The following is a 68,273-nucleotide window of genomic DNA, read 5'->3' on the forward strand; positions in this document are numbered from 1 at the left end:
TTTTTGTGTTTGTATTTCCGCACGCAAATCAAAATAGATAAAATCGAAATATGAGTAATAAAAAGAAATAAGAGAAGTATAAACTTGCATGTTTGTACTTTCATATTTATAGAAAATAATAGGGATCGTTAGGGTATAATAAGAATAATATCAAATTGATGTGATATCATGTGTATCATATTGATATGAATGTTAAGTCGATATAGATGTCAAAATTACCTTTAGTTATTTGCTTAAAGTTTTTAATAGAAAAAAAGATCATTATATCTTTTTTATCATTAAATGTCTTTAACATTTTATCTTTATCTAGCAGTCTAAGTATCAAATTATTGGATGTATGATCAGTACACTCTATGTAGACCAAGTAGGTAAAGGAAGATGATGTGAAACTTAGTTTTTCGAAGTTGACATCATAAAGGAGATTGGTATTAAGAGATAAATAACCTTGAGTTGTGGTCTGACCTGATAAAAATATGATATCGCGTATATGTTTTAGGTTGAGTGCATAACCGGCTTGAAGGTTGTTGATGTGTTAATTGTTCGGAGTGGTATGACATTAATGGTGGAATTCGTTTGGTCAACGTGAGATTTGTGTTTTATTTCAAGAGTTTGGATTTGAGTCTCTATTTTAAACTTTGGTGACGAATTAGGCCTTCAGTCTGTCCTAAAGGGTTGTCCGATCTGGTTGATCTAACTTAAAATTTGTCCAGTTTGACCAATCTGACAGCATTAAATGAAGGAGAAGTAGTCTGAGCAAAAGAATTTAAAAAGGGAAGATGAAAAGATGTTTTTCCATCTTCGCTTTTACACGTGACATGGTTTGTGCCATTCATCTGATCTATGGCATGACTATATAAAGGGCTATTAGGGTTTTCATTTTTCACTTTTTTGCTTTCTTTGCTCTCAACCTAATCTAAATTTTTCAATCTCAAAAGCCTTTTAGCTTTAAAGGTTTTTTTCTCTTTCTTCAATACATATTTTTAACAATGTCTTCTAGTATAAGTTCTAAGGAGTTTTCAGGGTAGAACCTAGGGGTGTCAGCTTAGGCAAGACGAATATGACTTGATTTCGCAAGTCATTAAAGGTCGTGATTATCAAATGATGGCCTTCTGGTTCAACCCGATGTCCAAGTAAAGCTAGCCACAAAATGAAGAAAATACTAAGGCAAAAGGAGCACGAGTTCTAAACACAGAGGAACTATGTACTTAGATAGACTTTGACCTACAAAATCCATCATCTTTTTTTATCTCTCAAGTTGATCTATTTTCTATGGCTAACCTTCCTTCATTTTTTATTGTTCCTCCTTTTAAGGTTCAATTACATCAATTTTCTTTTACTTATGATCTTCCACCTATCGATGCTCCATTTGTCACTTCTATTCCCCTTTGATCAGTTCTTATTGAAATCACTTCTTCTCTTGAAGGGTCTCCACGTTGTCTTTTTTCTCTCAAAGTTGAGTTGCTATCAACCACGGTTTAGCCTCAAAATCTTGCTCCTGCTCAATAGTCATAATCTTCTTGTAGTGAAGATTCTGGTGATTATAAAGGTTCTAAAAAGGAACAAAAAGAAGCGAGTTCTTCGACTAAAAAAAGTGACGATGAGAAAGGGAATCACGTAAAGCAAGAAAAAGTGGTCGGGGTCCTGTATGTACACCCTATGACCTCGGTATGATATCCAAAGACGTGATAAGCAAACTAAAGGGTAGGGTAAATCCTAAAGATTGTCTTAACATATGTTTAGCTTATCACGTCCATGCTCTAACAATGACCTTTCTTTTTCTCAGAGAGAGGTATAGTATAATAATGTAAACTCCTTATACTGGATTACTGATTAATTAGAGCCACATCGGCTCTATGGATATTGGGATTCCTTCGTAACTGGTTTGAGGTTTCTTGTTCATTATTTGTTTGTTTCAATTTTTAATTCTTATAATTTCATTATCACACAGCTCACTCCAAACTTTGTACATATATAGTTACTTTCATTATTCTTTGTCAACATCTAAACATTTTTTTCACTCTCTATTCAGGAAATTCTTTTCTATTAAAATGCACCCTAGTGATAAGAAATGGTATTATGTAACAGCTCAACCTAACAAAATTTGTTCGTCAATTTTTCAAGCTCAACAAAGAATTAAAAACTATTCTTCCTTTGCCTTCAAAAAGAAAAAATAAATAAAGATAGTGCGACCGAGGTCGAAGGTAATATCGAGGTTGAGGCATGAAAAATAATAAATGTGCCTAACATTTTTGTGGATACATCAGTGGCTTTTCTCATCCTAAATCTATCAAATTGAGACAAAATAATGGAGTACACCCATAGATGGGGAACTCATTATTGATGGCCATAGGCTAACTTCCTTCAAAGTAATAAATAAGATAAAATATTAGGGTAGGTTTAAGATAATCTCATAGAATTTTATTTTAACTTGATTTTTATCTAACTTAATGATTTTTATTTTAACCTCAGTCGAGTCTATAAGGGAGCAGACTAAGCACAAACTCAATGATGCTTAGGCCGAGATAATGAGGCTAAGGTCTAAGCTAGAGGCCAAGGAGAGAAAAGGAAAAGATCTTAAAAAAAAAAAATTATTGAGAAGTTTAAGGCTTCTAATGAATTACTCAAGCTAAAAGTAGAGTTCTCCAAGAAAAATGTACTTGGTGCCTTTAGCCTGGCCAAAAATGATGTGCAATTTAAGTTTTCCCACTTTAACCCCAATCTCTTTGATATTGATATCAATAATGTCAAATCGAGGCCTACTCTAAATCAACTCAATGAGGTAGCTCTGGAGCCCAAGTACGAGGTGGAATAGCTCATCGTTGCTACTCCTACTAATAAGGATGCTGCTACTGATGATGATGTTATTGACACATGATTTTTTTTTTATTTTTAACTTTTGTAAATTTTTATTAATGTATGAGGTCTGTTTTTATAATGACCTCGGATTGGAATAACCTACTTGACAAACTATTTGTTAACAACTTTTGTACTTGATAAAAAATCAAATAAAACTTTTATTCAGTTCAGTCCAAGCTTTAGCTTAATTCTGTTATTATAATTTTTTTCTTTATTTGCACAAGTTTAAGCACAGTTAATCAAAAAAGTTTAAGCCCAATTAAATGAATTGAAGATTTACTTAATCACTCGAATTAAATTAACTTGAGAATTCATCTAAGTGCCGGGTCAGATTATGCTAGGTTAGTTATTTGTGAGCTCATTAAACATAATTTGATTTTTGTATTCAAGTACAAAGTACAAGTGTGAACTTGATTTAGACCGAGCTATTGATAATAGACCTTTAAGTTATTTGTATTCCACTTCATTGGGATGACGTTACCATTCATATTCTGTAGTTTATAAGTAATGTCATGGATGATCTCTTTAACTACATATGTCCTTCCCAGGTTGGGGCTAATTTGTTACTCAATCATCTACTCCTAAGGCTTAAACTTTTCTAAGTACCAAGCCGTCTTTCTCTTTATGCTTATGTCAAACCTTTTTATTATAATAACTGGACATCTTTTGCTAATAAACTGCTATCCATGTGAGAATTATGTCTCTTTGTTCTTTAAATAGGTTTAGGTCAGCCTTAAGCACTGTTTCATTTTCTTCTTCTAACCCTAATTCGACTCTTAAACTTGAAAAGTCGATCTCAACAAGTACCACGACCTCTATTTCAAATGCCAGATGGAATGGGGTTTCCCCTGTTGATACTTTGATGGCCATCCTTAAGACTGATAACACCTTTGGTAGTTTGTCAGCCTATTTTCCCTTTGCTGCTTCTAGCCTCTTCTTCAGGGCTTTTAATATTGTCTTATTCACCACTTTGGCCTATCTATTGGATTGGGAGTGGGTAACTAATGTGAATTTCAAGTCGATATAGAGGTTTAAACATCACTCCTTGAATCTCAGATTTTTAAATTATTTATCATTATTTGTTGTTATAGATTGAGGTAAGTTGAATTTATAGACTATATTCTTCTACATAAATTTTTCCACTTAGACCTTTATAGTAGTGGCCAAGGCTTCAGCTTCAAGCTATTTCATGAAGTAATCTACTATTACTAAGATAAATATCCTCTGACTCATGGCCGAGGTGAATGGTTCGAGGATATCTATTTCCCACTACATGAAGGGCCATGGGCTGATGATAGGGTTATGCTTGGTCGATGAGAGATGTTACACGTGAGTAAACCTCTTACACATATCACATCTCTTTATTAGTTTGGTTGCATCCTTTCTTATAGTGGGCCAATAATAATCTTGCTTAAGCACTTTGTAGGTTAATAGTCAATATCTAAGGTGGCTTCCATATTTTCTTTCATGAATTTCTTGCAGGACGTAATTTACTTTTTATTCGTCTTAAACAAGGCAGACTAAAAAATCTTTTACATAATTTTCTCTTAATCATCGTATATCGAAGAGCTTTTCTCATCAATACTTTAGCTCAGATTTTATCGTCGAATAGTATTCTTGTAGTTAGATACAATTTGATCAATGTCATCTAGATTTTTTTTCTATGATCCATCTTATGAGCTTATCCTTGGTACTTTATGTGTCAACTCTTCTACCAAGACTTGGTTTGAACTTTTTATTGTTATTTATAAGGCCAACTCAGATAAGAAGTTTGCAAGCAAATTTTTCGACGTCAATATTTTTTTTACCTCAACCACTAAGGCTAACACTTTATCTAGGTATTATCGAATTTCATCTTTTCGAGCTTTGAACTCTTTATTTATTTGACTGACCATTAGTTAAGAGTCATTATACGTGATTATATATTAGACATTCAGCTTAGTTGCCAATCTTAAACCAGTTATCAATTCTTTATACTCTACCTCATTGTTAGATACTTTGAACTTAATTCTTAAGATGTATGGATACTATAGTCTTTTCGAGCTGTTTGGAATAAGGCTAGCTCCTCTGTTGTGGTTCATGGCTAATCAATCAACATAAAGCTTTCAATTTTTCTTATCCAAAGTTTTCATTTTTTTCTCGAGTTATCTTTTTAGATAGGCTGAAGTGAGCTCTACAATGAAGTCTGCTAGCACTTGAGATTTTAAAGCCAACTTGGGTAGTATATGTAGGTTGAACTCATTAAGCTTTATTGCTTTTTTAATTAGCTTTCCTAACATTTTTAACTTCTGTAAGACCTATCTCAGTGGTTGGTCGATTAGCATATGGATAGCGTGGGCTTAAAAATATGGCCTGAGTTTTCTGGCCAAAGTAACAACTACATAAACTAGTTTTTTTATGCTACTGTAGTTAATTGCTAGCCTTGTCAATACCTTACTCACAAAATAGATCAGTCTTTATTTTTTTTTCTTTTCAGATCAAGATCGAACTAATAACCTAGTTAGTAATGGCCATGTACAAGTACAAGATATTGTCAAATTTTAGCTTAGACAGAATAGGTGGAGAGAATAAGAACTCTTTAAGTTTTTCAAAGGCTTTTTGACACTAAAAAGTCTATCTAAAATTAAAAATATTTTTAAAAATTTTAAAGAATGGCAGACATCGTTTTGTCGACCTGAACATGAATCAGTTTAGGATAACTATTTTGCCAGTTAACTTCTATATTTTTTTTATCAAGATCAATGCTTTTATGTTAAAAATTGCCTTAACCTCTTTTGAGTTTACCTCTATCCCCTTTTGATTAATCATGTAATCAAAAAACTTACCCGACGTGACCCTAAAAACATATTTGCTCGGATTAAGCTTTATTTTATACTTTTTTAAAGTGTTAAAGGTCTTTTTGAGGTCTTCTAGGTGCTTGGTCAAGCTCTTATTTTTGAGTATCACGTTATCTACATATACTTTTATCTTGCAACTAGTCTAATTTTTAAACACCTTATTTACTAGCCTACCTTAAGCCTCATTTTATACTTTCTTAAGGTGTTAAAGTTTTTTCTAAGGTTTTCTAAGTGTTCGATCAAGCTCTTACTTTTTATTATTATATCATCCACATATTTTTTCATGTTATGGTCAATCTAATTTTTAAACACTTTGTTTACCAACCTTTGGTAAGTCGCTTCTGTATTTTTCAATCCAAAGAACATTACTTTGTATCAGTAAAAGCATTTCTCGATTATAAAAGCTATCTTTTTCTCATCATCATTAGCATTTGGATTTGATTTAAGCATCCCTAAAGCTAAAAAAGTTATGCTCGATACTATCATCAATCAGTTGATCTATGCTAGAGAAAAAAATGCTATCTTTTAGGCATACTTTGTTTAGGTCGATAAAGTCAACACATATCTTTCATTTTTTACTGTGTCTTTTGACCATGACTACGTTGGCTATCCATTCAAAATAATATACCTCTATTATAAAGTCTGCTTGCAGGAATCTGTCGACCTCATCCACGATGGCTTTTTATCTTTCTAAGGCAAAGGTTTTTTTCTTTTTTTTGAACTGGTTTTACCTTGGCATTAGTATGAAGCGTGTGGACCATTAATTCAACATCAATTTCAAGCATATCGAATGGTGTTCAGAAGAATAGGTCAGTATTATCTCTCAAATGTTGAATTAACTAATCCTTATGTTAAAGTTTGGTTTCGATTTGCATATATTTTTCAAGGACACTATCCTAGAATGAAATTGTTACGAAATCCTCAATTGACTTAGGACAATTTTCATCTAAGTTTAATCTTTGACCAATTATTTCTTTTTGTTTGGTTAGCTCAAGACCATTTCCTATGAAAACATATCTTGACGTGATGATCAGTATGTTGTTGATGACTTATTGAATATATATGTAGTGAAATTGGTACATATTCTTCATTTCATACTATATTTTAGCTGGCATATTAGTTCAATCTAAATAACATATTGTTGTTCACATCGGTTTAAGAGCTCAATTGTCTTTAAAGTTACCTAAAAAAATTCAAAAAATAAAATAAAAATTTTTTTGTTAAAGTTTAAGAGCTCAAAAAGGCTTAAAAGTGCACTTTTGTCAAGTCAATTTTATGTTCTATGTTCTTATTCATGGCTTCTTGTTTCTTATCAATTTTTACTAATTACCTTTCTTTCGTGTTTTTTGTCTCGATTTCGATCGAATTAAGATTCTAGTTTTTAGTCTTCTTTTTATTATTGTGATATAACACTGTTGTGCCATAGACTAGTCTCTTCTAATCTCTCTAACCCTATTCAGTATTGAAAATTTTACTTTTAGATAAAGAGCTGAACCTATAAGCTATATAACAAACTGGCTGGTCGACCCAATATTTGGTTATAGGCTGATAAGACATTGATGACCATAAATTTTATAATTGAGGTGATAGTCTTTAATTCTATCCCCAAAAGATCGATAGCATGATTGTTTCTTTCATTGATACTTGTTCATTCCTAAATCTTATTAGTGTCATGGTGATCGATTGTAGCTTGTCTTCACTTATTCTCATTTTTTTATGGTACCGTAGTACATAACATTGGTCGAGCTCCCATTATCAAATAAAATTCTCTTGACTCTATAGCTGTACACTACGACCATGATTACTATGACATCAACATATGGGTACAGGATTCTTTCAAGATTTTTTAAACTGAATGAGATAGGCTTATCTTTTTAATCTTTTTTCTATTTATCTAGGTGTTTACTGTTATGACCATGCTTGAATTGAATTTTGTTTTAGCCAAGGTGGAGCTACCTTTAATGATTATATTAATCACCTCGATGATTGACCTATTGTTATCAATTTGAATCTTTTCCTAAATTGGCTTTTCTCTTTAATTTTTTTTTTCATTTTTTGACCTTTTCTCTCTGTCTCAAGTAGGCTCTCTTCAATCTTGTTTATAGTTTATTCTAGGTTGGCCCTATCTTTATTGCTCTACAAACCTTCACAACTAACCTTTTCTGATTAGAGATCCAATCTCATTTTTCAAGTTAACGTAATCTTCAGTATTATGGCCTATATCCTTATGAAAGGCATATCTTTTGGTTAGATCTCTCCTTATGTTCTGTCTTAGTGGCTTCAACCATTTAAAGTTGGGATTTTTTTTAAATTCACATTAGCATTCTCTATTGGGAAATATTCAATGCAATGTAGTTTATTTCTTCATTTGAACTTTTAGCCTCATGTCATCTTTTTTTTTTAGAAGGATTATAAAAATTCTTACATTTTCTACGACCAAAAAGGGGGAATGAGCTTTTCTCACCTTAACTGTTAAGAAAAAGGGATGAGCCTCTTTCACCTTGATTATTTCTCATTGTAGCTTCAAATTTATATATTTTTCAGTTACCAGTAAGACATCAGCCAAAGTTTTAGGTGGTTCTAATAATAATGTTAACTTTAGATGATACTCTTTGTTGTTGAGTCCATTTGTCAGGGTTGCTACAATAGCTATTTGCTCTAAGTTTTTAACCTACAAAGCTTCCATGTTACAATGCCTGATATGGCTCTTTAAAAATTTATTATGACCTTAATGAATCGATATCAGACTTAAAGTTATCTTCTTCAATCTTTAGCTACTTACAAATTGAGACAAAAAAGAATAGCTGATATCTTTGAATGTCGTAATTGACCTTGACTCTAAACTGTTGTACCAAAATTAAAGCTACGCCCTTTAGAATGGTAGCAAGGCCTTTGCACATCAGGGCTTTCTTTGCACCCTGCATCATTATGTTGTCCTATAAAGTTTCAAATAATCAAAAAGGTCAAAAGTACCATTATAAATTTTCAAGGTTGGCATTTTAAACCTCTTAAAAAGCATGGCTCTATCAATTTCTTCATGAAGGGTGATGTCTCTAAAAACTTAAGCTCATCCTCAAATGCCACTACTTTTGTATTTAGCTCTTTCTCTATGGCCTACATCTGAGCTTCTAAGTCTTATTTGGTTAGGGTTCAAAGTTTGTCTATTTGAATTTTTGGGTTGTAATATTGTCAAATTGTGACAAAGGTAATGACGAACTAGAATATTATGCTTCTTTTCTTTAGAGGCTGAGGAGGCTTCTAACTTCTCATGACTTGATTGTCTTACTATGGTTCTTCGGTCATGGGTGATTAGGTCAGGCACTTTTAAAGCTCATGGTGGGGTTATGGTCTGCAACATTTGTTTAAGAGCCTAGATCTGCTAGGTCAAGGCCTAAAATTATTTCATGGTTGAGCCTGTTTGTGGTAAGAGAGGTAATTCTGAGTGTTGACTATTATGTGTTTTTATTCCGGTTAGGATGGCCAACTTTCCTTCCTATAAGATTTTTCTTTTGGTGGCATCGTTTCATGCTTAGCTAGTAAATGAAAAATGACCCCTACCTGGTATGCCAAATGCTTGTGCCAAGTTCTGATATCAGGTTATTCTTGAAAAAACAAAAAAAAAAATGGTGAGAGGTAAAGGCAAGGGTTGTTCCCTGTGTTTACACTCCGACACACAAGTAAGAATATATGACATCGAAAAAAGAATAATGAGGAGAAATATGAGTAGTATGAACTTACATTCATAGTATCTGGTCTTTCATATTTATAGATAAGTAATAGGGAACTATTATGGGACAACAAGGATAGTGCCAGCTGATTTGACACTAGATGTATCAAATCGACCTGACATGTCAGATTGGCACAAATGTCAAAATTATCCCTAATTGTCTGCTGAAGGCATCTAATAGGAAAAAAAGATTACTATGCCTTTTTAACCACTAAATGCCCTTAACAAAAAGAGAATTCATGAACAAGTTTGTAGTCGTATACATAAAAGAAAAACAAGAAATGCGTTATTCCTATTGACCTATTAGATAAAAAATGAATGTCATTATAGCATATGTGAACCAAATTGAAGCGCTTTCTTTTTTTTCTAATGAAAAGATTTTTTTTTTTTCGTTAAACAAAAGGAAGACCTTGGCTTGAACTTTATTGGTCAAATTATACCATAGTTTTTTTGTATGAGGAATTCTACTTACACTTCATTTATTACTTTATATATCCCACTTTTAAATACAGCTCAAATTCAAATATTAGTTTTCTATTTTTACTAATACATCCCCATTCTTCATTTTATATTTTTCATTCTTACATTTTCTCTCTTCACTTTTCAAAAATTGAGATTCTCAAAAATGAATATTAGAAAAGTTTTAAGGTTTTTCGAGAATGGATTTTGAGAATCTTTAAGGATACCAAAGAAGTCTTAAAACTTTTCAAATATCCATTTTTGAGAAACCTTAAGTCTTTTCAAAAATCCATTTCCTAGAAGTCTTAAAGCTTTTCGAATACTCATTTTCAAAAAGCTTGATTTCACTTTTGAAAGTGGATTTCTTATCTTTAACCATTGGAAACCTTGACCATGCAGACATGAACTATTAAAAAATGACTTAATTGAAAATATACGCATTTATGAACCCATTTACTTGATTATGTATATGAATGGAACTAAAATCAATGTTCTCAAGTATGCATGACACTAACTTGTTTTTTTTTTCTTGAGACTCTAAAAAACCAAAAACATAATTTTTTGGTTTTTTGATTTTCTAGTTTGCATGGGCAAAAAGGTGTCTTACTTTTTTGGTCTCAAGACAAGAACACATTTATGCCCATGCATGCTTGAGAACTAACATATCTCTTTCATTCGTACATATGATCAAGTAAGAATAGACACATCGATGACTCGATCCTCCCACCCATACTTGCTCGAGAACTTGTTTCCAATATTCCCACATTTGTATTATTTATTTTAAGATTAAATATATTTATTTTATTTATTTTATTTTATTATCTTTAATAAAATTATTTTGTTTATTTTATTTATGTTAAAATTAAATGTATTATTTATTTTAATATTAAATGTATTTATATATTTTGAAAATTGAATTTTTGAAAATATAATGTAAATTTCGAAAATGGATTTTTAAGAATGCAACATAATTTTTGAAAATCCATTTCCAAAAATGCATTTACATTCTAAAAAATCCAGTTTCAAGAATGCAATATAATTCTCTCCATCATTGTATTCAAAAGAAGAAAAAGTGTTAGTGTATAAGTTATTGAGAATGTTTTTTTCATTTACTAAAGGCTAAAATTGATATTTGCTATGTGGATATTTTTTAAAAAAATTTTAGGAGGTTTATAGAGAATATTTTGTGGTATATTTAGAACACCCATTTTGTATTATATAAAATTTTGAAAGGTGGTTCTAAATACATTTTTATTTTTTTATATTTTTTAAATAAAATTATTTAATTTTTTTATCTCAATTTTAAAGTTTTTAGATATGCATTTACAATATAATTTATTGAAAATACATATCCAGTAACTTATCAAAAATATATATTCAAAAACTTTTTAAAAAGCTACATTTAAGTTTGAAAATAAAAAATCAATTGAAAAAAAATATATTATAAAAATTTTAAAGCTTCCCAATATATAAATCCCAAAACTTTTAAAAGTTTTATATGTAAAATCAAAAGCTTAAAAATGAAAAAGGTATTAAAGGAAAAAATAATTAAATAATTTCATTTAAAATGATTTTTAAAAAAATTGAAAAGTAAAAATAAAATGTGAATAGAATCTCTCAAATTTAAAATTTAATCCCTATTATAATTCATAAAAATTTAATTTTTGTTAATTTGATAATTTCAATCCAATAATCAAGAATGTTTTTATCATTAAAAATGTTGGGATAAATTTCAACATAAATTACTTGACTTATAACCAAATCCATTCATGTCACTAAAATTTGTTAAATATATCAAAATTAATTATCATAATAAACTCTATCCAAATTTTAACCAAAAAAAAAATTGATTGTCATGTCATTAGTCACATTATTTATCACATCTACTAACTAAACTAATATAATTTCATAAAAGATCATTGAACTTTCATTTAATTATCAAGTAGATCATTGAACTTTAATGTGTCACTAAAAAATCATTAAAATTTGTTAAATATATCAAATGTGATCATTTTAATAGATTTTATCTAAAATAAAAATTAGATAAATATTAAATAAAAGAAATTTTCTTTAACTTTAATTAAATCATTATTTATTAGATATTTATACCCTTTAACATAAATAAAAGTATTTAAATATTATAGTAATTTTTTAGAGACAAATTAAAACTCAAATGACTTAATAAAAATTGAAAGAAAGTTTAATAATTTTTCATGAAATTATAAATGTTTAATTAACTGATGTGAGATGATATGATAAATGACACAATAGCCATGTCTTTTTCTATTAAATTCTGAATAAAATCTAATGTAATCAATTTTAATATACTTAACAAATTTTAATAACTTGAACGAAAACAAATCAAAATTCAACCTAAATGAGATTTAACGTAAGCTTTAATGATAACGTGGTGGTTAATTTTGTTGACAAAATATTTTGATTGATTTGTATTGTTGCTTATGATGATGTGTATTCAGTGAAATTACAAGTGGCATAACTTTCTCATCACAATATTTTTAAAAAAAATTTCCAAAAAAATAATAATTAAACTTTTAAACTTCTTAAAATACCAATTAACTAAAAAACTCTGAAATCTAAAAAAACTAAAGAATAAACGATCCTAATTTCTTAAATTTCTTTCTGCTAAACTTGCCAGAACAAAAGAACCCTGATTCCCAAAACCTTGAATCCTAATCGAAAATCGGAAATTGTCAATTGGAAACTGGAAACCTTGAACCCTTGGATCCTCCCTTCCGCCCATTACTCAACGAGGATGCCAATGCAAATGCACTAACACGACCACCTCTTCCTCATCTGCAAGAACCCTTGCTCCTACGGAATCCCATCTGTTTCTTTGTTATGTATGAGAGATTAGTTATGCTGAGTCAGATGTTGGAGCAATATAAGGAGGAGAATAGTAGATGTCAACGATCATTCATTTTTTATTGATGAAATACAAGAAATACTAAAACTTCCTTCCTCATTCTCTCTATGCTTCTCTTACTCTTATTTGATTTTTACAGTTTTTCTTCAGTAAACAGACAGCTTGCATCATTTGGTATCTAAGCTACTAGTTCTGCCCATGGCGGACGGAATCACGACGAGGTTACAAAGGGAGCTGGGCCAACTATAGGCGGAGGTTGGCAAGATTGACAACAAGATGGAAGTGGCCACGGCGCGCATACAAGAGCAGCTGAGTAACGAACTGCGCAAAAAGATGGGAAAAATGGCGGCTGAGATGGTGGAGTTGAAAAAAATGTTCAATCAATTTGCTTCAAGGTTTGAAGAGTCTTCTAAAGAAGCTGAAATGGTTAAGTTAGAAGAAGTATTTTCTTCATTAGGTAAACAGAAGGAGACCATGGACGTGAGTGGGATTAAACAGATGGTGACGAGAGTGGAACCGAAGGTGAGTACAGGGCCACATACTAAGTACTCTAAGATAGAGTATCCAGGATTTAATGGAGGAGACTTCAGAGGTTGGTTGCTCAAAATAGAGCAATTCTTTGAGGCAGATTAGACCAATGAGCTGGATAAAATAAGGATTGTAATGATGCATCTTGGTGGAAAGTCCCTCCAATGGCACCAGCACTACATGAAAAACAGAGATAAGGTTACTGAAGTTGTTTAGTATGAATACATAGCTGAAATAAGATCTAGGTTCGATAAGAATGAATTTTCTGATTCGATGTTTGAGCTCGCTAGCCTTAAGCAGACTAACATAGTTGAGGAATATTATGATGAATTTGAAGGGTTGTTGAACATGATCCAAATTTCTGATGAACATGCTCTTAGCATTTTCATCAGTAACTTAAACCCAGACATTTCCAAACCAGTTAGAATGTTTTACCCAAAAAACCTAACCCATGCCTATAACCTTGCCAAACAAATGGAGTCTCTTATCTTTAATTTACCCGGAAAACCTTCAGTACCTTATAAAAACCTTTCCACAGCTTTTCTCTCACAGCCCTATGCAGCACATCTCACTGATCCAGCAACTTACGCTTACTACTTACCCCTAAAACTTCCTTCTTGACTCATAACTCCCCACTCAAATATTCTACTCCTATAAATACTTACAAGGCCCCAAATATCAAACCTGACAGCAGCCAACTCAAAGGCAACAAGTTACCTACTAAGAAGGAACGGGATGACAGGAGAAATAAGGGGTTGTGTATATGGTGCAGAGTTAAATTTGTTCTAGGCCATAGGTGTATGAGGTCATAGTTATACCAGCTACTGGTTGATGAAAGTGCTGATTCAACTAATGAGGTAGATGAGTTTTCAAATTGTCTAGAATTTTTGGAAGAACTAATGCTGAAAAGGCTGAAGGATTACACCGACCCACCGTTTCTTTACATGCCTTAATTGGTATTGCTGGTCCTCAAACTATGAGGATTCAGGGAAAGATAAAAAAATTAGCTAGTGGTGATTTTGGTAGACTGGGGCAGCACTCACAATTTCCTAGATCAGAATGTGGCAAAGAAGTTAGGTTGTAAGGCTACAGTAGTGGAAGGAATCCAAGTTACTGTAGCTAATAGGGATTAATTGATAGCGAAGCAATTTTGCAAGGGACTTCAATGGCAAGCTCAGGGACTACTACAATGCACCGATTTCCTCATTTTACCACTTATGGGGTGTGACATGGTGCTCGGGATACAATGGCTGAGAACTTTAAGCCCTATCATATGGAACTTCAAACACCTAACTATGCAGTTTGAATTAGAAGCTGGTTGGTATACTCTACAAAGGTTAGAAGCTGGTAAAATTCGAATGGTGTCCAACAAGCAAATAGCTAAGATGAACTTAGCCGGTAATAGTACTTGTTTGTTAATGTTAACAGGTGTTCACTCGACTCCAGCAGTAGCATATAGAAACAAAGAACGGGATACAGCTTCACTACCAGAAGAGTTGCAAGAACTACTTTCCAGGTTTGCTGCAGTTTTTAAGATACCAAAAGGGTTGCCTCTAAAAAGATTTCACAATTATAAGATTCCACTTAAGGATAAGACACAAGCTATTCGGTTGAGACCTTACAGATATCCAGTTATTCAGAATACTAAAATTGAAAGGTTGGTATATGAGATGAAAGAAGCAGGGATCATCAGGGATAGTATCAGTTCCTTTGCATTACCTATAGTTCTAGTCAAGAAGAAAGATGGCTCCTAGCGATTATGTGTTGACTACAGACAGCTCAACAAGTTTACAATAAAGGATAAATTTCCAATTCCTTTGGTGGATAAACTTTTGGATGAATTGACTGGTGCTAGTTGGTTTGCTACAAAACTGCTTTTAAGGCCTATCATGGACACTATGAATTTCTGGTAATGCCCTTTGGTTTCACTGATGGCCTTTCCACTTTTTAGAGTCTTATGAACAGCATGTTTCAGTCCTATTTAAGGAAGTTTGTGCTTTGTTTTATGATATTCTAGTTTATTCTGTCAATTGGGAGAACCATTTGCTGCATTTATAATTGGTGTTCGAAATATTAGAGGAGAGTCAGCTTTATGTAAAGCTGTCTAAAGGTGAATTTTGTGCTTTAGAAATTGAATACTTAAGGCATGTTATAAGCAGGCAAGAGGTGGAAAGAAGGTTGTTAGCGTGAAAAACTGGCCAGTCCCACAAAATGTTAAGGAGTTAAGGGGTTTTTGGGATTGACAGGCTACTATAGAAGGTTTGTGAAAGACTATGGTGCTATTGCTAAACCATTGACTGAATTACTGAAAAAGAATGCCTTTGCGTGGAATGAGGCGGCCACTACTACATTTGAAAAGCTTAAACAAGCTATGGTAACTGCTCTTGTTTTAGCTCTCCCAAATTTCAACTCTACCTTTGTTGTAGAGTCAGATGCTTCTAAAATAGGCATTGAAGTTGTGCTTAGTCAGAAAGGTAGACCGGTAGCTGACTTCAGCAAGGCACTCTCCCCTAAGCATCAGTTGCTTTCAGTCTATGAGAAGGAAATGTTGGCTGTCTTGAAAGCTGTCAAGAAATGGAACTCCTATCTAATGGCAGGCATTTTCAAATTAAAATTGATCATCACAGTCTTAAATTCTTGCTTGATCAGGAAATTAACACTCCGGCTCAACATGTATGGGTGACTTGAATGATGGGTTACGATTTTGAGGTGATTTTTAGAAAAGAAGCTAGCAATAAAGTGGCGGATGCATTGTTAAGAAAGCCTACAGCCCAGCTTTGTGCTATCACTGTGATTAACAGTGATCTTATGACTAGAATCAAACATTCTTGGGTAGAAAACTCTACTATGGTTAGATTGATCCACAAGGCGCAGCATGATCAGAACAGCAAGTATACCTGGCAACATGGTCAGTTGAGCAAGAAAGGCAAATTGGTGATTGGTGCAAATGCTAAACTAAGGATGGATTTACTTAAGTATTTCCACAACTCAACAACCGGGGGGCATTCGGTTATTGAGGTGACTATGAAGAGAATGTCCGGTGTGGTTTATTGGAAGGGCATGAAGAAAGAAATTAGACGGTTTGCTTGACAGTGTTCTATTTGTCAACAATATGAACCAGACAATGCTGTAACTCCGGGACTGTTACAACCATTACCAGTACCGGAGAAAATTTGGACTGATATATCCATGGATTTCATAGAAGGGTTGCCAAAATCTTGTGGTAAGAAGGTAATTATGGTGGTGGTAAATAGATTGTGCAAATATGCTCATTTTATTGCTCTCTCTCATCCCTACTCAGCGACTACTGTTTCGCAGTCTTATCTGGACAATGTTTACAAGTTACATGGAGTTCCAAATAGCGTTGTATCTGATAGGGATCGAGTTTTCACTAGTCTATTTTGGCAAGAGCTGTTTAAATTATTGGGTACTGAGCTAAAACTATCTTCCTCTTATCATCCTTAAATCGATGGCCAGTCAAAGGTGGTTAACAAATGTCTTGAAGCTTATCTTAGATGTATGACAAGGGAAAGGCCAAAGGACTGGTCTAAATGGATTCCACTGGCTGAGTGGTGGTATAACACCGGCCATCATTCTTCAATTCAGACTACTCCCTATGAAGTAGTATATGAACAGCCTGTACCAATACATATGCCTTATTTGCCAGGAGACTCTAAGGTGGGTGAGGTAAACAGGAGTTTAGAGGCCCAAAAGGTAACTATCCAACTTTTGAAATTTCATTTGAATCAAGCCAAGAACAGAATGAAGCAATAGGCGGACCAGCACAGAACTGACAGACAACACCAAGTTGGAGATTATGTGTACGTAAAATTGCAACCCTACAAGCAACTATATGTTGTTAACAAGTCATGCCTTAAACTTTCTGCCAAGTATTTTGGTCCCTACAAGATAATAGCTAGGGTGGGTCTTGTAGCTTATAAGCTGGAATGACCCCCACAACTCGTACCCATCTTATGTTTCACATTTTTCAGCTGAAAAAGAATGTTGGTAAGGTACCTACACAGTTTTCACTTCCCTTACTTGATGCTGATGGTATATTAGCCAAAGAATCGATCGCTATTGTGGATAGACGTATGAATAAAAAAAAAAAAAGTAAGCTGGTGAAAGAGGTATTAGTGCAATGGAGTAATTGCTTTCCAGAAAATGCAAACTGGAAGCCTTTGTTTGGGTTGCAGAAAAAATTTCCCACTTTTAATCCTTTAAGTACAAGGATTTCTTAAGGGGGTGCTATGTTACAAGCCAGAATGAAAAGGTGGTGATGGACTAGTGTTTTTCGTAGGCGAAAAGTATATATCCAATCCAGTAAAGTCTTAGTATTTTGAATATTAGTTATATTTATTATTAACGTGAGTATATATCCAATCCAGTAAAGTCTTAGTATTTTGAATATTAGTTATATTACAGACCAGGTTTAGTAAGAGAAATTAGTTATGCTGAGTCAATTATTGTTGGAGAAATATAAGAATGAGAATATTGGAAGTTAGTCAATTGTTGTTGGAGAAATATAAGGATGAGATTATTGGATGTTAACGATTATTCATTTTTTATTGATGAAATACCAAAACTTCCTTCCTCATTCTCTCTACTCTTCTCTTACTCTTATTTGATTTTGACAATTTTTCTTCACTAAACAATCAGTTTGCATCAATCCCTTCAGGTTTAATTTTTCAAAAAGGATAATTATCCCTTTAACTTTTTTTTTTTTGGTTAATTTTGAAACCAAAATGGTTTAATCTTTCCCTCATCCTTTTCCTCTTATCAATTTGTGTTCTTATTTGAATTTAAAAATATCAATCTTACCCATACGTATGAAAAACCCAATTGTTTACCCCAATGTGAATGAAAATGAATATTAAATTTTGAAAATGAAAATAAAAATAATTATAATTTTAAATTTTTTTATCAATTAAGAAAACATAGACAAAGTAATATAACATCTTACTCATATCCGTACATATGCCTTATATATTTAATAAATAAATTTTTATTAAATAATATAAATTTTTATTTTAGATTAATTAAAATTAATATATTTTTATTTAAAAATATATATTTATAAAAAATTACATAAATGTATAAAATTAAAATTAAAAAAATTAATTTTTACTTTTTAAAAGAAACTATGAATATGATCTATATATATATATATATATATATATAAATATAAAATACCCACGAAGATGAGATGAAAATAAATTTAAAATATTTTTGGATATGAATACGCGATAGATATAATATAAAAATGTGAGAATGATAATAGTGACTCCTTCAACTGCCTTGTACCCTATTCATTTTCATCCATTTTTTAATTCTAATCCCTCTTTCTCTATTAGTGTCACACATACATACATGTGTCCATATACGCGCGCGTATATAAATATATATATATATATATATATCTTTTTTTTTTAACAAGATTGACTTTAAAATAACCTTATCCCAAGATTGCATGCTGTCAACGAATATTTTCACGCTTCAACTCCAGTGAATGAAAGTTACATCGTTACTCTTCTGTATGTACTACATCACTCTGTTCAATGGGATTCTTTTGCTCTGCTGAGCAACCCTTTCTTCAGGAGAAATTACTTGTGGCATTGTCATACCTCCGGAAACAATGATCTCTGCACATATAAAACAATGAAAATACATAGTTAAAGATTGTCTGTCTGAGGAGCAAGACTGACATTCACAGATTGTCCATGATTGGTGGACTTAAAGAAAAATGAAGCTTGACTACAACTGTACAAGACTACCAAGTTGTTTAAACAATGTCATGCGCTAAATTACAGTTACAACATACTATTACTAGATGCCATGTACACTGCCAAAAATCTAAAACCTATACTCTTCTTCCTTTTTTCCCCCCAATCAAGTGGATTCTTTTTCCCATAATTCAATTAAGCCTCATCTCAACCATATGGGTCAACTATACAAATCCTTTTCTATAGTTAAGCTCTTTCTGACATGTCCAAAGACAACAATAATAAGAAGAATCTTTGTTGGAAGATATAAACAGCATTCTTATTTAACTTTCTGTTAACAGCATTTTTTTATTAAAAATAGAGAAAGAGCCAGGATAACAAGGTAAGGAATTGCTCAGAAAATTAGAAAAAAAATACCTATGCCTTCTCGGATGGAGAGATTTGGCCTTGTGATCTCTTTGGAGTTCACCAGGAAGATATCACCAATGTATAGATGGTTTGTTGGGACATAAACACTGCATAGCTCTTCATCTTCGTTTTCTCTCTACAATACACAGTCAACAAGCAGAACCACTAAAGGACTTGCTGGGAAAAAGCAAAAATTCCTGAAAGGGGCATTCAGCTATTATATGCCTCAAAAACTATAACCAAGAGATGCAGTGTTCATTCAACTGGAATCTCATAAAATAAGTGGCATATTGTAATCATCCAAGTACAGTTAGGAAAACCATCCATTAAATGGACATTAAGTGTCTTCCATGATTTCCACCAACTGCGTCACATAGCAAACTAAATTGTCAGCCGTCAAGATACAAAGGGATGAAACATCTTCACTGGGGCTAGCAAATTATTAAATTGCAGGTTGTGCTGGAATTAATTAGTAATCACAATAAGGCAAGATTTTTATATTTTTAAGTGATTGAACACACACCCCAACCCACCCATCCATAAAAACACACAAACCCTCCCATACACCTGCACACACACAGACTGAATAAATTCTACCCATAAGAAATTGAGGTTCACAGTCTCTCTCACCATGATGGTGGCTCTGCTCTTCCACCTTACACAAAGGTTGCCTTTCGAAAATATGAGGATGTCCATGAGTCTATCCACACATTTCATTAAAGACAATCACAGTGTTAAGTTTATAAATCACAATACCTATTGGTCATAAAATGAAGTACATTTTATACATACAACTGTAAAGATTTTGGATTGACAATAAAGGTTTAAGGTCTTCCAAGTATGATAAATGTCAAACAATGTGGCTGCACTTTGATAAAACAAAAGTCCTTCCGCCAAAGAGATCTGTGCTTCATTTGTTGAAGTAAGGACAAATGGTCTGATTCGAGATTTCCTAAGAATTGACTTAGTGAAATCTCATATTTTTTATATCAGAAAAAGAAATGATCCGTCAGGTTTAGGATGATTTCGGATAATAGGTCAGATTGTACCAATAAAAATCCGTTTTATTCCATTTATTACAACGCAAGGATTCAACAATCATTTAGCCAAAATCATGGAACTATTCATATGCTTTTGAACAGAAATAAGGAATCCCAATCTTTGATAATTTTGTCATCATCTAATTGTTTTTGCATGGGTCCATTCAACAATGTAAAATCTCATATGACCAAATAGGACACTTGTCAACCTATTGTATTCTAAGAATATCCAAAGAAAGTGAACAAGGTTTACACTTTCAAGTTTCAAATTTGTTATTAAAGATTAGAAGCTGTCTTCACGGAGATAGATATCTTTCAGAATCCTAGGACATAAAATACAAACCTCCTTCTTAAAGGATCATTTAGAAAAATAAGCAAGCCATCACATAGATTGCCTTTGTCTCAATTTCAAGAACCAGCTAGAGAAAATGATATCATCAACTAACGTGATGAGGCAAATCTCTTTCCAATAGAGAATTACATAACCTAAGAGAACATAAAAAGCACCTAGTGGATAGGTCCAATAGACCTTTCCATGCCAATTTGTTTCGCAAAGCATATGAAGTCTTCTTTACCCTAAGAAAACTATTAATCAAAATTTTTTTCTTGTTAAATCAATTAGACAGCCATATAAGAGGCAACTTTACATTTTAAAAGCCCCTTGAATAATCCAAGATCACATGGGAAGCTTAAATAGATACATGGAAAAGCAGCATATATTGGCAAAACAAGAGATAAAATATTAAAAATAGTACCTGAAGGATGATAGTGGATGTGATAAAGCCAAATGCATATTCACCAACACGTGGGTGACGAATGATAGCCACCTCCTTAAATGCTGTCGTATTTTGATCTACAGGAATGGGGATAATATCAATGTATGTTTCAAGCAAAGTATCTAGTTGCCCAGCTTTTAAATGATATAACCATATTGTAAATGCTTCTTTGAAGGATAAGAATGGAGTATGGACCCTTGAACTACAAAACGCAGAAGCAGTATGAATATAATCACAAAATGTAAGACAGGAATAACTATAAATCAAATTCAGTCACTCATATATACAGCAGCTACCAAAATCTCTCTAAAATCCCTTGGATAACTAATTCAACATTTAACACAACAGGAAAAAGTGTCAATCTTTAAATTATAAATCCTCAAACATCATACATGCTGTAACAACAAATTATGGGTGCATTCTAAAATCCAAAAGCTCTTCTAAGAAAATTATAAACAGTATATTAACACAGGGGACTACTTCCATGCCAATAAAGCAGTGGAAGTACTCATGCAGATGCAAATCATCTATTATTGTAATTAATTAGGTGTAACCTGGAGATATAGCAGCACTTATTTGTTTCAAGGCTGAGTATATATGCCTAACAAAGGGCATTCGCTTAATAACCCATTCTCCCACTGAGAAAACAGCAGCTCCCATCCATGATGAAACAAAAACACCAATAAAAAGGACAAAAAGCAGAGATGTGATAAATCCCAGTCCTGTAAATAGTAATTACAGCTCAGACAACCATTGCTCAAGGCACAAAAATCAGTAAAGAGATCTGCATAAAATGAAAGAATGAGGAGAAAGAGAAGTTTTTCTTTGATGAAGCAGTATGTTTTGACATGTACCAAATAATAAACATTCCACATTGATTATAAAATTACAAACTAAAAAATTAGACAAATCATAAATGTTCTGATGATACTTCGAAAAAGGAAAAAAGATGTTACTTTTAAAACCCTCAGGCTGCTACTTCTAGCAGCAATGTTAATAACTGTGGAGATAAAAACCTTGATAGTGATCTTGAGTTCTATCCTTCCTCTTTATAGAACTTTATATGATTATCTGCTGATATCTTTTTTTTTTCTTTTTTGCAACAAACATATATATTGAATTATGAAGAAATTTTGGGATTTAACGACAATGAAGCATGGTTACCTAGTGATAATAGGAGACAAGCACTTGTAAACTTATTAATACTTGAAGACTCGACAAACATTGAAGCCATGAGTAATACAGTTGAAGTTACCAAATATGTCAATGCCAAGTCGTTCATATAATGGACTGAAGAAACTGTCAACAAACTGAATAAACCACCATGTAATGAAAAATGTAACTGCTACAGGAAAAAGGACCACACTGCAATTTTTTGCATGTCAACAAATTGTTACTTAATATATCACAAGAAACAATGGAGGACTGAGAACATTTTGGGAGATATCAAAGCTCAATACCATCCAGTCATGAACTTTTTTGAGACCCAACTCTGGAGAACAAAATAACAAGCCTGAAGAATCATTGAAACATAAATTTCAGACAAAAATAAAATTGAATTTATTTCTTTCATTATCAACACAAAAGTATGATTCTAAAAATTGCTTACATCGCTTCCATTCTTTCTAAGACTTCATTGAAACTAGCACATAATTATTCTTTTTTATTAGGTTCAAACATAAATTTTAAAACTAATAAAGTAGTCAAACTCTGAATCTTTTGTACTAATGTCTTGAAAATTAGAGTGCTTGAATTTCCATATAAATTATTTCAACATTAGAAAATGCACAAATTGAATAGAGATTATGTCACCAATAAACCCTGAACTATAGAGAAATGTTTAATGTAATACTTGAACTTTAAAAATCTCTAATGTGTTATTAGGAAGGTTGTTTTATCACACACATATTATCGCTTGGAGCTAACCACATTAGGGGTGAGTTTACATTAGTTAACAGATTTATAACTCATGTACCACATTAAAAATTTTTGAAGTTCAGGTATCACATTGAACATTTCAATACAGTTCATAGGTTATTTGTGACATTAACCCAATTAGATAAGCGCAAATTATTATCTTGGAAGCACTCCATTATATAGGTCATTCAAATTCTTAGAATGCGTTTGGACAAAGAATTTTAAAATTTCGAAGAAATTTGAATAAAAGCATTTTAAAATGCATCATTTCAAAATGCTAGCATTTATAATTATTTTGTTTGGATAAATATTTCTTCAAAAGAAATTTAGTTTATTAGAATTTGATGAGATAAAAAATAATTATGGAAAAAAATAATGATATTAAACTTAAAAAATATATATGTATAAATAAAATATGCAATATGGGCACATTAGATTTGTAAAAATATATAAATATTATTAATAATATAAAAATAACAATATATATTAGAGTTAAATAAAGTGATGTTTTTATTATTATTTTTAGTTCTGTATTTCATGATGGACCACGTGCAGTAAAGAGAGGGAGAGTTTAGAGGAATTTTGAAAGAAACACCTATTTAGGTGGAATTTCAAAAGGGAATTTAAGCACCTCAAACTCCCTCTTGAAATTCCATTTAAAATTTGAAATTCTCTATTATTTTTAGTCAAACAAGTAAATTCATTTTTGGACTTTTGAAAATCTTGATTGAAATGAAATCGCTCCTCCAAATTCCCCATTTAAACACACCCTTAGTACTTTGCTCAATCATTCAAATTCCAATCTGCAAACATTTATCCTAAGCACTTTCATCCTCCTAATATACTGTTGTTAATTAGTTTCCATATTCAAAGACACTAAAAACATTACCAGAGCATCAAGATTTCCCCTTGTTTAAACAGGACTCAAACCGCGGAGACAATTAAAAACAACAATTCTTCTGGATATAACTTGGAACTCAACCAGTTCATAGCAATTAAACACACTGAATAAGAAATTATGATTTGTTTAATAAAAAAAAGAGATTATGACAAACTTTAAGTGGTATTTGACTATTTTCACTTCCTACAATTTTCGAAGCTTCAATTACGATTGCATTTGGGTTAATAATTTTAACAGGAAGTCCAAGAACAAAGATCTGAAAACTCGGTGGCGAGAGATCGATAGTTTTGGGAAGTCCAAGGCTAAATTTAAAAGCGCATAATGCAAAAAAAAAAAAAAGAGGGGGGTAAAAAGGGGAAATGGACCTTGCGAGTCGAGGAATTGGGGGAGCTGGGTGGAGACTTAACCGGATCTTCCGGATCGACACCCCCATTTTCGGCTTGGCTGAGTGGAATCGACGTTGATTCTTTCTCTTCCGCCATCGCCCTTTCCTCTTCACTTTTTCTTGTCAGTGAGAGAACAAATCTGAACTGAGACTCCGGACAGAGCTGTTGGACGTTAGGATGTGAGAGAAAATAAAGGGATTTTGATTTTTTTTTTTTTTTTTAGAATGTTAGTACTTAGTAGTTTAATTTAATTTAGAAGCTTTGGACAATAATTACTATTTTTAGCTTCCAAATTTGAGTTGGAAACCATGTGACCTTCCCTTATGCCCTTAGCTCAAACGGGGTTCATTCGGAAATTCAAACCCTCCGATAAAAAGAAGCCCGAGATTCACTCTATCTAAATCCAAATTTTCTCACCAAATAAAAATTGTTTAAAATAAAAATAAAAGTTCAAATGGTCGAAATAAAAACTCACCTAAATTCGCATGGACTCCTCAAAACAACTAAACTCGAAATGTAAAGCTGCATAGAAATTAAATCGGATTTATAAATGGCTTTAAACTTGAACAATGCCCACCACCATCAAAGTGTATATAGCTAGCAGGTGATGTGCTTTTTAGTCCTAGGCTTCTCTGGTTGCTTGTTGAATCAGCCATTTGCCAAGAAGAAATATCATTGGCTTTGGCCCAAACATTCGAACCATAAATTATCTCTTCTATAAATGTATTTTTTTTTTTTTAAAGATTGAGTTGAATTATGAGTTTTGACCTATTGCAAACTTTAGACCTTCCAACGTGCGGGTTATCTGCTCAGCCGACGGATCTTGCTTGACTTCTAAGAGGAAAAGTCCGAAAAAACTACAAAATCCATCTTCAGGGTTTGGGATAATCTTATTTTATTGCAGAACCAAGTATGTTTAATAATATTGCTGGTCAACTCTGCAAAGCGCCGCATGAAGCATATTGTTTTTCTTTTAGCCTTTAGGTGATTTCTACGCTGATAGAATTGTAAATTATTAAATTCATGTCATTTGTGATAGATGCATCCATAAAGCTCTCGAATAAAATGTTCTAAGAAATAGTTTAACGATTAGAATTTAAGATTTTATTTTGAAAATTTAGAATTTAAATGTTAACATAATATAAATTAAATTAAATTTGTAAATCTAATATCATATGAATGAAATGAAATTTGTAAGATAAAAGAATAATTTTTTAGTGTGTAATTTAGTATTACTTATGTTGAAAGAAATAACATTTTTCATATTATATTGGTGAAAAAATGCATTCAAATTGGTGACAAGTGACGTAGGCAGATATGTGAATGGGTAGAGTATAGAAAGAATAGAGTGTTTTTCATTCTTATTTTTAGATTTTTATTTTATATACAATTTTATATTCATATCTAATTAATATTTTAAATTTATTTTTATTTTCATTTTCACGAATATTTAATGAATATAAGTAATTTTTATACCCATATCTTTTAAAAAAATAAAAATTATTTTTTTATTTTTTATATATTTAGATAATTTTTATAAATATTTTTTATTTTTTTAATAAAAATATATTAATTTAATTAATCTAAAATAATAATTTATATTATTTAATAAAAAATCTATTTAATAAATATATATAAATATATAAGATATGGGTACAAGATTGGTACTATATTATTTGTCCCTATTCATGTACCCAATAAAAATATTAAATCATATACATCTCAATTCTTATATTCATAATGTAATATTCATCATTATCTCAATTCAAATAAAAAGTTAAATTCTTTATTGAGTATATGAAAAATTAACATCCTTAACGCAAAAGGGATTATAGTCCAAGCAAACATGTTATATCACTATCAGGTTCACGCGTATTGACTTAGCATGCCCATCTTAATTATTATATTCATAATATAATACTTATCATCATTTTTATTTAAATAAAAAGTCCAATTCTCTATTAAGAATGTGAAAAATTGACATCCCTATAACAAAGGGAATAATCGTCCAAGCATACATATTATATCACCAACATATTTACACACAATGACTTAGCATACAAATTATATCGTTATCACACTTATGCGCATTTATCACGGGTCGAGACTTAAGTTTCGAACTCATGCGGCTCCGAGATCCGGACATTCATCCATTCGACGTCCCAAATTAACCTTCTTGCCACGATTCACACCCTTATGAGGTATTTTTCGTTTTAGCCCCCTGACCTCACGGTTTTGTCCTACAAAAAACGCCTCATAAGGCAGAGATTGTGTGAACCCTTTTATACCCCAGTGACCTTCCTATTATGTTCAATGTGAGATTCAGGACTCCCCCTTAGGTCCGTGACATTCTCCCTCACCAAATCTCGTGACGCCTTCGTCACGAAGGCCGGCCACCCTGCCTACCTCCCTCGAGGTGCTTGACGTGGATCGAACGATTTAAGGCTGGCTCTGATACCACTTGTCTCGGGTCAAAACTTAAGCTCCGAACCCGCGCGGCCGGGACCTGGGCATTCACCCATCCGATGTCCCAAATCAGCCTTCTTACCACGGTTCACATCCTTGTGAGATATTATCCATTTTGGTCTCCTTGCCTCACGGTTTTATCCTACAAAAGGCGCCTCACAAGGCGGAGATGGTGTGAACCCTTTTATACTCCAGTGACCCTCCTATTATGTTTGATGTGGGATTCAAGACTCCCCCTTGAGTCCGTGACACATTGACTTAGCACCACAATGGTGAAAAGGCAAAGAACGTGGAAAGCATTGAGGAGCCATAACCAAAAGACTATTGTCTTGATAAAATAATTAACAATTTAAAATATAATATCATAATATGATATAAAAAAATTTAAAAATAATATGATTTAAAATTTCAGTAATAATTATATATAAATTTAACAAAATTAAAAATATATATTTTATATTTTCGTGTTCGCATAAATTGTAACACATAATTTTTATATAAAAAATAATACAAATACATAAATTTTAGTATTTTTCACAATACAAATATATAAATAATTACGTCTAATTATATTCACACATGTACAAACGTATTTATTAAGAAAAAAATATAAATTCCAAATATTTTATCCTACTTTTTTGAAAATATAAATTTTAAAGAAAATAAAAAAATACAAATTTACATCCATATTAATGGATTTAGAATTTTTTCTTGAGAGTGTGCACTTATAACATATAAAAAAATTATAAATAAAAATTTGAAATAATATATTATTATATTATTACAATTATCCATGATAAGTTTTCATATCTTAAAAAAAATGCATAATTGTATCATTATTAATATTATCAAAATTTTGGATGGTTAGAGAAAAATTTTAGGAATGTCTAAGAGAAAATGGACCTTTAAATTTCTTATTTTCTAATTTTAGGTAGTATTTGATATGGGATGATCGCTCTAAAACTCATAGTAATCTACACATAATAATCAAATTACTGTGCTTGGTAAGCACTTGGTGATCCTACATAGTAGTGATCATGAATTAATGAGAGTGATCAGATCATTATCTTGAAAGATGATATATTTCTCATACAAAATGATGAGAAACTTTTATTACCGAAGTGAAGTAATATATAAAATTAACGATAATCAATTTTACCAATTTAATATATGAATTAAAATTCTATTGTATCTTAAAATTATAATTATTTTATATTATAAATTTTTATATTTTCAAACTAATTCATTATAACAAGTTCAAAATAATTTGTATATATATTTAATATTTTATATATAATATAATCTTTTATTTTTCTTTTATTATGAACTTAATATATTGGTTTTTTTTTAATTTAAATATTTTTTTTCATAATTTATATTATAAAAATAAATTTATCAATCAATAAATATATTTATTAATTTAATAAATTTATTATAACATAAATAAATATCACTAATATTTTATAAATTATTATCTTTAAACAACTATAAAATTATTAATTTATATAACTATTATAATTTGCATGGTTATTTTTATATTTTTAAACAAAATAATGTTTGATTTTTAAAAATAACAAACACAATAATTTTTAAATTTTAAAAATTAATCGTTATTAATCAAATAATAAAATTTCAAATCACAAATGTTAAGATCATCTTAATAATAAGATTATTTCGATAATTACATTACCATAGTAATTTTACAAAAAATATCAAACACTACCTCAGGGTATCTATTTGATAACTTGCATCCGCATTTATTTATTTTCTTTCTATTTTATGTTGTTCTCTTACTAAATAATATGAGTGTAAATGAATCAAACATGCATGAATTTTTTATTCGTTTAATTAATGAACATTAAAATATTATTTGTAATTATTTATTAAGATTAATAAAAAATAAATAAAAGTATATTTCAAATACTCTATTTCTTTTTCTTTCTTTTGGTTAGAATAATCTATTAATTTACATTGTCAGAAATAAATAAACTAAATATAAATAAATTGTGTTATATTTGTAATTTTTTTATTAAATTATTAAAATATTATTTGTGATCATTTATTAAGTAACCTAATAAACAAATAAAAATTGAATCTATTCACAAATTATTCATTGAATATTTTTCCGCTTACACCTCTATTGAACAAAATAAATAAATAAAATAGTATTTTCTTCCACTCATATTCTGTTTCTAACTTCCGTCTTTTTGTTTAACAAAAATTGCATAAGTCTTTGTAAAATTCCATTTTTAAGTTAGAAACCATTAGAACGAGAAGAAATTCTAATCAATTCATTATAGTTGAAATTTAGTAATAATTTGTTAAAAACAAAACCCATGTTCTTCCTCAGGTGATTAACTCAATCATTCGACAAAGTGATTGTGTTCACTAAAATATTAACCAAAAAAATGTAACCTTTAGTTCTTGATTCTTCTTCTTCTTCCTTCGCGCACAAGGAAAAGTATTTTTCTTTTTTGGAGCCATTGTCCGAGTCAACTTAAGATTTAGTTGAGCAGTAGCATCGATCTCATGTCATCTTATGGGTATCCTAGGATGTGACGTGCATGCTGGGAAATTGGACATGCATGCCGAAAGATTTAATTTCGTTTTACATTTAATAATTTTAAATATGATTATCTAATATAAAAATTATACAAAAAACTACAAAAATGATGTGATTTAAACTTTTCATGTTAATAAAAATCTTTGTTGCCTCTATTTAGCTGCTTTTTCGTAATTATAATGTCATCGATGGTTATTAAATTATAATGAAATACTCAATTAATTTAGTATTTAAATTTTAAAAATTTTTAATAAATTCGTGACATTAACCATTTTTATATAAAAAAATTTCTTTGAAAAGGAATTGTTTCATTCAATTCATATGAAAATTCATCTAATTTGGAGAACATAATGGGAGATATTCAAGTTTCCATGAAAACAACTCTCCAACTTTTTATCCTTTTTTTTTTTGGTTTCACAAAAGTTTAAAAATCTAAATTTGTTTATAAAATCTAAAATTTTCTGAAAATTCTGAAATTTTAAAAAATATGAAGATTGAAAAAATAAAAATAAATATGGAAATTTAAAAAAAATCACAAAATTAAAAAATATTAAATAAATAAAAAATTAATAAAAACATGACAAAATCTTAAAATTCCAAATATTAGATTTTTTTTATATGTTCATATTTTATATTTCCAACAAATTAAACGAAATCTAGAAAATTTCCTAAACTTCCAAATATTAAAGAAAATCTAAAAAAATCTTTAAATTCCAAAACATTAAAATGTTAACATTCAAAATTTTAATATTTTAATATTTTGGGATTTTTAAATTTTTTATATTTTCTAATTTAAAAAAAAATTTTCACTCTTTAAATTTTTTGGACTTTATTTCAAAATTTTTTTATTTTAAAAAAAATATTTTTTTGATTTTTTTAGTTTTTGTGAATTTTGTTTTTCAATTTTAAGAAAATTTATTTTTTATTTAAATTTTCATTTTTTATTTTTTGGATTTTTGTTAAAATTTTAGAATTTTTATTTTTTAATTTTTCATAAAATTGTTTAATTTTTTTTTATATTTTTGGAATGTTTGAGAGTTTTTGAATGTTTTTAATTTTTATAAAATTTTAGATTTTTTTATTTTTAAAAAACTAGACTTTTTTTGAAAATTTGAAATTTTTTTTGAATTTTTTAAATTTAAGAAATTTTTTATTAAATAGTTTTTTTTTTAATATTTTTGAAATTTACAAAACTTGTTTCATTTTGCATGGATTTTTATTAAATTTTTATTATTATTTTTTAGAAATTTTGGACTTTTTATTAAAATTTTAATATTTTTTAATTTTAATTTTTGATAAATTTTAAATGTTTTAGCTTTTTTAAATTTTTTTAAATTTTTAAAAGCTTTAAATTTTAAAAAATTTCTAAAAATTTCAAAATTAAATTAGTTCTTTTTTCATTTCTAGATTTTTTAAGATTTTATGAAATTTTTAAATTTTTTATTAAAGTTTTGATTATTTTAAATTTTTCATAATTCTTTTGAATTTTCTTATTTTTTGAATATTTTAAAATTTTCCTAATTTTAAAAAATTTTTATTTTGTTTCTTAAGGATTTCAATTTTTTTTTAATTTTAAACATTTTTAATTTGATTTTAATTTTTAAAATTTTTTTTAATACTTCTTTTAATGCTAATGTATAATTGATGATGTGGCACTGATTAGATTTTTTCATATGCATATCAACATCTTATTATATGTTTATATCTTATAAGTAAGTTGATTGATTGCATTAACTTATGATATCAAAGTGGATAATAAAATTAAAGTTAAAATATTAAACCGAAAATTTTATCTTTTTAAATATTAAAATGATAGAAGGTATATAATACAAAATCAAATTAATGTTTAAGCCAAATAATAAATTAATTAAACTAAACTAGATTAAGAAAAAAAACCCTGCGGGCAAACCGGCCTGGACGGTTTCGGATATGTCCATTCACATAAAGTAGAAAAATATTTTGACTTTTGCACTACCTCTCCTTTAAATCCCAATTTTCTCACTATCACTCATTTTCCTTCATTTAACAAAAATCTAATTAAATGTTAACAACCTTAAATAAATCAATTAACAGAAGCTGCTTTCAAATTTAAGCAACATGTTGTGGCAAGTGTCCGACCACATTGCCTATTTAAATATCTTTTGTTTATGTCTTTGATGTCTTGATTTAGTGAAAAATGTCTTAAGAAGACATGAGGTTGGGATCGAACCCAGCCTTTTTTTTTTTATTGTAGGACTTTGTTCCCTTGAAATAAAAAAAAAAAAAGGAAATTATTTATTTAGTTTTTTTGATGAACTAAAAAGATAGAAACTTTGGTTTTGTAAGAGATTTTTGCACTATAATTAGTTTTAGAATTTAGATAATAATTTTTTCACGCGAAGATAATTAAAAAAGTGGCGAATAAGAAAGTGAGAGTCGTTGAGAATAGCAGGGGAGGTGTCGTCGACCAAGGCAACCAATGGTTGTTGATGTATCAACCGATGATGATGAGAGTAGAAGGGTCGTCATCGATGCTATCTGAGGTTAGTAGGAAAAGGGAGATATCAGCTATGGTTTCAGCTTTGACTCATGTCGTAGCTGGCGATGTGCCTGATCAGGAACTGCCAGGAAATGAAAACTTGGATGGTTTTGGTTCAAGTATTGGTGATAACAATATTACTTCTTCATGGGGATTTGGTGGGCAAAAGAGAGGAAGGGAAGAAGATGAAGGTGGCGATGGCGGTGGAGGAGGGATGGCGGTAGAGTCTGTTACTAAACTTTGTACGCAGTTTGGTAACTTCCCACATGGAGGAGAAGGCTCATCTTCTGCTGGTCTCTATTTGTTTTTCTTTTTACAATCTTAACTATGCTAGATTAGTAGATTAACAATAAACAACACTTGCAAAGCGTATCGTATAGTTTTCTTACCTTTTTTTTTTTTTTTTTAATGTTGTTTCTCCATTAATGAAAGATTTCTTTTTTCTTTTGGTTGAATCATTTTTTTCCTCATTTGATGTCATTATTCTTAAACTCTACTCACCCTTTTGTTCTCTTTTATTGAAGTCCTCATTTTGTTTATTGATATTAACTTTGTAGATAGTTCTGTTTAACACTCCTCACTTGATGATTATTGCTCTTACTTCCCCTGCATTTTTTGGTATTATTGATATAAAAAAGTTGAATAAATAGCTATAAATCCATAATCTAAATCCAATTTGTTACAATATTTGTACCATCTAAATGCAGTGACAGAGGCAAACACCCCAGCACAATTGGTTCCAACATATGAATACAAGCGCAATGAGAACTACAGAGAAGAGCTAGGGAGAAGATACAGGGGAGTGAGACAGAGGCCATGGGGCAAGTGGGCAGCAGAGATAAGAGACCCTTTCAAAGCTGCTAGAATTTGGTTAGGCACCTTCGACACAGCTGAGGCTGCCGCTACAGCCTACGACGAAGCAGCCCTTCGCTTCAGAGGCAACAAAGCCAAGCTTAACTTCCCTGAAAACGTCAAACTCAGATCACCTCCTTCCAATCCAACAACAACCCAGTTGCCCATTTCCTATTCTCCCAACACCCTTTTATCCATTCCAACAGCCATCGAGCCAATCGTTCGCTCTCAATCTCATTACTCGGTCCAAAACCCTCAAGTTTGCGGATACCCTGACTGTTCTCGTTTTTCTTTGGGCTTCAGCAGTGATTTTCCAAGACAACGGCAAAAGCAGCTGAAGCAATACATGAACCCATACGACCAAATAGTTTTTTCAACTTCAGTAGGTTCTCATGCACAATCTCCTTCCTTGTCTTCTTCGTCATCTTCTTCTTCACCACCGATTTCTTATCCTCTTCTTTTCCCGATTCAAGCGCCGGGTCATCACCTCAACTCGGGTAGCAGTCAAGGTAGCGCTATTGGAGATTCTCCGGTGCATGCTTGGTCAGATTCTAGTCATTATACATAAATCTCCAGATAGTGTCTTTCTTTTACAATAATTTTTTGGCTTTTTGGTCGTTGTATGCCCTTGTTACAACGATTATGATTATCGTTTTTAGTAGGGGTAGTATTATTCATTTTGAGGGGTTCCATTTTCAACAATAAATCTTATTTTGTACTAATTATTTTAGGAATTAGGACTTATTATTATTTTTTTTTCCTTTCATGAATGTATCTGTATAAATAAAAATTATAATCAAATTTTACATGGATAATATTTTAATAAAATAATAATAATAATGAAGAGATGATGAAGTTATACAAGAACAAGATGTTTGACGTTTCAACTCCATTAAAACGACTTGGATTACGTAGAGGGGCATTAAAAGGTTCAGAACTTGTTTTTCTAACGTTTCACATGCGTCTAACAAAATAGTAGATACTAGATATGTTATAACTATGTAAAAGATTATTTTTTAGTGTACGGAAGAGAAGTGAAACCCAACAACCTATTACAGTCAGAGTCCTTGCGCATTTTAGTTAGATAAGTCAGAAGGACCATTTCTTCGTTAAAACACAACAACATAAAATGGTACGATTCTTTCTCAATAGTTGCCATTGCTATTGCTGTCCTTCGCTGTGCTATTTTCATTAAGTTTTCTGATGTGACTATTGACCTGGATGATGTTGGCATTTGTGGTAATGGTTTTGAAGTGCTGACGAATTTAAAAATAATAATAAAAAAAATAAGATCGTCACTAATATTTTTAATTAGATGTAATAATTATTTATGAAAATATATTTTTAATAAAATTTAAAATTAATTAAAATTTATTAAAAATAATTTTAGAATATGTAAAATAATTTAAGTTCAGAAGTTAATTACACGTAGAGAAAGCTTAACATTTTTATAGTGTTCGTTTATAACAGTATCAATTAAATATACATTTGATTTTGATTTTGATCAAAATAGTATTTGAAAATAATTTCGTTGATTTTCTTATTTATCAAAATTTTGGTTTCCTATTATTATTATTCTTTATTTTTTTGTTATTTCATTTTATTAGTAAAAATTAAATTAAAATCTTTTTATTGAAATAATTTTTAAAATATTTCAATACGTTGATAACAATAAAAGAATTTTTTTCACTTAGAGATTTTTTAGGTATCATTTTTTAGAATACTTTAAAATCTCATCATCGGATGCTGGAATTTATTTTTCGTAAAAACTTATGTTTTGAATGCAATGTAAATGATAATATGTTGATGCACATATTTTATTTTCTTTTTTAAAAATTTTATTGATTTTTTTATTTAAATTTTTTAAGAAAAGAAAAGTTTTTATCATATTGAAGTTTTCTATAAATACTTCAATACACTGATAATATTTTTTAAAAACAATTTTTACTTAGAGATTTCGTAAAGTATCATTACTTGGAACACTTTTAGAATCTCATCATCGAATAAAAAATTTTTTCCTCATTTTTTTTATCATTTTATTTTTAACAAATTATTTTATTTTTGTTTTTTATTTTATAGTAACAAAAAGTAAAATTTTTATTGTAATGAAAATTTTTTATAAATACTCTGATATACTGGTAATATTTTTTAAAAAATTTTCACCTAAAAAATTTTGTAAATATTACTACTTAAAGTACCTTTGAATCTCATTGTGGGATAAAATTTTTTTTCTCTTATAATTTTTATTATTTTAATTATTATTCATTTTTTGTTATTTTTTCTATTTTTAAAAAATTTATCAAAGGTTGAAAACCATTTATTATTATTATTATTATTATTATTAATGGCATTTAACCATTAATCATTTATTATTATTATTATTTTATAAGGTTTATTTTAAAATTATCAAAATTGTAAAAAGTTTAACTATATATTTCATTAGTTATTTTTATTTATTTATTTATTATTATAAAATCAACAAAAATTTATTCTAGCAAATTTAAATATTTTAATATGTATAAATATTAATAATAAAATTTAAAATAATAAAAATAATACTTTAAAAAATAATTTAAAAAATAAAAAAAATTTACCTGAACTAGACTAATTAACGTTAGTTTGATCGGATTTGTTAAGGGTGGTTCAGTTAAACCAGTTGAGCTGAAGGAAGAGCCTTGTCAGGTCAAGTGAATGGACCCTGAGTAGGGTCACGAGTCTACGTGTTGATCATAGGGCTTAAAATGATATCGTTTTGGATTTTTTCTATATAATCCAATTTTTTTTTAATTCATTTAAACCTCTCTTAAAAAAGAAACTTTTTTTCTCTAATTAAACCCAGGAGGATAAGTCAATTTCCAAAAGCTGATCACGGACAATCGCATTAATCGTCGCTTGTTTACCATCGACAATCGTCGACCACCATGTCGGTTGCCAGAAAAGCCCAAACTCACCTATAAACTCTTCTCGCCTCTCTTTTTTTAGGTCTAGCCTTTCTTTCACCAAACAGAGTCTCAAACAGCTTAAATTGACCTTCAAAGTTTCAAACAAACTTTTTTTTTCTTTTTTTTGGCTTTTTTTTTTTCTATTTTTTTGTATTTTTTATGGTGTTTGTAAACACCGTTTTGTATTTATTATTTTTTCCTTTTCTCTTTTTCTTTCTTTCTTTGTTTTTTTTTTCAATTTACCTTGAAAGGAATCTGAATGCATTAAACACACTCTTTTCGAAAGTCTAAAATCATGGCCACCGCCACCACCGGTAGCTACTTGATACACTACCTAACTTGGCAGCCTGAATTTTGGGTTAAAAATATGAGATTTGAATCTCAAAAAATCTGAGATTTGAATCCCATAAAATCTGGGATTTGAATCCCAGAAAGCTCTATAAATATAGCTTGTTACTTGCAAAATGGGGAAGAAGGATCGATTAAAAAAATCTAAAAAAAAATAGTATTGCCATATTAAAAAAAAAAAACTCTCTGCATGAAAAAAAAGAGGCAGGAATCAAAACACCAAACAAAACATAGTCCCTTGGGAACTAGGAACCCAGCATCACCTAGCAAAAAACACAAAAAAAGGGCAAACTAAAAAAACAAAAATTTTAACAGAACTTTTCAGGCCAGATCTGCGTCATGTGGAGCCTTTTTTTCATATAACTAAGCTTAGATCTGGACTTAGGAAGTTGTAATGAGTGTTTTGAGAGATTTTTTGAATTTTTTGACATCGACAATGGTGGTCGGAGCTCTTCGCCAGTAAGGAACACGGTGGCATTCAAGAGGGACGATCACCGGCCCTAGATCAATCTAAAAAAAAAATAGAGTTTTTTTTTGGAGAGAAAGAGAAATGAAAGAAAAAAATTTTGACTTTTATATAGAAGGCTAAACCCAAAACGACGTCATTTTAGTCATTGAGGACCTGCTTATCAACCCGTGACCCGATCTGAGGTCCGCGTACCTGACTCGATGACCCGTCTGTCCCTCAACCTCTAATCGATCCAACTGAACCGACCTAGATCGAAGTAAACCATCCTTGAGCCACTGACTCTAAACCGCTTTAACCAGATCGAACCGTTGACGCCATACTAAACCATCGGACCGAACCGCTCATTGACCAGTCCGATTCAGGTAAAAAAATATTTTTTATATATTATTTTTTTATTTTAATTATTATTCTTAATATTTATACATATTTAAAATGTTTAAATTTATCAGAATAAATTTTTGTTGTTTTATAATAATAATTAATAAAAATAAATGATGAAATATAATTTAAATTTTTTGATAATTTTGAATAAACCTTATAAAATAATTGGTAAAAAAGGTTATAATTAAATAAAAATAATATAAAATTAATAAAAAATAAGAAAATGAAAATTTTATCCAACAATGATATTTAAAGATATTTCGAGTAGTGATGCCTACGAAATCTCTAGGTGAGAAGATTTTTTTAAAATACTACTAGTGTATTGGAGTATTTATAAAAAGTTTTCAATACAATAAATATTTTTTTGACAATAAAAAATAAAAAATAATTAATTAATTAAAAAAATAATAATATAAATAAAAAAAAAGAAAATTTTATCCAATGATAATATTTTAAAAGTATTTCGAGTAATGATGCTTTATGAAATACCTATGTGATAAGATTTTTTTAAAATATTACCATGTCGTTGTCTCATTTATATCCTAAAATTTTATCACTTGTTTAATTTCATCATCTGTGGCTCTTTTCTGTGGAATCCCTGTTAGTATTAAAATATCACACTTAATACCCGTGTAGTCTTCTTATTTTTCTCAAGGTCTACTATGATTTATTTTATAGAAGACCACATCTATATTTTTTACTGTCTTTCTCTTTACTGGATCTTATACCCAGTAACCAAATTTCTTATTAACATATCTTACAAACACACACTATGTGACTTTATTTTTAAGCTCTGACCTCTACTTTTTTGGTACATTCATGAATGTTTTACACCTGAAAACTTTCAAATAAGAGTATGAAGCATCTTTCTCTATCCACACTCTTTTTAGAATGTCAAAGCCCAAAGGAATTGATGGTGATATGTTAAGTAAATAATAAGCTGTGTTGACTGCTTCACCCTAGAATGACTTTGATAATTTTATCATCCTCAACATACATCTAACTTTTTCAATAATAGTGTGGTTTATCCTTTCAACTACACCATTATGCTATGGTGTTCCAGGTTCTATCATTGCAAACTTGATCCCTTGCTTTGAAAATTACTTTTTAAAGTCTTTGGATGTGTATTTTCCATTATTATCAGTCCAAATACATTTCAAGGGTAGTCCTATCATTTTTTCTACCATGGCATAAAATTTTTAATAATATTGTAATACCTGGCTTTTATTTTTAAAATATATACCTAAGTTTTATGTGAAACATCATCAATAAAAGTAATAAAATATCTGCTACTACATAATGACTTAACCTCAATGGGATTGCATATGTCAAAATGAATAAATTGCAATATGTTTTCTTTTCTCTGAGAACTCTTACGAAAAAAAACTTTACGATGCTTGCTAAATAAATAATGATCACATGAATCGAGAAACATACATTTGGTCAAGGTAATGAGAGACTGCCTTGCCAAAACATGTAACCCCTTCTCTCTTATATGTGCCAGTCTCTTATGTTATAAGTTTGCTGAAACATCATCCTCAATGGTATTTATCTAGTTGTTATTTAATTGTATGTCTTGTATATTGTGCAGCATAATTTTTTTCTTGCAACTATCATAAATCCTTTGAGAAGCTTTCATTGTCCATTTTTTGTCGACTCTTATATCTTTTTTTATTAAAGACATTAATAACAAGCAAGTGTATTCTCATATCTGAAATATATCTGATATCCCTTAAAGTCAACATGCAGCCTGTGCTAATTTATACAACAATATCATCAATCTCAATAATCTGTGACACATTCTTGTTTTTTATTTTAGTGTAACCAAAGTCTCATGTTTTATAAGTTGTAAACAACTATCTCTTAGGAACATAATGATATGCTACTCATGTGTTAACTATCTACTTAATGTCAAGATCACCAATATGATTACAATCACCATGTGTATAAATCAAAGTAACTGAATCACTATATGAATTTATTACTACAACATTGCTATCATCTGAACTATTATCTTCTCTTTTTATTTTTGCTTCAAGATTTTATAGTATCGCTTTATATAGCCTACTTTATGACAATGAAAGTACTTCACTTTATCTCTGGTCTTAGATATATGTTTAGATTTACTACGATCTTTTGAGTTTTGACCTCTGTCGATGTTTTTATCCTTGTTTAGATTTATGTTTAGATTTACTAGAGCTCGATTCCTAAGGTTTAAGTCTTTTTGCTTTGCTTCTTCATTAAGTATATTATCATTTACTATCTCCAATGTCACATTGTAATTAAAAATTGAATTAAAAATAGTCACAACTAGAGTATTCTAGCTATCGACAAGGAACCCAAAAATATAACGCTTTCATTTCATCATTCATCTTAAACTTTATAGTAGTCATCCGATTAAATATATCATAAAAATTACTTAAATGTTCTATAATCGATCATCCATCTTTACACTATAAAGTTGCAAGCTTTTTAACAAGTATAACTTTATTCATCTTTACACTATAAAGTTGCAAGCTTTTTAACAAGCATAACTTTATTCATACTTTTTTCTCTCAAACAATGCTACCAAATTTTTTTAAAAGGTGTGGACATCTGTTTCCTATGCTACATGATAGAACATGCTGATATCAACATATTTTCTGGTCGTAGCCAACATCTTTTAAAATAACTTATTTTAGCTTTTATCTTTTTGTATCTACTAATTTAGTTGAATCACCCAATATCGACTTATACAAATCTTGACAGTATAAATTAAATAATTTGATGCTGTCAATTTTATTATGAAATCTGTATCACCCTTCATGATCTCAAACAAAATTTATTTCTGTCATGAGTTATTTTTGTATAGATGTCTCAAAAATAACCGTTGCTCTGATACCATTATTGGGTCTAAAGCAATAAATATAATAACACAGAAGCAATATATAGCAATAAACCCATAGCAATAGACAATAATTAATAATCAATAACATAGAAAAAAATAAAGCATACCAAAATTTATGTGAAAACCCTCTAGTGTAGAAGAAAAAATCACGGATCACCAAAAAATTTTTACTATCAAATAATAGATATAAAGTTCTTCTCTAACTAAAACTAAAGCTAATCAACAATTAAAGAGATAATTGAAAAAATTTCATTAAATAAGTGAATCAATAAATATACCATAAATTTATTTCTAAAGAGTGTCAAACTTAATCTTTATCATTCAGAATGTAAAATTCTGAATCATAAACTTATTGACAAAATTTCAACTCAATCGAATCACGAATCGATTTTTGTTCAACTAACCCTCCCTTCTCCCTTTTCTCTTTATATTTCTTGGCTTTTTTTCTTTCTCTTGATTTTAGCACCACCTTTTGTTTCTCTATATACAACCCTTTTTTATTATTTAAGGCTTTAATAGAAAAAAGATTAAGGCCTATGACTTTTAATTGTTACAAAAAAATACAGTTGGACCTATCATTCCTAACATTACTAAAGTAAGATAGAAATAAATTTCGAACATCAAAATTAAAGGTTCATTGCTTATAGTAACTCCTACCACCAAGCAAAAAAAGCTTAACTCTATCTACACCCATTTTAGCCAAATTCCAACTTCTATGAAATCAAAACCAACCATTGCCATAACACTAATAAAAAATTATTGCTCAAACTTTCCACAAACCAAAGTAAAGCACATATCTTAAAATATTAAAAAAATACTTTCTCCAATCTTGCCCATATCAAATCATCCTTTTTCTTTTGCATCGACAACTGTAATGTTATTGAAAGTTAGGATTGACGATCAAGGGTGACCCATCCATAACTCTCCTCATTTTGTCATAGTTCCATGCTAAGAAGGCTATTCCCATTAAGCCTCTCTTACGCAGAGCTTTAAGTTATAATAACACAAGCAATATTAACAACTCTAATGCTTTTATCGACAAACATCGATGGGTTGTTGAGGATGCGGTAGAAGGTGGAATTTAGGATAGTTTCTCGGTGATATAAATGATTAAAATGACGGCAGCTATGGTGAAGGAGTTCTCTCTTATAAGATTTCAGTTTTATGGCTTTTAGGGAGATTTTTGAAAATTGCAAAGATAAAAACCTAGGTAAAGGATAGGGAAAGATACGGTTGAAGTTTGGTGGCTAATAGTGGTGGCAGTGACAATAGATCTAAGTTTTACTCATACTGGTTCTTGGGGGTTCTTTGGAAGGAAAGGAAGGCGTTTGGAGATATCAAAATCGTTTATTTAGAAGTTTGAGAAGAACAAAAAGCAAAATTTGGGGTGAAACCATTATAGGCGAGCTATGGACGACAGCCGTGACAGCTAGAATCTAGTTAGAGACTTGGCAGCTAGGAATGTTGAGTTCTATCGAGAGTTTTGGGTAAATAGAGGTGGAGGAAAGACAATAAAATAAAAAAAATGACTTTTATGGCGGAACCAAGAAAAAGAGAAAAAAATGCATGTGACATAAATATCCACATTAGTATCATATTTTTTCAAATCCAAGCAAAATGCAACGTAAATCGAAGTCCATGTCACATCACTTAGATCAATAAGATCCGATGTATCCTATTTTATATTAAATATAATTTTAAATATTACATAAATAATTTGATACAAATGCGATATAAATATTTAAATAATATAAATAATATAAATATAAATATAATATATTTATTATATATATTACATGCGATATGATATGATTAATATATTTAAAATTAATTTATACCCAAATAACGTGACATGATACAATTAACATGATTATATATAAATAGTACAATTAGATAGGATTAATTACCTAAAAAATATGACATGACATGGGACGATTAATGTGATTATATACGAATAATATGATTAGATACTATTAATCTATTTACTTAAACAAAAAAAAATTAATATTTAAATAAAAAATTATTTAAAATTTGAATATTTATAATCTATTTAAATATTAAAATGATATGATAAATATGATTATTAATTTATTTTTAAATAAATTAAAATAATTTTTAAAATTATTTTATGTTATGAATAGTATGTATATTAAACATGTCATTATTGTTTGACATGAACACAACATGAATAATGTCATGTCTTAATCGTATTGACATGATTAAAACACAAAATATAATAACACTAACAATATGTTTGGATTGAGGTAAAGGGAGGGAAATGAAAGTAATGGAAAGGAAACAAAAGGAAATGGGGAATCCTTTCCTTTGCTTGTATATGATATAAACAAAAAAAAAGAAAATGAAGGTATGCTTAACTCCCCTTGGTTTCCCTTAATTTTTTTTTCATTTTTTAATTATCTCAAATTGGGAGAAAAAGAAAAAAAGGAAAAGAATAAAATTTTTAAAATATAAAAAGACTATTATATCTTTATTAATTTCTCTAAATTAAAAGTAAATGATTTTGAACTCCAAAATTATATTGAGAATATAAATATCATTTACCAATAAATTTATTACCTCCAATTTTTTTATCTTATTTTTATGAGTTTCATAAATTTCATTGATAACTATTTTTACGAAAAAATAAAAAAAAATTGAAAACATAAAATACGTTAACATAAATATGTAAATGTTATTGTAAAAACAAATGTTATTAAATGATATAATAAAAAATATAATATAATAAATCATTTCCTTTCATTTTCATTATTTAACCAAACAATGATTGTTAAGATTTTTTCACTTTTTTTAATTAATTTTAGCTATCCAAACAAAGAATACATATATCATTAATTTTTCTTTAAATAACATTCATTTCTTTTACTTTATTTTTCTTTTCTTTCTATAACTAATGTTTATCCAAATATAGTGTAAATCCATAAACGAATTTTTTCATATCGTTTTAAAATTATATTATCTTATCGTGTTTAAAATTAATAAATTTATCAATAACTACATCAACAAATTTAATGAAATAAATTTAATTGAATTGATATTGTCAACTTAAAATAATAACATTAATTTTTTTTATGAATTATATCGGAGAGATTTAATATCAAAATTTGAATGAATACAAAAGTTAATGGCATAATTTGACTTAAATTTTGGATTTTAACTTACTAACAATTCGTTTTAATTGTCTTGGGTGGAAAAAAAAAATTTGGAGAAACCCGTTTATGGCATTCTCGTGTAACTTCTAGAAGATGTCGTTTCTCAAAAAGGCCCATTAAAACGGGCAATTAGCTTAAGCCCAAAAAGCTCGGATGACATGTGACCCGACGAATCTCAGCCGTTCATATCTGTAAGCCTGAAAGAAAAACCCTAAATTCCTAAAGGGTGAAACCCTACGCGGCTTCGCCCACTTCTCTTTATAAACCCTCCTCCTCATTCTTTTCTTCTCGACATGCGTCGATTTATTTATATTTATGGGCATTTTTTTTTCTTTTTAAATAAGTTAGTAATCGTTTGATGGAAATAAAATTTCCTCGATGATGATAAATCCAAAGGCTTGTTTCTCAAAGACATTCGCAGTGGCTGCCTGAGAGCTTTCGCCTTTCGCCGGGCTTGAGAGCTTCTGCTGTTTCACTCCTTCCTTGGATGTCTGAGACTCTTTTCAAAAATTTTTTTGATGGCTGTAATTTATTCTTTAAGTTTCTTTGAATTGGGATTTTGGGTGTTGTGAAATTTGTTTGCAAGTAGTTGGTGTCGGCTGCGTTACCGACTTGGGTAAGGTCATGTGTTGAACAATGTTTTACATTAATTTTGATGATTTAACTTTTATGTTCATTTAAAGTTAAAAGTGTTGTTAAGGTCAATGATGACAACTTTGAAGGCATGTTTCTCAAAACATTCGTAGTGGCCGTCTAAGAGCTTTCGCCTTCGCCCGGCTTGAGAGCTTGTGCTACTTCAATCCTTCCTTGGATGTCAGAGACCTTGTAAGACACATAAATCAGTGTTTCTGCTATGTTGTTGTGTTCGAAAATGCTGTTATTTTACTTTATGTTCCTTTTTTGTTGTCTGGTAATATTAATACTCTTCTCACTTGATACTCTCATTTGAATGATCTTCTCATAGTTAGGTTGATGATGACAAATCCAAAGGCTTGTTTCTCAAAACATTCGCAGTGGCCGCCTAAGAGCTTTCGCCTTCGCCAGGCTTGAGAGCTTGTGCTGCTTCAATCCTTCCTTGGATGTCTGAAACTTTGAACATAATTTTTGTTTCTAATTGTTGATAATCACAATCATTTTATACTGTCTTCACTCTCACCGTTGCGGATCTGATTTTGGAATTTGGATTGTATTCTGTTTGTTTATCAGTCTGTCCTATAAGCTGAAAGTGCAGCTTTAAAGAGCTTTGCTCTGGATTCTCGTGGCTTGGACTGTCACTTTGATGCAAACTTAACTGAAAATGTCTGTCCATAAATGTTATTTTATTGTTTTCCTCGTGTAAATCTATTATTTATTATATTATAAGTTTATTAATAAGTGATCGGTTTAATTTATTATTTTTTTTTATAAATTTTTTTTTTAAATTTAAATTTTATCTATAATTAATTATTAATTATTGAGATTATTTTAAATATATGATTTATAATTATTTATTTTAAGTTGATAAATATAATATATATTATTTTTTTTGGTATGTCTCCTCATCACAAAATCGGATGGACAAAAGATGTCCACCACTTAGCATTTTCCCATTTTTGAAGGGTAATTCCTCAAATTTTCATAATTTTAACGAGATGCACAAGAGACAAGCAGGGGAAATTATATGGATTTATCAGGTTTTGTTTTCTGTAAAATGCTTCTTCTTTTCCATAAATTAGATCAATGATTTTGGAGTAATACAAATCAAAATAGCTATCCACACTAGAAACCCTATTAATGCAATAACACATGAATTGCCTAATTAGATGATTAAGTAGAGGCAATTAGAAAACCTTCGACTCTGAAAATTAAAAAGAAAAACATACAGTTTCATTGGATTTGCTATCATCTGACAATCTTTATTTTGTTTCTCATATAATCTTCTTAGCTCCGGTTCTACAAAGAATTGGCTCCCACCGACTTAAATAACCGTAGAAATTAAATGAAATATCTTAAGATGAAACAAACCAGACAGAAAAAAAAAAGAGTGAAATTTCAAATTTTATGCTACCTAAGTGGCATCAAGATTCAAGAGCAGTGTGATTCAGTATCAAACGAGGCAAAACAAAATATATTGTAAAGCATCCTATTTTGTACCTGTACTTTAGTTTATGTCGTCACTCTTAATAAGCAATATTTAACGAATTCAAATATTAAACACTAAAAACAGAAAGGGAAAATTTCATAATTCAATCAGGGATGTTTATAAAACTAAATTGGGTTCGCATTGTATCTATAAACAAATGTGGACTACGATAAAACAATCACTATACTTGCTTCAAAAAAAAAAAAAATCATTATACTAGTGTTTCTTCTTTCAGAATTCTATAGGCAAGGATAACCTGCTGATCTTTTGGACTCCAATTCTATCACCACTTGTGTTCTGTAATTGTCAACCCTCTGCACCTTTACTCCAGCCAAAGGAACTCAGCCTTGGAAGAAATTTGTAACAAGCACACTGCCTGTTGGGTTGGTGCTCCAAGTCTAAGCATCGTCAGCTTCAGGGCGTTGGGATATCTTGAGAAGGTTACCACCGATTTCTCGGTCATCTTCTACTTTTTCTCGTCGGTTTCCATCTGAATCACCTCTTTCATTTTCTTGTACATAAGCATGGAAATTGTTTCTTGAAGGCTTTATCTTGGAACAGAGTACTTCTTCGAAGTTTTTCAAGCAGCCACGGTCATATATACGGGGCCTTTCAACTCCTCCATACCGAAATGTCTCATATGTGGTCTACACAAATAAATACAGAATTAGAACATTCTTTATAACGGAGAGACATATATATATATATATATATATATATATATAATGTAAGTAACCAAAATAACCTATTACAAACTCTTCCTAGAAGTTGAAAATCTGGAAATGGTTAACCGCATCTCCTAGCAATTTTAAGCATTACATGTTGATGCGAAATGAAAATGAAATAAAAAAAGATAAAATCAATACAATTTAAATTTTTAGCAATAAACATATGAGTTTGATAAAAATAAAAAAAATATATTTTGTGTTTGGCATGTGTAACAGCATGATTTACACATGTTAAACATAAAATAAACAGACATGAATACACAAGATCTCATCTCCCTTCCCTGTTTTCCCCTGATCTCCCATATACATCAAAAGACCCTAGGGCGAATTTGATATGTTTCCAAGGTCTATATTTTTCTCCAAAAGAAAATTCAAGTAGGCTAAAAAGTTTGTAGCTTGGCTTTCTAGACATGGTTAGCTGGTAACATTTATACAGACAACAGGAAGCTAAAAGCTGCATTTCAAACTGCCGGACTGCTGCCACTTAACATAAAGAACAAAATGGCAGTAACACTCTCCACACTCCAGAAAAGATATAAGGAAATTGACCTGGTTTGTGCCGATAAGATACAAGTGGAAGCAGGTAAGCCCTCCAACAAACCAAAGGAAAATGAAGCAGTAAACCATTAGTACCACCGAAAGTGGTGACTCTTTCATTGCCTTCCAGAATGTTCCATAGTCATCCATGAGGAATTTTATGTTCAAAGCAGACATTGCAAAGATGAAGATGCAGAGGACAGTTGAAGAAGAAATGAACAGAAAGAATGACTTGTAGTTGCGCTGCATATAAATAGAAAGTTCTTGGTTTATTTTCATCCAATATAAAAAAAAATACTGATTTCAGCAAGCAAATAGTCCAGTATGTGAAAAAAAGGAGAAAAGCTTGATTGACATACCATTCCAATGCACTGGCCTACCCAAGGACAGTGGTGGTCAAATCGCTCCACGCAGTTATCACATATAGAGCAATGTGAGCAACGAGCTGGACGATACAACAGGCATGTGCTACAATATTTCACCCTCACTGGCACACCATTGACAACAACTACTTTTGTGGGGTGTACTCGTGGGGTTGGTGTTTGTCTCCCAACATCAATTGAAGCTGAAGAATCGTAACATATCTCTTCTGTTAGTGGATGTAAGTTGCGAGGAACAATACCAGGATCTCGGGCGGATGTAAGAAGAAGTAGCAGTAACACCTATCATAACCAACCAAGGAATTACAATTCACAAGTTGTGCTTCCAAGCAAAAAGGGAGGGATAAGAACAGAAAACAATGATAACAGTCTAACACATGGTCGTATAAATAAAAGTTCATAGCACACGCGCACAAAATGAAATTGCTAAAAAGGGGAGAGCTGAATCAAGCAAGAACTCATTTTCTTTAAAAAAGGTTGGAGGATATATTAAAAATGCTATTCCTGGTTTAATTTTTCAGGCACAAATTAACAACAAAATTAAACTGCAAGGCTTTAATGATGTTTAATAAACACAAAGGGTCTTATTAAAGGAACTAACATAGGTTGTGAAAACAACTGTCACCATTAGAATTGCATAGCCAGCAATATTTCCTGAAATTTCATCGATGAGGTTCCTTGCAACATTTGTACAAAAGATAATAACAGGAACAATGATAAGCAGTAAGGTAATGATCAGTGACCTAGCATCTGGACCGAATATCAATCTCCCCCCAAACATAAATATCTGCAAAGGTGAATGCAATATAAGAAATATATTCAGGAAAAGTTCATAAATTAGATTAATACTGATAAACATAAAGAAAGGTTTCCAGGTAGACAGAAAAGCATATAAACATGTATGATTAAATATGTATGTACATATATGGTATAAATAAATATAAAACATAGACAAATATGCATTCATATTTTATATACATGAGTTGAAAATTTATAAGACAGGAAGGCACTGTAATGTAGGATACAGGATTGTCATTTTGCATAATAAGGATAAGATTAATGGTTGAACAAATTAGAGAAATATCAATAGTGTGTCTGTGTCTGTGCGTCTGTTTGTCTGTTTGTCTGGGCTTATAGTTTACTAGCTAGTCCAGTAGCAACATGCTGCATTTACAAGTTCACCCCCAGCCCAAGGGAAAATTTCCTTTCAAGATCCAACCATTTCAGCTTTCTTTTAAACTTTCTATCTTAGTATTTAGATTTCACTGATGTTCTTAAGCCCATTGTGATGTAAATACGACTTTTATAATTTAAATTGATCCAGATAATAATGACTTTTCCTAACCTCATACAGAAATGATATGTTAACCACAGAATAGAGCATTAGATTTGAGAGACTTGTAATTAAGTCTAAATGTCTTAATTCAAATAATATTGACGCAATGTAGTATTTGATATGGTTTTGCTGCCATCATATTGACTAGGAAGGCTATTAGAATGTGCTAAAAACTATGTTTGATGCACAAGATTATGATAAGAATATAAGTTTATAGATAGGATTAGATTAAATTATATTATCTTATGTTATGTTTGGTGTGTTTAGGGATTAAGAATAAGATAAAATATTATTTTACCATTTATCACGTTTATTATGTGTAAGATTAAGATTAGGATATGATGATTTTTTTTTATTAATCAAAATTATCCTTTACATACTAATTTGAATTTAATATAGTCACAAGTGATATAATTTCTCAATTATTTTTTTAGAGATCATCTATCAATTAATTAAAATTGTCCAAATACCTTTTTAATTGATAAATTCCTTCAATAATTTTGACTAAAAAATACTCATAATAAACAAATAGATACATCAAATAAATAATAAATAAATATAAATTCAAATGAAATTATATATTATTTTATATTAAAAAGCTTATAACTTACAGTTTAAAAAATATTAAAGTTTGAATATTACTTGATAGTTTTAAAAAATCAAGTTTGACTTTTATGAATATATTTGGAGAGTAGAGAAATTTTCAAATATTTGATAATTTAAATTTAAGGGTAAAATAAAAAATTTATTATTTAAAAATTATAATAAATTATTTAATTTTATGGATTGAAAACAATCCCTTATTTTTTGGAAAGATAAAGTTATTTTATTGGTATAAGATGTCTAATATTTTCAATAATCTAATTATTTTATTTAAGTACATAACAAACACTTGGTAAGATAATTAGCATCCTATCCTTTAACTAATCTTATGTACCAATCTTAAATTAATACTTTGCCTTGAGTGTCATTCTTTGAACTTAATAACTTAATGCATTCACAAGGGGGGAAAGTGGAGAGAGGGAGAGACTAAAGAGAAAATATTAGTAATATGGACATGAAGACATCATTACGTTTTAAAGTTGTAAAAATTCTTCATTGACGATAAGTTACGAGTGCAAAACATGTTTCATGGTCTTAATTTGTTAGTTCTCGACTCCCATACTTGCCTCTCCTCTTCCCTCTTCCTTGCTTCGGTAGGTTCCCACTTTTGCACCCTTTCTCTATTCAATATCTGAAAATTGATTCTAGGAATGATCTTAACCCAATTTTACTCTTTTCCCAATCAGAACAATCAAATAAGTACATTTCCTAGAATCTTCCTTCAAACTATTGCATCCAAGGCATTGGCAGAGCATAAAAGGGAAGTTGAAAAAAAAAAAATGAAATGCCTTTAACAGGCAAAAAGGACATTGAATCTACTTGAAAAGAAAAAAAAAAGGGTAAAATTGGTTCTTACCCTAAACCAAGTAAACAACTAATCTAGTAGATCTACAGTAGTTGGCTAGGAAGTGCTGATCCTGAGAACCCCCGAGTCCTATATCATTACCGAATATGTTTCCAACGCCAAAGAAAAGCATTTACAATTTGGTAGCAAGAAATTAGGTTCTCTCCCTTTGTCAGTACCATTACCTTTACTTCCTTCTAAAGATGCTAATTATGAGCACAAGTTGTCTAGTAGGAAATTGCCGGTCTATCTAATTGTTTTCCCCCTTTCAAATGGCAGTGAAGGGGCAGGGCACTTATTATTCCCCTGATGCACAATCACAAGTCATGTCTGAAGAATATGTTTCAGGCAGAAGACTGAGGTGGGAAGCGGTCAGCTCTATTTAAGTACCGAAAGTTGGACTTGGGATTTTTTTAGAGTGTTTCTTATTACAAATTGCTCTTATGAAGTTAGACTGACATAGGACACTTCTATGAAGTTACACTTGCAGTTACAGTTTCATTTAAGTATGATTGTTTTCACTTGTTTAGGTTCTCTTTCAGAATTTTACCAGGGGTAATACATTGTGATAGATGGTTGATGCATTTCATAGGATTCAAATACCAATGCATTCATGCTAATCTTCGATATTCATCCCATTATCTCAGTTACTAGAAAAATATAAGAACTCAAGTCATCTACGTGCTAGCTAGACTTTCTAATACAGATATATGGTATGGATAAATTTTGATTATCCAAGAGAAAAATTGAATTAAATTCAAATTTCAACCTTTCTAAACTTTCTCAGAAACCGAACAATTTCTCTTGGATATACAAAAGACAAACTGAGTCGTACGTAGCAAACCTTTTTTGTTCCATATCAACCAACAATTTCGTTTCCATGACCCATCATTAAATCAAACTCATCATCAACAAAAGAAAAAGAATGAAACCACCACAGCTGACTAGGAAAAAAAATGCTAGAAACTAACATGAACTCCATTAAATCAGCAAAGACAAATTAATCTAACTCAAATGCAAAAATAAGCATCAAGAAGCAGAGAGGTGAAACATAGAGTTAGCAAAGAAAGCATACATTGTTGCCCTTCCAAACTTCATACTGACGTTTAGCCATTAAGGAAAGGAATGTTTTCACTTGAACTGTCACCCAGTTGAGCAGATAAAGAGACGAATATTTGAAACTTGGTTTTAACCATTTCTTTTGTAAATAGAGAGAAGAAAACAGGCGGTTCCTGGTTCAAAATGAGCTGGAAAGAATGATGGGTTTTTGTGGAATTTTAAAGCTTTGCTTTTGCCTACTTTTCTTTTTATTATTTCTAGAAATATTCTTTGGGTTTGGTTTGAGTGACTGAAATAACCTAGTCTTTGAGGATTATTTCATAAGGTTTCCAAGGGTAGTTTGGGGAATGATGCACCAAATGTAGGGTAAAGCAAAAGGAGTTGATTTCTTGTTGGACCGGCAAAGGGACAAATTGAATTTCAATAGTGCCAAAAAGTTGGTCTAAGATGCACACTTTGATGGGTCCGATAACAATCTTTTCTTCTATAACAACAAGGGCATGCATGCAAGTGAAAGTATAACCTCACCCTTAATTCATTCACTCACTTAACAAGTTTTACCTTAGAATTTTTTAGTTTATGTAATAAGTAACAAGTTAATTATATATATGGATGTTAACTTTTTGTGAAAGCAGTCATTCCTATTTTCTGTAAATGTGATCATGTAAATATAATGGAAATATCTTATGTTTTTGTCTTTAGTCAAGAAAGAAAATCGAAACTTGAAAAGATGATCAGTAGGATAAAGCAAGAATGGTAGGGCAGAAATTCATACACTTGCTATTAACTCCATGAACCCGAGGCATATTGACCGGTTCCTAAAACCACAGAAGGGATTTTATTTTATTTTTTTATAACATATATGAATACAGTAGCCGCAGCCGACTGAGAAACATGCATCTATTTCCTTTTCTTATCCCAGCCAGTTCCAAATATTAATGCTGACTCATGCATACTCTATAAATTTCTTTAAACTTGTAAATCTATCTCTCTTTCCTTTTGACTGAATTCAAGATTCATCATGTGTGGATTTAATAATAACTTAATTTGAATATGGGATCATAATAATATCTCTCAATCATTGGCTATTCATTATTTTTTTATTCAGCATGAATGGGGTTTTTTTTTATGCATATATATTTTTGGAATCAATTCAAATAGGTTTATCTATGTCAGATCTAATGAATTTACGAAAAATTATTTTTTCACAATCTTGCAATGAATTTGAACTCAAATAATAATAAAAAAAATATATTCTCTTTAACCATTTGAGCCATTATCTTTATTTTAGTTGTATTTTTGCTGATTCTATGTTCATTCCATCTCAACGTAATCACTAACGAGATGTCATAATGGGTGACTCTTTTCTGAAAAAAAAAAAAAAGGGTAATGTACATATATACATACATCCACATGATGTGTGTATGTGAAAAAAAAATCTGAAAGAAAAAAAGTGAGGCCTTTAAATCTTGTATCCTGACTCTCGACAAGCGTTGGGTCCATAAATTGATATGTTTTCAAACTTTTTCTTTTGTTTTTGGTAGAGAAGTATGTGTATTGAATGTGCATGACATGTTGCCCGCATTTCAACAGTTGCTGGGGCAAATTAAATGTGCATAACATGTGGCCTGCATTAATGGTCCCCCAAGACATAGATCAGACACAAAAGACCGTTGGAAGACGCTAATGGCCAGAATGCCTAAGAGATTATAAAACCACCAGATGAAAAGTGCAACATCAATCTTGCTAATATAGCTATACCTTCACAAGAAGAAAATGCCACAGATTTCTTTTAGGGCGAACATATGGTCTTGGGTTTAATTACACAACGAGAGCTAATTAGTCCGACACCTCTGAGTTAAAGTTTCGAGTTCTTCACTGTAAAGGTGTTTCATTGGGGACAGATATAAGATGCCATAAATGTGGAAAATATTTTTTTTCTCTACCTTTATATATGGTAGATTGTAGTTTTTTTCCTAATTCTTTTATCTGGTTCATGTGACCTTCTGAACATACAAACCAAAATTTCTGCTATATATGTTTGGGATGAGATAAAATTAAAGTAAAGAAGATTGAAGAAAACTATTTTTTACCTATATATTTGGAAGGAAACGATTCTGGAAGGAAAGAAAATAAGGGAGAGAGTCATGCAAAAATTTTCTTTGCCTCGCCTTTCCCCCTCCATTTCGTTTTGTTTCCCTGGTAGTCCCCAGACGTAATTATACGTCAGTTTGGGAAAAACTAGCCAGTCTAGGAAGCTGTTATAGTGAAAACAGTCATCAAATTTTTGGCTTACTTCATCTAAACTAAATCAAAGTTTAGAGTCGAGTGAAAAAAAAAAAGAAAAAAAAGAATGCAAAGAGATTACACATACTTTTTCCAAATGAACTTTCATCATTAACCATTTCAGTGGCAAGGCTCACATTCCATTTCATATCAATCAAATGCTATGTTTTTCTTTGTCGTGTAGCAAACAGTTTGAATATGATTAAAAGTATATCTGAAATTGATAGTTTAAACCATGAAAATATTCCTTCCGGCTAGAAAAAACTACACGATCATAACAGTTCTGCATTAAATTTTCTATGCAGTGAAAGCAAAGTTGTTTTGTAACTAATTTTCATTTGTGAGATCTTTTGTTTATTGCAATGGGCCGGGTGTTATTGTTTACTGCGATCTCTAAGCATAACTCCTGGGAGTCCAGTTACTTTTATTTCTCTGAATTTGTCTTAAGACAAGGGTTTTCCAACTTGGTATCATTAGTAATTAACCTGATTCAAAACTAATCATACAATTTCATGCAGCAGAATTTATGAAAACTTGGGCTCTGTCTTTTGTTTATTTGCTGCTTTATACATATTTTTCATGCAAAAAAAAAAAAAAAACAAAGTTTTAATTTTGGTCACTCTTGCTGCTGTTGCACCAATATATTTCAGTTGAGGAAGCAGCCTGGTAGATTGATATTTAGTTTAATGATGTTTATGGATCCATTACTTAGACTGATATATAATCCAAGGCTTCTCTATAGCATGTGAAGTTTTGAACAGCTATTGAAAACTTTCATGACCTTTATTTACTAGAAATTGCATGAACCCTAGAGAGTATGTGCATAGATATAAACATATACACCAATCCTTGTTTCTGATGATATTTGTAAATCATTTCTTTCATTGCTTTATCCTTCCAACTATGTATAAATGTAGGCACTCAAATATAAAAGTAGGATTAAGGAAAAAAAAAAAAAGACTAAATTCTAACTAGTGCTTGTTTTACAAAATTTTGGTAATCAGTTATGGACTGGAGGCTTCCTTGTTGCTGGAGTGTAGTCCATGGTTACTAATTCATCAACATTAATGTTGGGTGCTCCATCTTCTTTTGCTGTAAGCACCTGAGCACCATGGACTTTCTGAGTTTCCTTGGCCACCGGAATATTTCGTGCTGAAACACACACAAAAAAAAAAAAAAGTTAAGAAACTCCTTCACAATCAAATTTCTAATATTGAACTTATTAACAGATTAGAGATGCTCAATTGGAGATTCAAGATTTACCTCTAGCAGTTGTAGAGACGAAGAAAAAGAGGAAAAAAGCAACAAGAAGAAGCGGATGCTTGTAAGGAATCCTAGCCATCTTTGTATTTTTCTTTTTTTTTGGGTATGCAATTTATTTCAATCTCTTTGCTGTGCACAACATGTTCAAGTTGCCTCTCTTATATAGAAGCAAACTACATACATGGATCGACAAGTGGTGCATTAATTGAAAATGACATCAAATTTTGCAGTAACTCTACGTGAAATGTGGTTTCTTAGAGTCAACATCAATGTCTCCTGCTGTCTTTTGCATGAAAATGCTAGCATAAGGCTCATAAAAGAAAACTCCAGTTTACAATTAAAAGTACTGAAGGTCTCGTTTGGACTATTATGGTTAATAAGTTAGTAACTTTGTATCCTCATAATTGAAAGCTAAAAGGGGGGGGGGGGGGGGGGAGTAATAAAATTCCAAGTAGGATTGCAATATTTATATTGTACATTCATCTCAATGATAAGTGTATATGAATGAGTGGGAGGGATGAAGAAAATTCCCATGTTTTACCTTTATTGCTCAAATCGATTGCCAAAAAAAAAAAAAAAAAAACCTTTATTGCTCAAATCATTAATGTATGAGTGGGAGAGTTGATAATTAAAAGCATCGTTCACCAATTAATCTTAAGCAAATATTGGAAAGAACAGCATATTTTGTTATTTAATTTGCTTTGAAGCAAAAGATTATCAGATGCTAGAAATTTTATCAACTCATCAGCTACAGACCAGATAACAAAATCAACCTCTGCGAGCCTTCTGTTCTTCTAGTTAATATTGAGGTTTATAACTTCAGAGAGAAATAACTACATCAAATATTGGTATATCATATGAAACTTTGCTCTATTTTTCTCTGCTTTTTTATCTCATCTTTTCAATTTTGCTTTGCTCAACTTGCATCAAGAAATAGTGACCAGGGAACAGTTTCTAGCACGACGGATTTGTGGACCTAATTTTTCTATATACCTAAGTGCAACACTAATTAATGACCCTGCTTTGCCAAAGGACTAGCAGATTTTATAAACAAAACAGAAACATAGCAATTGCCAATGTTCATGCACTACTATAACATGATAAGGTAAGAAGATCCTCGGGGAGAAATTATACATTGCTGCCTAGTGATCAACGTCCTGTTTTTAGTGATTAGATCGTGATTTTGCTAATTAATCATACCGAAAAACAACTAATTAATTCATAGAGGGAGAAAATCAACACCGGGTGGGGCAGCAATAATTTTCAGATAGGGTGATCGACATATTCATGTTCAAAAAATCACGTGAAGGGAGCTCAAAATTATCAGCTGAAGGGTCCTCCTTGTCCGCGAAATGATGAACATATACTAAACATGATTTATACGTCCGATTAGGTCCTTGAAATGGAGGCGTTTTGAGGCACGCTAACATCGGCTATTACCAGAAGAGAAAAAAAAAATTACTACGTCTCTTCTAAGAATATATATGCTTTTCTAGGACTCTATGAAGAATATACTTGCTTTCCTGCCGATAGTAACATGGTCTGTTGTGCTCAGTTCTTAATTTCAGTAATTAAAATTCAATCACTGATAGCTTCAATTATCAAAATATATATGCTTTCAAGGAACAACTGCACATTAATTAGATTATTTCCATGTTCTTTTCAGGCTTTGTTGTTATAATGAAACAAAATTTTGTTAATCTCTTTACTGATCTTCCTAATCCTTTTTATTTTGATGGATTGGATCCTAATAAAGAATTAATAGAATCCCTCTTTCTTGGAAGCTGCTTGACAATTCAAAGTTATGGTTTATCTTTCAAATTGGAAGTGATGGCTCTGGTCTAGCCCTATCATTTTGAGCCCACATGGGTGGTGTCATGGGCAGACCTTGGTGTGCTGCAACACACGGTCCGTGACACCTGGTGTGTAACAAGACCAAATTCAGGCAGCTCAGGGTGAAACCTCCAGCACCAAAAACTTTGAAAATATAGCTTTGTAATTTCTCCTACAACTTGAGGGCCCTGAATGATGCACGAAACCTACCAATTTTAACCATCCAATTCAAATACAGATTTTTGAGATATGATATTTAAATTTTACCTAATACAACACGTTTCTTGATTTTATTTCCTAGTAGGCAGCAGATGACACATTGATCAACAGCAGCCAGCAACTCACTTCATTATTGAAGTATAAATCATTGAAAGATTTAAAAAAATAATTTAATCGGACTTTTCTTCCTTAATCTAAGCATATACTCTATTATTTATATATAAAAGTGTTAACTCCAAAAGTGTTAATAGTAATTAACCTAAATATTTTTATAAATTTTAAAATTAATAAATTTATCCTTAAATATGTAATTTTTATTAATTTTTTAAGTTTAATTTAAATCAATTAAAATTAAAAATAAAGTTTATATAAAATTAAATTATTTAAAATTTAAAATTTTAATTCCAAAAATGTTAAAAGTGATTGGTTAAAATATCTTTAGTAAATATTTTTATAACTTTTAATTTATATGAATTTTTTTATTATTAGATTTTTTTTAATAATTAAAATAAAAAAGTGCTAAAAATGATTGATCAAAATATTCTTAATAAAATTTTAATTTAAAAATGGTGATTGATTAAAACATCATTAGTAGTTTTTATAAATTTTAATTTAAATGGTTTTGTAATTGTTATTTCTTTAGATAAAAATTAATATCTAATCGAATGCAAATAAATTACATCCATTCACCAACAATTAGCAATATGTGATACATTAAATACTTTAATTGGACTTTTCATCGATAGAATTAAATGATTTAGGAGGTGTTGAAGCTACATGATTAGGTTCCGTTAAATTGTTATAAGAATTATTCACTTTAATTGAAATAATAATTGATTTAATTTTTTCTCAATTTTTTCTTAATATGTATATATATGATTAATTTATATTTCAAAATTATATAATCTTTTGCAATTATATTAAAGTAATCGTATTATGAAAATGGATGTTCATTTACATATACACAGCTTCCTCAAATCTAAGAGAAACTGAAGGTAAAAGTTGATTCATGTAATCATAATTGTATCTAATAGATTTAGAGTTTAAATTTTAACAATTGTAGCCAAATTCCTTATTTTTATTCTGCAACTTTCTTTGAAAGTGAAAAGGAAATTAAATAACTAGTCATGGCAATTTTTTTTTTCTATACATAATTATAAGAATCTTTACTTGTTAATAATCCAATATCATGAGATAAAAATGGGTTAGTCCACCAAGGTCCATGTGCAGTGTATCTGATTCGGCGTATATTTGATGAAAAAACAATTATTAAACTTTCAATCATGTAGAAATGAAAGTAAGGAATCAGAAGTAGAATTATTATTAAAAAATTATGATAAGATCATAAATAGCTTTCCCCATAGTTGACTTGAAAGGAAAAAAACAACTCAATATTTTTGTATTTCTTGGCGTGCTAAGATTTAAAAAGCTCAACATCTGGTCCAGCTCAGGCAGTGATTAAACAAGCTAGCAATGCTTCAAATCAAAAGGGTTGGTATGTCAAAGGAGACAATATAAATGTGATCGGGGCTACCTTGTGCCCCAAACCATGACAACCTCTAGATGGGTGGATAGTGACCATGGATGTCTTTTACTCCTAACCGAATTCCTTCTCGATCGATAAACCTGCTCCCTAGCTAGGGCCACCACCACCCTTTCTCAGCTCTCATGATGCGTGTGGAATCGAACCTCATCCGGTTCAACCGTCGGCCATGAGGTGCTGGCAGGCCAAAGCAGGCATGAATAGACAGAAAAGTCACATAAAAAATCCTTTAAAACAGGTGATTATTTCATTTATGTTGTGGCCTGGCATGAACTGAGATGCAAAAGAGTTCTTTTCTTCTTCTTCTTCTTTTTCTTTTTTAATGATTTTTAGATCAAAATTGTGGTACCAAAACTTGATAGCAATCACAATACGTTACGTTTATGAATTTCAATATGATATATATAATTCAATTGATGCAAAGAACTTAGTTATCAAATTTTGTTTGATCGGCTTTGGATTAATAGTACGAAATTGTAGGCATAAGTAACTTGGTAAAATCATTTACAGTGAAATTTGGAGTGTTGAGACGAAGGATAAGGGCGGGTGCATAATCACGTGTATGTGTTGGATCATGGATGTAAGGGCGGTGGACAACGGCAAGTAGCAAGAAGTAACTAAGTAGGTGCGGAATGGGCGTCTTGCGTCGTTTTCCTTTCTCTCCCGCCACCTTTGACAAATCGTCTCACATTCCGTGAATGAATGTCCATCCAACACCTCATTCATCAGTTTCTTCAACTCAACATCTGTCATTAAAATCACTTGGGTAAGATTTCTTTATCATTTTAGATTGAACATTTTTTTTTTTTTTTGCTTATTGAACTAAAATACTCAACTTTTTTAATAGATAAAAAAAATTATATATACATAATGATCGTACAAATTTTATATATACGTAAAATTTTGATAACATAAGAATTAAATTAAACAAAAAAAAATTTAATAGATAATATTCGACAAACTTAAAATTCAAATTTTAACACTTACAATCTTTTTTATTACCAAGCTATATATAACTTTTTTTATAAAAAAATAAAACTTAAAACAAAAAAAATCTAACTGACATATGCTTTAATCTACAGTTTTCTAAATTGTGGACACATGGCAACTTTCCAAAGCACAAGACAGAACCCTCTTTTAGTCTTAGCTCTTTTGGGTTCCATTACTGCTACTGAATTGGGTGCCCCAAACGTTCCTACGGTTCAACCCCAAGATGAGATCCGAACATCAATAATAATCATAGTAATAGTTAGAGAAGAACGAGAGCTAATAAAGTGATTAGAAAAAAAAGAAAGTATTTAATTATATATTAGGTGCAAACGAACTCTAATTAAAAAGATAAGTGTAGGTTTTTAAATTTATGAAGTTTAGGGGAGGGTTTAACCATGTTTAATCACCTTTGTGGTGTTAATTCATAAGTGACTCTGATGATGATGATGGGTTTGCTTTGAGGACAGTTTGTATAAGCTCTGTACGGGAGTGAAGATGAGACTGTGGGATACCAACTCTGTTCAGGTTGTGCTTAAATTTGTTTCTTTCTCCTATTTCTTATTTACAATCATACTTTGGTCTTGATTATTTCTCCAACTATAAGGTTTTTAATTTTAATTGCTCCTCTAATAGTTTTTATATGTTTACTGCATCTTTATTATTCTACATTTTTTTTTTCTGTAGAATAGATTATATTCCATACTTTATATATCTATATGTGCTTTTTTATTTTGCAATTTGTTAAGTTGATACTTTTTGTTCCTTCCTTTTGTGGATCAACAAACTCAATTCCTATGCAACATTAAAGAAAAAGTTTTTTAAAGTTTTGACTACTCAAGTTCAATTTTAATTTAGAATAATACAAGTTGAGTTGTTAGATTTCAATAATTTGTAAGTTGTCTTCGATGCCTTTTTTTATTCATTTGTTATAAGCTATAAGAATTTTATTTGTTTTATGTTATATAATATATAGAACCTTACGACTTTAAGTAGAAAGTGAATGCGAGTTTTTGGAAACCAGGTAATTGACGTAGCAGAATGCTATCTTCTGCTTCTTTACTACATCACATGACAAAAGTTTTATCTCGCTTCCTCTTTCTTTCTTTACATTCAAAAAGTTGTTTATTTAATTGTTTTTTTTTTTTTTTTTGAAAGAGAAGATCTTCATTCTTTACTCAATCAACTTACAATCATCGTTCAATATTTCGTCTAGTATAGCAGGATGATCTTCTATCCAATACTCATCATTGTCTATGTGCAGATTGTAGCAAGCAAGTTTGTGCAGGGCCCTGTTCCCAAATCTCGTTACATGTAGAATTTGACAGGATATAAAACTAGATATTCTCCATTTGGCCTCTTCCATAATAACACCTATTGGTGAAAGGTCCATCTCCAACATCTTCAACTTTTTAACCACTGTTAGACAATCGCCTTCTAGCATAATGTTTGTGACCCCCATTTCATGTGCAAAATTTAATGCATGCATTCCTGCTCTTGCTTCGACTTGGAAGGAATCATGCACATCTTGTATGCGTAAAGTTGCTCCTCCAAGTACAAGACCCTAATGATCCCTCATTATGATTCCTATTCCTCCTTTTCTATTGTGTTGATTAAACGCTCCATCAAAATTCACCTTCACTCTTCCCTCACTCGGCTGGATCCAATATCTGAACTCATTGTTATATTGTTGAATATACATTGCCGTGGACTGTGGAGTTCTCTTATGCTTTCTATGTGTCTCTCTATTTCGCTCCCCCCAGATCCCCCACAATGCTGTTAGGAAAAGATCTAGTTCCCCGTTTGCATAACTGTCGCAAACTTGTTTAATCCACGACACAACGTCATTAACTGTGGTCTATGACTCTTTCTAGAGATTAAGGTGCCTCCAAACTTCTGCTACATGTATGAAATGCAGCACCGCGTCTAGGATTGTCTCGTCAGCGTCATTACATCTGGGATAAATAGGGGGGACCGCAACCTTCCTCTTGTCCAGGTTCACCATAGTTCGTATAGCAGCTTGACACACACGCCATAGTTTTAAATTGCAGTTTTATGGTGGAATAGTGGCTGTGAAATTACAGTAACATCATCACCCACCATCGCTATCAGAGAAAATATGATTGAAAAATTTAATTACACACGTTGTTGGGCAAAAAGCCTTCATTCCAATCATGCCAGCTGAAGCGAAATCAAATAATTAATCAATCACACAAGAGATAACAATTTAACGTGGTTCAGTCCAACTGACCTACGTGCATGGATGAAAAACAAGATCCACTAGTTTTGTAGAGAATTACAAACATACATAAAATCAAATCATTAACCACTCAATATCTATAGATCCTCTCAATCTCCTCTAGTCCTATGGAGTATTATCAACCCAAACAAACATATACTCATGTACACCCTTTCAATACAACCAAACACATATCCATATGCACCCATACATCACATCTATGTGAACCCTTTCAGTCTCCTTTAGTTCACTCACAAACAAACATACACACCCATAAGACGTAAAGCCCTAATACTCTTATGAGGTGTCTATCCTACAAAATCTTACAACTCTCTTACATTTTTTTTCATACCTAACGCTGTAGAGACTTCACCTATTTATAATCATACAAATTTGCCTATTAAGAATCATCTTTTCCTTAGAATTCTTCTTTTGCAAGTCTTCTTGTCTATCAAGCAATATCTGACCAATCTAAAAAAAATCTCTAACAAATCCCAAATAGATCTCCTATGGGATTTAAGTCATTATTCTTAACAATATCCACCTTAACTCAAATTTCATTAATCATCTGTTTTCATGCTAGACATGCTTGGCTCCACCTGTAATGGAAGTCTCACACTCATATTTTCTTCTCTTGTGTGTCTCACGCTTTATGCAAATTGATCCTTAATCTTCAAAACATGAACTCAAACTCTTATCTTGAATAGCTTTCCTTTAAGCTTGCCTCTTTTTATGTTTTGAACTATGCTCTGATACCACTTGTTAGGAAATAACCACAGTTTTGATACAACTTGTTAGGCAAAAAGCCTCAAATCCAATTATGCCAACGAAAACGAAATTAAATAATCAATTAATCACACAAGAGACAATAATTTAACGTGGTTCGGTCTAACTGACTTACGTGCACGGATAAGAAACAAGATCTACCAGTTGTAAAGAATTACAAACATACATAAAATCAAATCATCAATCACTCAATACCTATAGACCCTCTCAATCTCTTTTAGTCTTATAGAGTATTCTCAACCCAAGCAAACACATACCTATGTGCACCCTTTCAATACAACCAAACACATATTCATATGCACCCATACATCACATTTATATGGATCCTCTCAGTCTCTTTTAGTCCACTCACAAACAAACATACACACTCATAAGACGTAAAGCCCTAATACTACTATGGGGTGTCTATCCCATAAAATCTTATAACTCTCTTACATCTTTTTCTCATAACTAATCCTGTAGAGATTTCATCTATTTATAACCATACAAACTTGTCTATTAAGAATTTTTTTTCCTTAGAATTCTTCTTTTGCAAGTTTTCTTGTCTATCAAGCAATATCTGGCCAATCTCAAAAAAATCTCTAACAAATCTCAAATAGATCTCTTATGGGATTTGAGTCATTATTCTTAACAATTTTCACCTTAACTCAAATTCTATCAATCATCTATTTTCATGCTAGACATGCTTGGCTCCATTTACAATGGAAGTCTCACACTCATCTTTTTTTCTCTTGTTTGTTTTCACGCTTTATACAAATCGATCTTTAATCCTCAAAACATGAACTTAAACTCTTCTCTTGAATAACTTTCTTCTAAGCTTACCTCTTTTCATGTCTCAAACCAGGCTCTGATACCACTTATTAGAAAATAACCATAGCTCTGATACCACTTGTTAGGCAAAAAGCCTTCAATCCAATCATGCCAGCGAAAGTGAAATTAAATAATCAATCAATCACACAAGAGATAATAATTTAACGTGGTTTGGTCCAATTGACCTACGTGCACGGATGAGAAACAAGATCCACTAGTTGTAGAGAATTATAAATATATATAAAATTAAATCATCAACCACTCAATACCTATAGACCCTCTCAATCTCTTTTAGTCTTATAGAGTATTCTCAACCCAAACAAATACATACCCATGTGCATAATTTTAATACAACCAAACACATATCCATATGCACCCATACATCACATTTATATGGACCTTCTCAGTTTCTTTTAGTCCACTCACAAATAAACATACACACCCATAAGACGTAAAGTTTTAATACTCTTATGGGGTGTCTATCTCACAAAATCTTATAACTTTCTTACATCTTTTTCTCATACCTAACCCTGTAGAGATGTCACATATTTATAACCATACAAACTTGCCTATTAAGAATATTCTTTTCCTTAAAATTTTTTTTTGTAAGTCTTCTTGTTTATCAAGCAATATTTGGTCAATATCAAAAAAATTTATAATAAATCCCAAATAAATCTCCTATGAGATTTGAGTAATTATTCTTAACACACATAACAGTCATTGAAAAATAATGTAATAAAAAATAACGATAATAATGATCCGCTATTGTCGTTATCCTCATTTTCCCTATCATCAATTCAAATTTTTTTTAAAAAAGTAAAATTTTAACACAATCTGTCAAGATTCCTAAGAATCAGAATAAAACAACTAAGACTATAAAAGCAAAAGTAAAAACAAAACCAAAAGATAACTCAGTCTCATACTCTCAGTTTCAAAATCGGTTTAAAAAAGTTAAAAGTACGAACCATTCAATCAATAGCAATCCTAACTCAATCTATAAATTATTCAAATTCAAATTAGTCTCAAGTCCTCAATTAATAATCAAGATCAAAGAAGGTAAGAAAAAATTAAATTACCTATTTTTTTTGTAAAATTTTTGTAAAATAATATTGATCTTTGTGAGAACATGAGAGAGACGAGTTGAGGTACTCTGTAGGTAGTGACATTGATGAGAGTGTGCTAAAGATAGAGGGAGATATAGAAAAAAAAAGAGAGGGAGAAGAAGAAGACATGAATAAGGTTGGTTGACTTAAGGGAGGCCCGAAGCAGTGAGGCCGTGAAGAAGTTTGAAGAGGAGAGATTTTGGTAACTAAAATTTAGAGAACATTTGGGGGGCCTATTGGAGTGAAATAGGTGCATAGGAAGGGGTAGGGTGGGATGGTTTTTTTTTTTTATTTAATTTTGTAATTAATTTTATTAAAATAGAAGTTTGAAAATTTGTAATTTTTAAAATTTTTTTAGATAAAATCTAGTTAGACTAATTAAAGATTTATAATTAAAAAAAATAAGAGATTAATAATTTAATATGATATATATAGGGATTTTAGATGAAAAATTTTAATAATTTTTTTTGTATAAGTTACATAAAAAATAATTAAAATTATATATTATATTTTGATTTTGTTATTTATTAATTTATAATTTTATATTTGAAATTTAATAATTTTTTTATTGTTTTGATATTTATATTATTGTTAATTCTTTTGCTATGAAATTAATTCTTATTAATTAATTTTTATTTTTATGTAATTATTGAAGATTCTATTTATTATATAATATATTAAAAGTAATTTGTGATAAAAATTTTTTTACATCAATTGGTGTATCAAAACGATTAAGTTAATAAATTTAGCATTTTACGATCTATTACTCTTAAGATTAGAAACTAAAAATAAACAAATTTAACATATATTCAATTTTTAATGATGGAATAAGTAATATTAATATTTCTAAATATAAGTTTATTTTGTTTTATTTTGTTTGTATACAAAATATCAAGCATGCCACGAAGTAAAAAGTTTCCTAGCAAAGGAGTAAAGGGTATGCCAAACGATAATATAGGTTGGCATTTTGGAACATCTATGCCAAATATAAAAGGTAATTTTTCATGCAAACTTTGTGGTAAAGTTATAAAAAGAGGAATAACATATTTCAAGGAACACATTGCTAATAATACTGACAATGTTGCACCATGTCTTAACATTACTGGTATGTTATGTTTTTATAATTTCTTTGAAAATATTATTATTAATTTCTCAGTAAAAATTTTAAAATTACATAAGCATGTACAATTAATTTTTTCCCTTTTTCTTAACTATATTATTAATAGGGATAATAAGATAAAGTATGATGAAATTCTTTCAAGAAAGTAAATCAAAGAAAGTTGACAACAAAGAGAGAAAAGATGAATTCTCATCACAATTAAGAGGGGAAGACTATGACTATGAAGGTTTTATTGATGAAGACATTATTACTTGATAAGCAATGCGAGATAGTATTCAGTCACAACATGAGTGACACAAAAGATAAGAATTCAAACAAATAACTAGTGGTTGGAGTAACATACATGAAGAGGGACGAAGCTCTCATGGCTCAGTTGCTGAATATTTTGAAAAAAAAAAAAGGAAATCAATTGCAAATGAGTCTAAATTTTCATTAAGAAAAGCTATACCTGAATTGGTTAGAAGTAAGAGTTTAAAGCAACAAAAAATAAGTGATTAATTTTTAAAGACAATAAGAAAAAAGATGAGTGAATCAATATAAAATTTTTTTATACATGATCGACTTCTTTTTCAGTTAGCAAACTTTTCATGGTTGCATAATTTGATTTTTGTGACAGTAGAAGTTGGCCAACATGTGAAACTTCTAACACCTTATAAAGTCTCGGATATGTATTTAGAGTATAAGTATCAACAAATTCATGAATGGATTAATGGATTAAAAGCTCATTGGAATGAATTGGGTGCCACTTTAATGTGTGATGGTTGGATAGACCAATAGTTTGAATCAAATGCATATCATTAATTTTCTTATTTACTGTGGTAAACTGACCATTTTTTTGAAAATCTATAGATGTCTCAAATGTTTGTAGTAAAAATGCAAGCTTTTATTACAAATTATTAAATGAAGCTGTGGAACAAATTGAAGAAAAACACATTGTTCAAATAGTTATCGATAATGAAGCATCACTTAAGACTGCAGGAAAAAGACTAATGGAAAATAGACAACATTTGTATTGGACATCATGTTAAACTCATTGTTTAGACTTGTGGCTTAAGGATATTGGCAAGAAAAAAATGTGGCAAAGGTTTTGGATGATGTAAAAAAAGTGACTTATTTTATATATAATCACATTTGGACTATTAATTTGATGAAAAAATATACACAAGGAAAGTAAAAGCTTTATCCTACCCTTACTTGATTTGTCACTCATTTCATACAGTTAGAAAAAATAATGAGGCAAAAGTAAGGTTTGAAAGAGATATTCAATTCAAAGGTTAGTATTTAGTAATTAATATAACTATTTAAATCTAGCATCTTTTTATGATATCATTGTTTAAAATATTAATTTAAAATATATTATTATAAAAATTTATTAATGAATATATAGAAATTTAAAGAATTAAAATAGGGACAACAAAAATCATGGTTTGCTTATGAAGCCAAAAAAATCATTTTGGAAAAAAGATTTTTGAAAAAAAACAAGTGATATTATAAAAGTTTATGAGCTTTTGGTAAAAGTGTTACGCCTTGTAAATAGTGATGAAAAACCAATAATAGACTTTATTTACGAGGCTATGGATAAATCTAAATAAGCAATTCAGCAAAATTATTGTTGTTCTGTTGAATATGAAAAGATTATTGATAATAGATAGAATTTCATGCATTCTGACTTACATTCAGCTGGTAAGTAAAATAAGAATATATATTGTATTTAAAAAATATATTTATTTTTTATGCTTAAATTGCTTATATATTTATTTTTTATTACTTTAATATAATATTGTTATGAATTATGTTTAGGTTATTATCTAAATTCACAATTTCAATTTAGATTGGAGCATTCTGCAAATATACTTAAAGAAACATTAGAAGGTACAAGAATAGTTATTGAAATATTAGAACCTTTTATAAATACTCAAATAAGAATAGTTAACCAAGTTAGCGTTTAATACTATTTTATAACTTTGACATTTATTTTATGTATTAAAAATAGAATTATTTTTATTTATTCATTTATTATTGTATTTTCAATCGATGTAGTTACTATTATTTTGAGACAAGTACGAAACATTTGGTATTCCACAAGCACAATGAACTTGGGAGTAAATGAATCCAAGTAAATAGTAAATTAAATAATTATAATTTTATTTATATTATTTAATTGTATAGCTCATTCAAAATTTAATTTAAATAATTTTATACAGTTGAGTGGTGGATGATAAATGGCACTTGTATTCTTAAATTACAAAAATTAACAATCAAAGTGCTTAGGCAAACAACATCTGCATCAAATTGTGAACATAATTGGAGCACATTTAGCTATATTCCTGCTAAAGTAAGAAATAGATTGAAGTTTGAAAGATTTCAAAAACTTATATATACCTATTACAACATGAGGTTGAAGATGAAACATTAGAAAAAAATGAGCATTGACGAGATAAATAATAGTTTTAATCCTATTAGCCTTGACCAATTTTTTAAGATAATGATCCACTAACATAATGACTGTAAGAGAAAGAAAATCTTTTGTTAGATGGTCAAAACTCTGATTGGTTGCCTACAAATAATTTTGATAATGAAATGAATATTGAACAATCATGCCAATCTCAAGAAAGGAATGTATCTCATTTAAGTTCAAGTCTAACATCAAGTCAGAGTGATGATGGTGGGGGTTTAAGTCCAGATGATGATGATGATGATGGTGAGAATTTTGGTGGTAATATGGATGCAAATTGACCTACAACCCACTTGGAGGAGAATTTGGACTTGTTGCTACTAGTGGACTTTTCATTAATATGACAGAATATGAAGTAAATCCATTTGCTGAATCTAGTGGAGGTCAAAGTGCACATATAACTGGATCAAAAAGCCAAAAATCACCATTATGATATTTCTAGAGGTTCTTCATCTTCAGGTAAGAGATCAAATTCTACTAACTTTAAGTATAGTGAATCTTTTGGTAGTGCTCAAGGATGTTATTATCCACCGAAACAACCTAATTTTCAACCTCCTCATGGTTATCCACCTCTATATGGTTATTATCTACCACAAATATATCTTTCACCTCAAATGTATCATTTATCACAAATGTATCCCCCACCATAAATTTATCATTCTTAAATATATCATCCACCTTAAATGTATCAAGAACAAAGGCCACAAAGATAGGGATAGAGTCAACTTGGCTCTCAAAGTGAAAATATAAAATTTGATCTTCCTCGTCATTCTATCATGTGGTAAAATTTGAAATATATATCAATAATTATAATTGATGAAATTTGAAATTATTATATTTTTAAGTTTGTAATTTTATTAATATAGATGTTTGGTATTTAACATATTATGTTTTGTTAATATTTTGATTTGTCTGAAATTAATACTGAATATGAACTTGGCTCAAGCAAAAATTTTATTACTAAATCAAATATGAATGTTTT

At 30.3% G+C, this 68,273-nt stretch overlaps 4 protein-coding genes, 2 long non-coding RNA genes and 3 other non-coding genes across 14 annotated transcripts; 6 read left to right on the forward strand and 3 right to left on the reverse strand.

Moving 5' to 3' along the window:
• Positions 1 to 18,517: 18,517 nt before the first annotated feature.
• LOC111299808 (protein LIKE COV 2-like) lies at positions 18,518 to 25,130 on the reverse strand. 3 transcript variants are annotated; one of them, XM_089747774.1, is made up of 8 exons: positions 24,918 to 25,130; positions 24,422 to 24,586; positions 22,699 to 22,751; positions 22,494 to 22,603; positions 21,793 to 21,960; positions 21,218 to 21,315; positions 19,432 to 19,558; positions 18,518 to 18,933 (listed from the first exon to the last, which is right to left on the reverse strand). In XM_089747774.1, the coding sequence occupies exons 2-8, from the start codon at positions 24,536 to 24,538 to the stop codon at positions 18,833 to 18,835; spliced, it is 774 nt and encodes a 257-aa protein (XP_089603900.1). In that variant the 5' UTR covers positions 24,539 to 24,586; positions 24,918 to 25,130; the 3' UTR covers positions 18,518 to 18,832. The 3 variants fall into 3 exon arrangements, with proteins under 3 accessions (XP_089603900.1, XP_089603899.1, XP_022750998.1); XM_089747773.1 differs by having other exon boundaries at positions 24,422 to 24,604; positions 24,918 to 25,129; XM_022895263.2 differs by having other exon boundaries at positions 24,422 to 24,604; positions 25,005 to 25,125.
• Positions 25,131 to 31,654: 6,524 nt separating this feature from the next.
• Positions 31,655 to 33,648, forward strand: LOC111300991 (ethylene-responsive transcription factor ABR1-like). The gene is made up of 2 exons (XM_089746854.1): positions 31,655 to 32,282; positions 32,697 to 33,648. The coding sequence occupies exons 1-2, from the start codon at positions 31,940 to 31,942 to the stop codon at positions 33,407 to 33,409; spliced, it is 1,056 nt and encodes a 351-aa protein (XP_089602980.1). The 5' UTR covers positions 31,655 to 31,939; the 3' UTR covers positions 33,410 to 33,648.
• Positions 33,649 to 43,053: 9,405 nt separating this feature from the next.
• LOC149513798 (uncharacterized) lies at positions 43,054 to 44,412 on the forward strand. 2 transcript variants are annotated; one of them, XR_016329941.1, is made up of 2 exons: positions 43,054 to 43,863; positions 44,003 to 44,412. It is a non-coding gene; the product is annotated as an uncharacterized LOC149513798 (long non-coding RNA). The 2 variants fall into 2 exon arrangements; XR_016329942.1 differs by having other exon boundaries at positions 44,007 to 44,412.
• Positions 43,412 to 43,537, forward strand: LOC149513799 (small nucleolar RNA SNORD14). Its single transcript, XR_016330185.1, has one exon. It is a non-coding gene; the product is annotated as a small nucleolar RNA SNORD14 (small nucleolar RNA).
• LOC149513800 (small nucleolar RNA SNORD14) lies at positions 43,738 to 43,861 on the forward strand. Its single transcript, XR_016330175.1, has one exon. It is a non-coding gene; the product is annotated as a small nucleolar RNA SNORD14 (small nucleolar RNA).
• On the forward strand, positions 44,006 to 44,129 carry LOC149513801 (small nucleolar RNA SNORD14). Its single transcript, XR_016330163.1, has one exon. It is a non-coding gene; the product is annotated as a small nucleolar RNA SNORD14 (small nucleolar RNA).
• A 130-nt stretch (positions 44,413 to 44,542) lies between the features above and the next one.
• Positions 44,543 to 50,873, reverse strand: LOC111300652 (protein S-acyltransferase 8-like). Of its 3 annotated transcripts, none has more exons than XM_089747775.1 (5): positions 50,664 to 50,873; positions 47,431 to 47,592; positions 46,785 to 47,087; positions 46,438 to 46,668; positions 44,543 to 45,807 (listed from the first exon to the last, which is right to left on the reverse strand). In XM_089747775.1, the coding sequence occupies exons 1-5, from the start codon at positions 50,700 to 50,702 to the stop codon at positions 45,559 to 45,561; spliced, it is 984 nt and encodes a 327-aa protein (XP_089603901.1). In that variant the 5' UTR covers positions 50,703 to 50,873; the 3' UTR covers positions 44,543 to 45,558. The 3 variants fall into 3 exon arrangements, with proteins under 3 accessions (XP_089603901.1, XP_022752010.2, XP_089603902.1); XM_022896275.2 differs by having other exon boundaries at positions 44,544 to 45,807; positions 47,407 to 47,592; positions 50,664 to 50,871; XM_089747776.1 differs by lacking the exon at positions 50,664 to 50,873 and having other exon boundaries at positions 44,544 to 45,807; positions 47,407 to 47,459; positions 47,549 to 47,592.
• Positions 50,874 to 53,695: 2,822 nt separating this feature from the next.
• On the reverse strand, positions 53,696 to 54,329 carry LOC111300653 (uncharacterized). The gene is made up of 2 exons (XM_022896276.2): positions 54,197 to 54,329; positions 53,696 to 54,085 (listed from the first exon to the last, which is right to left on the reverse strand). Exons 1-2 carry the CDS (start codon positions 54,273 to 54,275, stop codon positions 53,934 to 53,936), a joined length of 231 nt encoding a protein of 76 aa, XP_022752011.2. The 5' UTR covers positions 54,276 to 54,329; the 3' UTR covers positions 53,696 to 53,933.
• A 3,150-nt stretch (positions 54,330 to 57,479) lies between these two features.
• On the forward strand, positions 57,480 to 59,709 carry LOC149513802 (uncharacterized). The gene is made up of 3 exons (XR_016329530.1): positions 57,480 to 58,029; positions 58,302 to 58,557; positions 58,874 to 59,709. It is a non-coding gene; the product is annotated as an uncharacterized LOC149513802 (long non-coding RNA).
• The last annotated feature ends 8,564 nt before the right edge of the window (positions 59,710 to 68,273 follow it).

The sequence above is a fragment of the Durio zibethinus genome, chromosome 18 (genome assembly GCF_047325235.1).
Source record: "Durio zibethinus cultivar Kanyao isolate XHJ-2024 chromosome 18, ASM4732523v1, whole genome shotgun sequence".
Lineage (NCBI taxonomy): Eukaryota > Viridiplantae > Streptophyta > Magnoliopsida > Malvales > Malvaceae > Durio > Durio zibethinus.

What these genes read in the sequence shown, in the direction of transcription:
- LOC111299808 (XM_022895263.2), bottom strand. Translation starts at nt 25,025, where the DNA reads ATGGTGGTGGGCATTGTTCAA. An exon ending in AAGTGCTGCTATATCTCCAG is followed by an intron (nt 21,316 to 21,792) that starts GTTACACCTAAT and finishes CCATTCCTGTAG; the next exon opens with ATCAAAATACGACAGCATTT. An exon ending in CTCCATCCGAGAAGGCATAG is followed by an intron (nt 18,934 to 19,431) that starts GTATTTTTTTTC and finishes TTATATGTGCAG; the next exon opens with AGATCATTGTTTCCGGAGGT.
- LOC111300991 (XM_089746854.1), top strand. Translation starts at nt 31,940, where the DNA reads ATGTATCAACCGATGATGATGAGAGTAGAAGGGTCGTCATCGATGCTA. An exon ending in AGAAGGCTCATCTTCTGCTG is followed by an intron (nt 32,283 to 32,696) that starts GTCTCTATTTGT and finishes ATCTAAATGCAG; the next exon opens with TGACAGAGGCAAACACCCCA.
- LOC111300652 (XM_022896275.2), bottom strand. Translation starts at nt 50,702, where the DNA reads ATGGCTAAACGTCAGTATGAAGTTTGGAAGGGCAACAAT. An exon ending in TAGGCCAGTGCATTGGAATG is followed by an intron (nt 46,669 to 46,784) that starts GTATGTCAATCA and finishes ATTTATATGCAG; the next exon opens with CGCAACTACAAGTCATTCTT. An exon ending in ATCTTATCGGCACAAACCAG is followed by an intron (nt 45,808 to 46,437) that starts GTCAATTTCCTT and finishes TTATTTGTGTAG; the next exon opens with ACCACATATGAGACATTTCG.
- LOC111300653 (XM_022896276.2), bottom strand. Translation starts at nt 54,275, where the DNA reads ATGGCTAGGATTCCTTACAAGCATCCGCTTCTTCTTGTTGCTTTTTTC. An exon ending in CGTCTCTACAACTGCTAGAG is followed by an intron (nt 54,086 to 54,196) that starts GTAAATCTTGAA and finishes TGTGTGTTTCAG; the next exon opens with CACGAAATATTCCGGTGGCC.